The 71,499-nt window shown below is 45.5% G+C and overlaps 3 protein-coding genes across 6 annotated transcripts; 2 read left to right on the forward strand and 1 right to left on the reverse strand.

Moving 5' to 3' along the window:
* Positions 1-991: 991 nt before the first annotated feature.
* dnajb5.L (DnaJ heat shock protein family (Hsp40) member B5 L homeolog) lies at positions 992-15,411 on the forward strand. Of its 3 annotated transcripts, XM_041570443.1 has the most exons (5): positions 992-1,147; positions 8,390-8,599; positions 9,843-10,091; positions 11,757-12,358; positions 14,417-15,411. In XM_041570443.1, exons 2-5 carry the CDS (start codon positions 8,461-8,463, stop codon positions 14,648-14,650), a joined length of 1,224 nt encoding a protein of 407 aa, XP_041426377.1. In that variant the 5' UTR covers positions 992-1,147; positions 8,390-8,460; the 3' UTR covers positions 14,651-15,411. The 3 variants fall into 3 exon arrangements, with proteins under 3 accessions (XP_041426377.1, XP_018122879.1, XP_018122885.1); XM_018267390.2 differs by lacking the exon at positions 8,390-8,599; XM_018267396.2 differs by lacking the exons at positions 992-1,147; positions 8,390-8,599 and adding an exon at positions 1,192-1,730.
* Positions 15,412-26,693: 11,282 nt separating this feature from the next.
* hwa.L (huluwa (provisional) L homeolog) lies at positions 26,694-32,269 on the forward strand. Of its 2 annotated transcripts, none has more exons than XM_018267430.2 (3): positions 26,694-27,740; positions 30,216-30,404; positions 30,573-32,269. In XM_018267430.2, the coding sequence occupies exons 1-3, from the start codon at positions 27,087-27,089 to the stop codon at positions 30,681-30,683; spliced, it is 954 nt and encodes a 317-aa protein (XP_018122919.1). In that variant the 5' UTR covers positions 26,694-27,086; the 3' UTR covers positions 30,684-32,269. The 2 variants fall into 2 exon arrangements, with proteins under 2 accessions (XP_018122919.1, XP_018122910.1); XM_018267421.2 differs by having other exon boundaries at positions 26,696-27,740; positions 30,216-30,414.
* Positions 32,270-39,024: 6,755 nt separating this feature from the next.
* vcp.L (valosin containing protein L homeolog) lies at positions 39,025-52,881 on the reverse strand. Its single transcript, XM_041570473.1, has 17 exons — positions 52,525-52,881; positions 49,240-49,351; positions 48,961-49,133; positions 47,880-48,022; positions 46,172-46,302; positions 45,188-45,319; positions 44,759-44,861; positions 44,029-44,162; positions 43,789-43,924; positions 43,533-43,645; positions 43,285-43,449; positions 43,087-43,209; positions 42,690-42,902; positions 42,266-42,574; positions 40,732-40,887; positions 40,417-40,571; positions 39,025-39,662 (listed from the first exon to the last, which is right to left on the reverse strand). Exons 1-17 carry the CDS (start codon positions 52,539-52,541, stop codon positions 39,560-39,562), a joined length of 2,418 nt encoding a protein of 805 aa, XP_041426407.1. The 5' UTR covers positions 52,542-52,881; the 3' UTR covers positions 39,025-39,559.
* Between the last annotated feature and the right edge of the window lie 18,618 nt (positions 52,882-71,499).

A 71,499-nucleotide genomic window follows, 5' to 3' on the forward strand; every position in this document is an offset into this window, starting at 1 on the left:
GACCAGCCGACACGGAGAACCATGAAAGTGACAGTTAAGATGGTGGGTGAAAGGGAGGGGAGCGATATAAGGAGACACATAGGGAGCCCATAAGCGATGGTGTGAGGCGGGACACTGAGGGGCAGGAGCTGAGAGAGAAGCAGCCGAGAGATAGTGAGACAGGAGGAGCCGCTGGTGCTGAGGAAGAGCTGAGGCAGCAATTAGAAAGAAGGGGGGCAGAGTGGAGGAACAGAGCGGCAAGTGCTCACTCTCTGTAGCTTAGAAACGGCGCGTTCTGACGTCAGAACACGCCGTTTATAGGGATATAATTTACAGTCTGATCCCATAGGGAAATGACCAGACTGTAGAATATATAGTGAATAAAGTAGCCCCTCTTGTAAAATATAAGGACATTATAAGTTACTGAGGAGTTTCATGACCATATAAAAGTACGAGGCCAAAGGTCATGGAACTCCGAGGTAACTTCTAATATCCTTATATTTTTCAACTGGGGGTACTTTATTTATTATAATACACAAGTTTCAGTGAGTCATGTGACAGAAATGACATCAGAACTCACCGTTTATAACTGATGACATCAGAACTCACCGTTTATAAGGATATAATTTACAGGATATTCATGGCTTTTGTGTATTATATAGATTTATCGCCAGCCCTGCGGCCGCTAAACACTAAAGCCTTCCACCTGTCACGTGTCATTAGACGCCGGGGGGCAGCACAGGAAGCAGGCGGGCCTCATGCCCAAGTCAGAACCAGTATCCGGTGACATCACCTTCCCTCTTCCAGAACGTTCCGGCGGGATGCCTAACATTCCACACATATCCTGGCCAATCAGCAGCATGAAAGCAGGAGCCAATCAGGGCACGGAGCTCTCACGCGCTAATAGATGCTGAGACCCACGCGCTTTGTGAATTAAACTGACGGAATCCCGCCCACGCTCTTGGTACGGGCGAGTGAGTAGCGAGGATGAAATGATTGGTGGTGGGGGCGCCATAACCGGCCAATCGTAGAGAAGGAAAGGAGCATCTCTGTGACTGACGGCACGTGGGCGTGTCTAAAGTGACGTCACGGGGATTTGCTAGTTGCCGGCTCTCACTCACTCGAGCGCTTCAGTTTGGTGCTGAGGAAGGAGCCGGGCGGCAGACGGGTAAGAGAGTAGCGATATGCGCATGCGTGTATTTATGTAAAAGTCACCCTGTTCATTTGCATATCAATACCCAGCATTCCCGTCAGTGACAAACTCACCTTGTTACTTGTTCTCTGTGTCAGTGGGATCCTCGGGGGCTGTCACTGAGCTGTGCCCCCTCTCTGGTAGTGTCTGGTACATATCCTTCCAGCCCTCAGACCCCATTTGTACCCTCCATCCTGGACTCTCTGTATGTGCGTGTGGGGCCCCTCAGACTTAGGGCCACATTTACTGGTTATTCTGCTGTTTCAAGTCATTGTACTGAGGTCCCTGCTCTGAGCTCTAAATCACTAACTCTCTTATTGTGTTTGGTTTGAGCTTCCTGCATGGGGTCACAGGTCATGACACACCCTGGGGCAATTATTGGCAGAACCCAGGGTAGAATTTAGGGTACATGGGACTCTCCCCAGCTGCAGCAAAGGGGGATCCATCTGTTCAAGCTGATTGTGGCCAGTAGTCTGGGACACTTGGGCAACGCAGCCTGTGCCTTCAGGTTGGACTTCAGGTTGGACTTGGAAGGAGGATTCAATATCATCACTCACAGGTGTTGTGTCCTGGGACAGGGGGGTTTGTATCCAGTGAGAGGGGGGTATGAGCTGCTGGAGGGACAGTGTGAGAGAAGTTACTGGGGGTAAATCTGCGACTGGAGGGCAGTTATATCTGTTACTGGATCTCTGGGGTGTATTTGGGGTGACTGTTACTGTATCTCTGGGGTGTATTTGGGGTGACTGTTACTGTATCTCTGGCGTGTATTTGGGGTGACTGTTACTGTATCTCTGGGGTGTATTTGGGGTGACTGTTACTGTATTTCTGGGGTGTATTTGGGGTGACTGTTGTATCTCTGGGGTGTATTTGGGGTGTCTGTTATTGTATCTCTGGGGTGTATTTGGGGTGACTGTTACTGTATCTCTGGGGTGTATTAGGGGTTCACTGTTCTCTGGGGTGTATTTGGGACCTTGGTGATAGAATTAGGGGCAGTTATGACTGAAGGCAGGATGGATGATCTTGTGGTGGGGCATTTAGGGATCAGTATATTTGTGGGTATGGTGGTGATTAGAGGCATCGGAGATATTGTTGCCCCAGTGAGCCAGGCTTTATGTTGCCCCTACTCCCCCACCTATGGCACAGACATGGGTAATGTGTAATTATTGCTCCTCTTCAGATCTTGTTCAACTACAATTCCCAACACTGTTAGACAAGGAAGTTACAAACCCCGGCATCTGAATGAATGTATATGTTTGATTGAATGTTCCAAGGCTTAGGGTGACCTGATTAGGGTGACAAACACCCCACTTTTATGATTGGGCATCGTGGTCCCAGAGCCGGGCACAGCTGCTGCCTCCATTGTCCTCACCAGAGTTCAACACTCGTAACGTGACGGTGATTTCTCATACCGGATTCATTGATAGAGGAATCGGGGATGTACCAAGTGCAGGAAGCAGGGGAGAGGTGGCACAATCCATTCACTGGCTGGTATTCTCCTGACTGCCAAGGGGATATTTAATGGGAAGAAAAGCTCTGCGGCAACTGATTTCCCCGGAATGACAAGTGGGAGTCGACCCAGCAAGGCAAGTGCTGAGAACTCCGACTCTGTGGAATTCCTTCCCTTAATGATGGCTGAGAGCAGTGAAACAGACAATGGAAGGGACAGGGAATGATTTCTGTTCTTCATACTAATTAACCCCTTAGCTCCAGGACCCTCTGTGCAGTAGAAGTAGCAGTAGCCAATCAGCAATGTATTAACCATAGATCGGGCGAGTGAATGTTCATGCTAATGAGATTGTGGCAGAAGAGAGAAGCAGATCTCCAGCTGGCCTTGCATTGTTCTAACTGGCGGTTCTGCCCGTGTCTGACAGATGGGTCATGTGTTATACACCGGGGCCAAGCTCTCCTGGCACTCACACGCTGCCGGATTTGGATCACCCATGGGATTACGCACCAGCAAAGATGTCCAGCAACCTGCGACCCTACAAGCAGCAAATGTGGCTTTTAGATCTGTAACTACAGTTTGTCCAATCACAGCGAAACCCATTGGTTGCTTTGGGACAGTGCAGTTTAGTGAATGTAATAATAGGTTAAAACGATGGAAAACTGAATGTTCCACCTCTATGGATTTCTAGTAGGAAAACTGAAAAACCAACCAAAAAAAGACCAACTGCACCGCTGCTTAGTGGAAATAAAGAGAAAAGGCACAGGATACACCACACATAACCGATAAAACACCATTGTATTGGACAGAGCTTATATGTTATGTTGAAAGCAGTTAAAGTAAAATTATACCCCTCAAACAATGTAGGTCTCTATAAAAAGATATTGCATAAAACAGCTCATATGTAAAATCCTGCTTCATGTAAATAAACCATTTTCATTATAATATACATTTTTAGTAGTATGTGCCATTGGGTAATCATAAATAGAAAATTGCCATTTTAAAAAATACGGGCCGCCCCCTGGGATTGTATGATTCACTGCGCACACATACAAACCAAACAAACTATACTTCTTGGTCACAATGCAAGTTATACACTAAATGGCAATGTGTTGGGAGTTTCCTTAAATGAAAAGGATCTAGGGGTCTTTGTAGATAACACGTTGTCTAATTCTGGGCGGTGTCATTCTGTGGCTACTAAAGCAAATAAAGTTCTTGCATAAAAAAGGGCATTAACTCAAGGGATGAAAACATAATTATGCCTCTTTATAGGTCCCTGGTAAGGCCTCATCTGGAGTATGCAGTTCAGTTTTGGACTCCAGTCCTTAAGAGGGATATAAATGAGCTGGAGAGAGTGCAGAGACGTGCAACTAAATTGGTTAGAGGGAGGGAAGAGTTAAATTATGAGGGTAGACTGTCAAGGTTGGGGTTGTTTTCTCTGGAAAAAAGGCGCTTGCGAGGGGACATGATTAGACTTTACAAGTACATTAGAGGACATTATAGACAAATGGCAGGGGACCTTTTTACCCATAAAGTGGATCACCGTACCAGAGGCCTCCCCTTCAGACTAGAAGAAAAGAACTTTCATTTGAAGCAACGTAGAGGGTTCTTCACAGTCAGGACAGTGAGGTTGTGGAATGCACTGCCGGGTGATGTTGTGATGCTGATTCAGTTAATGCCTTTAAGAATGGCTTGGATGATTTTTTGGACAGACATAATATTAAAGGCTATTGTGATACTAAACTCTATAGTTAATATAGGTATGGGTATATAGAATTTTAATTAAAAGTAGGGAGGGGTGTGTGTATGGATGCTGGGTTTTCATTTGGAGGGGTTGAACTTGATGGACTTTGTCTTTTTTCAACCCAATTTAACTATGTAACTATGTAACTATGTAACTATGTAACTATGTAACTATGTAACATGAGTCAATTAACAGACAAAGTTCTGTCTTTTGCTTCCACACTTCTTCCTGTTACAGTTAGAGCTGCAGTATTTCTGGTCAGGTGATCTCTTCCTGTTACAGTTAGAGCTGCAGTATTTCTGGTCAGGTGATCTCTTCCTGTTACAGTTAGAGCTGCAGTATTTCTGGTCAGGTGATCTCTTCCTGTTACAGTTAGAGCTGCAGTATTTCTGGTCAGGTGATCTCTTCCTGTTACAGTTAGAGCTGCAGTATTTCTGGTCAGGTGATCTCTTCCTATTACAGTTAGAGCTGCAGTATTTCTGGTCAGGTGATCTCTTCCTGTTACACTTAGAGCTGCAGTATTTATGGTCAGGTGATCTTTTCCTGTTACAGTTAGAGCTGCAGTATTTCTGGTCGGGTGACCTCTTCCTGTTACAGTTAGAGCTGCAGTATTTCTGGTCAGGTGATCTCTTCCTGTTACAGTTAGAGTTGCAGTATTTCTGGTCAGGTGATCTCTTCCTGTTACACTTAGAGCTGCAGTATTTCTGGTCAGGTGATCTTTTCCTGTTACAGTTAGAGCTGCAGTATTTCTGGTCGGGTGACCTCTTCCTGTTACAGTTAGAGCTGCAGTATTTCTGGTCAGGTGATCTCTTCCTGTTACAGTTAGAGCTGCAGTATTTCTGGTTAGGTGATCTCTGAGGCAGCACACAGACCATCAAGCAATGGTGGCTCAAGGCAAGAGATGTAAAATGGAATACTTACTTAAATATATATTCCAGTTTGATAAGATTCTTTAATATGCCACTTAATATGATATAAACTATCTGTTGTTAAAGTATTCATTTTGGGGGCATAGTTTTCCTTTAAGTAGACAACATACAAGGCATTTGATCATTGCTAAATACAATCCAAAATTAAATATTGTTGTTAGAAACAGAATTGCTTCTGCCATGTCCTCCTTCATAGAAGCTTTTAACTCTGATTATTTAAAGTTATTAGGAGTCGGAGTCAGTACATTTTTGCAGACTCCAGATACCCAAAATTGCTTCCAACTCCACAGCTCTGCTGCTTTCAGTAGTTTAACTGGAGTTTGCATATAAGATAATTAGGGATGCGCCAAGTACACTTTTTGGGATTTGGCCCAATCCCCGACTCCTTTGTGAAAGATTGGGCTGAATCCTAATCCTTGCATATGCAAATTAGGGGCGGGAGATGAAAAAGTGGGGAAAAAAATGTTTTTACTTCCTTGTTTTGTGACGAAAAGTCATGTGATTCTATCCCGCCCCTAATTTTACATGTTCAAATTAGGATTCGGCCATGCAGAAGGTATGGGAGGAATCCGAATCCTGCTGAAAAAGACCGAATCCTGGATTCAGTGCATCCCTAAAGCTTATTGCTGACTGGGTGCCAGGGTTTTGCAGATTTATTAATGTATTCATTATCATCAAGATAATTAAGTGCCGTGATTTCTGTGACCTGTCAGATTTCATTGAAATAGAATTGGACCTAAAGGCTGACATTCTGTAGGGTCACAAGCCTGGCACAGGAGAAATAGGTGGGAGAACATTTATGCTTCACCTTCTCCCTCCTCTACGGAATTTCTCAAAGTCGCCTGTTTCTCGCCGCAGGTTGATTCATGGGCCTAATTATATCTGTTCTTGGATAGATGAGTCCTGGTCTCCTTTGGGAGCCTCCAATCAGCCGCAAGCACAAAGTGCCAATGTGATGAGCTGGGGGGGGGGGTAACAAAAGACGTTTCCTCTTTCCGCCCCCCTGTATTCCCTGCCGTGATATAAATAGAGATCTCTCCGGAGCGGCAGCCACACAATGTACTCGCTGCTTATGGCCCCATCATAGGGCAGGAGGGCTCCCAGCTGGCTGACACACGCCACATGCACGCCTGGAATCTCTGAACTCATTGGATTGGACTGTCAGTGAGGAATCAGGGAGTAGTCTTGGCCAGCTTGTTAAAGGGGAAATACACCTATTCTGCCTATAGACAAAGATGAACTCTAATTCCTGTGTCAGTACCACTGTGTGTGTTACCAGACTGAGACTGTGATATCTATACTTGTTGCCACTAGGTGGCGCTTTTCTAGTGACGCCAAGCCATATGGTTGCACCCAATTTTATGTTACACTCAATACAGAGAAGGGGGGTGGTATTTATCAACAAAGAGTTCGGCTCCTCCGTAAACTGCTACCAGCTGGCGCCTGCCTTTGAGTTGGCCTTGATGAGAAGGGATTTGGGGGGGCGAGGAGGAAGGTAATGGAATGACAGGGGGAGGATTCTCTGGTGACTCTGAGTGGATCAGTTCTATTCTGCCTCCCACACACTTGGCTCTGGTACAGAACGTTCCCAGTACAATGACACGCGGGGACTGCGAGACAAAAAGACTTGTCGTTGGCATCACATGCCCCCCCATATGACTTTCCTTTATATTGAGCCCCCCATGCTATCTTTCTGCACATGTATACATTTACCCTAATGTATCAGCAGCTATTAAGTGTTTCACCCTTTAAGTACCAGCGTTCATGGAATCTAGGGGAGATGAATCGGAAGTACCAGCCTTACCGAACCCCATGGGGGTGCCAATGCAAAGCCCAGTGGCAGTTGTGTTCTCTGCAGAGATGATGAAAGTGCAAAAGCCTATGATGTCATGAGTCACTCAGCCAATCAGAGCAATGGCACAGCCTTTGGCAATGAAGAACTGGGGCCCCATACGACCGGGGCCCCAACTGCACAGTCTCTGGCCTCCCCATGTTAGTGTGGGTTTGAGTGCACACGGGCCTCTCTCTGTGCAGGGTTTGCTGAGTGGGCAGGAATAGGGGCAGCCGTGCGTGACACCGACCCATTAACACCTTGTGACATGGCAGCTCACACTTACTCTGACACCCTGACCTATAGCCAACAATTTGCACCATGTCTCTTTTTCTTTTAACCTCTACACAAAACCCCAGTGCTGAGCAGAATCCGATCCCCCGTCTGGCGTCCCCCCAGAACAATAAAACTCGTCTGCTGAGCTTGCCCTTTCCATCTAGAATCCCCCGGACTGTGCACAGTGGGCCTGCCCTCCTGACTGCCCTTTGTGCTCTACAGATTGTGCCATGGAAAGGGCTGGGGGAGCTGAGCATGTCAATAAGCATCAACACCGTGTAAGCTCTTCAGAGCAAATGCCACAGGTGTTGAGTAGAGTTAATATTTTGAGTTGGCCACAAGGCTGGCACTTGCCCCCTGCATTCCCCGTACACTCAGGGCAGGATGGTGAGACGAAGCATGTGCACTCGGATCTATATTTAGTTCTCCCAAGGGTATTTTGGTCACTTCCCTGTGGGACAGGAATCCGGATACTTTCCAGCTGGAGGTACAACCCCAGCATTTCCCAGGGTCCTGTGGCTGTCAGGGGATGCTGGGAGTTGCAGCCTCATAAATAAGTACAGATTAAGAATGTCAAGTGCAAAGAAGCCTCTTCAACTGTCAGTTTCTTTCCATTCGTCCTGTGTCACCGCTCATCCATTTTCCATTCATTGCTTTCCCCACGTCCAGAAGTTGCATACAGAGTCCCACTCTCATCATAAGAAGAATATGAACATGTCTCTGAGCTGAGCCCTTTAAATATTACGGTATCACGTTAATTTTCTCCCGCCAATCACCGGGACGCTTCTAGTTAAAGGGGAAGTGGTCATAAGTCTATATCTTAAAGGAGTGTGACCTCCATCCAATTATCACATGAATATTCTGCCATGTCTTGTGACCTGTTGTCTTCTCGTTTTGGTCAGTTCCGCCATTTTCATGTCCCACCCCATCTCCAGCAACATTCCAGAAACTTGTGCGACTCCTTCTCAGCCTGAGCCGCTGTCTTTCCCATTAGATGTCCACTTAAAAGGAAACCTGCGACTCAGTTCTCTGGGGGGACCGGCGGAGCCCGCAGGCCTCAACGTCATGTTTAAGTGTGAAAAACGGCAAAAAGTCGGCAACGAGTTCTTTGTCAAGTCTATTGGCGACGGCGCCGCTGAGAAGCGCAGGACCACGTTTTTCAGAGTTGGTATCAGCTTAGGGATAGTCTCTGCACATTTTGGGGGTAGGTATATTGGGAGGGGGGGATTCAGTTGTGCATGTGCTGTTTGTCGTGTGCTAGTTGTGTTAGTAAAGTGCAAGTGGACAGCACCAATATAGTGTAAGGTGCACGTCTAACAAGCACTCGTAGCTCATTGGGTGTATGTGCTTGGAATTAAGGTGGTCATAGATGCACTGACAATATCCTACCAAATTAATTTTCGGATGATATTCAGTGCATGTATGGTGGGAGACGAGCCGACCAATATCGACAGAAGACTTGGTTGGCTCATCATTTTGATCTGGCGACTTTGAAGAGACCCAAACATGGGCCGTTGTTAGTGCTGAATGGTCAGATACAGGTAGAATTATATTGTTTCTATATGTATATCTGATGACTCCGCTCTACACGTGTCTATTGAAACGAACAATCTTTCTTGGAAACATCTTTTCCAGGAAAGATCGTAATTGTTACGTCTATGGCCACCTTAAGGGGGGTCGATTTGCTCCCATTTTGGTGCATAGCTTATTAAAGGGAATTTCTGATTTGATGATTATACCCCCCGCCCTCTGAGAGGGTCTTTCAGCCAACTAGAATGTTGATTTCCCTATTCTCATGTGAGATTTGCGATCAGAAGAAAGTGATTGGGCGTTATTGCGTTCAGCAACCCAAGGAGTCCCCTCTTTGCTCCATTTACTGCTTGTGTTCCAACCAGCCACAAGCCAAACTCACACACAAGCCACAAGTGGCTCTCACATCCATCTCCATAAGAACTAGGGCCTCTTATTGATCATAAAACCTCATGCCATGAGCCACTCTCAGACTAGAACACTCTCATTAGATGGACTCGCGTAGGTTGTGATGAAAGTCATTATTAAGTGAGAGCTGTTGACTCAATGATTCTGTATTCTCCCTGGAGAGCACTTACCTTCCCAGTCATTAATGGGGGTATCTGAGCAAGGTGCTGACTCAGCAGATAAAGCGAATTTGGCCTCCACTCACTCCCTAATCACATGCTTAGTGCCTCTTCTGTTAACCTATGGTTGGCCGTGCATGCCCAGGCAACTACTACTCCTTTACAGACACAGAAACTAAGTTCTTCCTGTAGTGCTGCCGTTATTATTGGTGGGCCCCGGGCTTCCATGGCCTTTAACCTTAGTTGTCAAGTTAGGGATATTAATGTCTCGTCCTATTGTGTAAGTGTCCGTTGGCAGCAGTCACGGCTGAACTGGGGAACTGACGGACAAAATGTTTTTCTTACCCCCAGGGACAAGGATTCTCGACCAGAAACCCCACACGTTGGACATGGGGAAGGATTACTACAAGATTTTGGGGCTCACCTCTGGTGCCAACGAGGATGAGATCAAGAAGGCGTATCGCAAGATGGCGCTGAAATACCATCCAGACAAGAACAAAGATGCCAACGCGGAGGACAAGTTTAAGGAGATCGCCGAGGCCTATGATGTTCTGAGCGACCCCAAGAAAAGGGCTGTGTACGACCAGTATGGGGAGGAAGGTGAGAACGTAGCTCCATGTGTGTCCTGATGTACCTACTGCTCCATATTCCTGTATAAACCCATGGGAAGGGCGGCCATATTGTCTCCCTTAGACAGGAATGTTCTGGCCACACAATAAACTGTACCCTTACAGTGTGCCCAGAACATTCCCTCTCTGTGTATTTGAAGTGGCCCATTAATGGGACCATTATGTCTCGTCCTCTGCAGGGAGGGAGCAGGCCAGCACTTAGTTATTAATAACTGGGCAGCCGCTGCTAAACTGGATCACTAAGGACTTATTTGTACCGAACGGCCGCACTGTTTATACTGGGGGAGCAGCTCAGCCAAGTCTGTGCCCCCCTCCCAAACCAGTCAGTGCAGATTATAGAGAATAACCCTTGGCTCACTCACAGGATACACTGGCCTGAACATTCTAGGAAATGGATCAGAATTGAACCCTGATGTCAGGATCAGGTACCAGGCAGCGTTACAGGCATTAAAGACAATTATTAGATCATCTCTATTTTGGTCCATTATATCCACATATAACTCGACTGACAGGGTAAAGTGAAAACATTTTGTCATTGCCTTTTCAATTTGAAATGTGCAGTAAATTAATTTCTGTTCCATGTTCAGTTCCTTGTCCAGTGTAAAGGGCAGAATCAGTGAGGCCACTGGGACAAATACAGCTGCCATAAAGCAGGGCACGACTGCTGCTTACAATGGGGATCAGATAGGATCTGTGCAGCCACTGGGACAGAATGTTCTGTTATACAGATAGCTAGAATCTCAGCTGCCATAAAGCAGGACAGGACTGCTGCTTACAATGGGGATCAGATAGGATCTGTGCAGCCACTGGGACAGAATGTTCTGTTATACAGATAGCTAGAATCTCAGCTGCCATAAAGCAGGACAGGACTGCTGCTTACAATGGGGATCAGATAGGATCTGTGCAGCCACTGGGACAGAATGTTCTGTTATACAGATAGCTAGAATCTCAGCTGCCATAAAGCAGGACAGGACTGCTGCTTACAATGGGGATCAGATAGGATCTGTGCAGCCACTGGGACAGAATGTTCTGTTATACAGATAGCTAGAATCTCAGCTGCCATAAAGCAGGACAGGACTGTTGCTTACAATGGGGATCAGATAGGATCTGTGCAGCCACTGGGACAGAATGTTCTGTTATACAGATAGCTAGAATCTCAGCTGCCATAAAGCAGGACAGGACTGCTGCTTACAATGGGGATCAGATAGGATCTGTGCAGCCACTGGGACAGAATGTTCTGTTATACAGATAGCTAGAATCTCAGCTGCCATAAAGCAGGACAGGACTGCTGCTTACAATGGGGATCAGATAGGATCTGTGCAGCCACTGGGACAGAATGTTCTGTTATACAGATAGCTAGAATCTCAGCTGCCATAAAGCAGGACAGGACTGCTGCTTACAATGGGGATCAGATAGGATCTGTGCAGCCACTGGGACAGAATGTTCTGTTATACAGATAGCTAGAATCTCAGCTGCCATAAAGCAGGACAGGACTGCTGCTTGGGGATCAGAAAGGATCTGTGATGCAATGATCGTTAGAATCTCAGCTATAAAGCCCACTTTTTTGCTTAAGATTCTAATTATGCCAAATAACATCACATCTGTAATTCTCCATCTTGTTTTCCCTTTTGCACAGGACTAAAGACAGGAGGTGGATCTTCTGGTAATACCGGCAGCTCTTTCCACTACACTTTCCATGGCGACCCTCACGCCACATTCGCATCTTTCTTTGGCGGAGCCAATCCCTTCGATATCTTTTTTGGCTCCGGCCGTTCCCGGATGTCGAACGGGTTTGACCACGAAGACATGGACATCGATGAAGATGAGGACGACGTGTTTGGGGGATTCAGCCGGTTTGGTTTCGGTGGTGTCAATGGGTTTCACAAGCGGCACCAGGATCAGCTGCATTCTCGGCGTAAAGTGCAGGACCCCCCTGTGGTGCACGAGCTAAAAGTGTCCTTGGAGGAGATCTATCACGGCTGCAACAAACGCATGAAGATTACGAGGCGGCGGTTAAACCCTGACGGCCGCACGGTGAGAACTGAGGACAAGATCCTTAATGTGGTTATTAAGAAGGGCTGGAAGGAGGGGACCAAGATCACCTTCCCAAAGGAGGGAGACGCCACTTCAGAGAACATCCCAGCAGACATTGTGTTCCTACTCAAGGACAAGCCTCACGGGCTCTTCAAGCGGGACGGCTCCAACATCGTGTACTCGGCCAAGATCACATTGAAAGAGGTGAGTGAGCGCCCATGTTGCTTAGTGCCTTCACATGAGGTCAGTTTAACCATTTCCCAGCAGCCTTAGTATAGTCCTGGTGCCAGGCCAAACTAGCAGCTGCGTGGCACATCTGTGTTGGATCTATTAGCAGTAGTCCAAGGGCAATGGCAAATGGGGAGGTGGGACTACAACTCCCAGCACCCCGCTGATGACAGTTAGGAGTTATTCTATAAAAGGATACGGTACTTCCCCTCTGGCCATGGAGAGCGGATATGGTTCATTATCTGGGGGTGTCGGGTTATCTCTGGGGAACGTTATAGAGACTTGACAGTATCCGTCACACGTTATTGGTGGTTTGGATCAAGTTCTGACCTCACGATAAAGCAAAACAGTCCGGGTCACTGCACCCAAAGTCTGCTATTGGCAGAGCCATTTAAGGGCCACAGAGGAGAATTCACAATCTGTCTGGAAACATTCGGGCCCCTCTCTCCTCTCCTTTCCTCTCCCCATCTGCTCCGCAGAGAATTCCTATCTGAGCTAATAAAAGCAAAATGTATTTTTATCAGGAGCTTCTGGGGATTCTGTGCTTGTGGCCCACCTCTCCCACGTGCGGCTAAAGTCGTACAGAACACTGTGCCCTTCCTGCATTTAAAGCTACGGTTCTGCCTTTTCTGCAAGCAGAAGTCACTGACGGGGGTGGAGACCATTCAGTTATGTGGAACTACGTATCCCAGCAGCCTGAGCTGATATTCAGTGAAGCCCCAATATGATTATATAGAAGTTTAGAGACAGACATTGACGGTGTCTGATTTATGCTTTGGGTTTATGGGAGGTGCCGGGTGCAGAGTGTTTGTTGGACAGTGAAGGCTTCTGGGTTGATAGAGTTAATTGCTTGTTGTCCTGGATGTGATCATTACTGAGGATATTGTGGGATATTGACTTGCTCAGCTGCTGCGTCTCCTAATGGATCCTTATGGGCTTTCACTATCGCTGGCACAGCAAGAAATTCCAGTAATAAGATCCGGGAGGTTCTTGTGTGGGTGTCCACGAGTGCTGCTGTATTACAGGCACATTAAGCACGGGAGTTAGGGGATTTGCTGGGAGTTGCAAGACCAGTATATACCAAAAGGATCGTACACAATCGACTGGTCTGTAAATCCTCCCGTGTTATTAATGCAGGGGGCTGAGCAGAGGGCATGGTCGGGGTTGCCCTGTGGGAAACTGGCAGCTATGATAGGCCAGCAATAGGTTGCTAAGAATGCTGGGATATGTAGTTGCATCTCTGCCAGTAACCCAAGAATATTGCCTTCCTTTAACCCCCTCCAACCCTTAATATCTTAAAGAGATTGAGCAAAGGTGGAGTGAGCTGTGCCGTTAAAGGTGAGCGGTGCCCGCTCTGTGCCAGGGAGTGGGTGATGGGCACCAGGCTTCCTTGCCATATTTAGCTCTTTGGTTCCTTTCCAGGAATAGACTGGCTGCAACTGTCAGTTCCCCTGGGTGTCAGGCTCTAATGACAAGGTGTCCTTCCTCCGTCTCTACTGGCCCTGAGCCACTTTAACCTTCTCACACCCCCCTCATGGCTGGGTTTATTGGAGAGGGGCCCCTGGTAGTGAAGGGAAGCTGGGTCCATATTAAAGGGGCAACACATCATATCAATGTACAACAATATCCTGCTGTATATAGGGCTGCTGAGCACAATATGGCACCTAGTGTATAAACTGTGTACTTTTTCACTTACACTTTTTCTTATTTGGGCCCCTGGAAATGATGCAGGTTTTTCCTGGATAACAGAAATAGGTGAGAATAAAGGACACACTGGATTCCTTGGTGGAACAGCAGCTGTTCCCATGGGGGTTAAACAAACCCATAAATCAGGCTCCTGTCTGATAACTGGGTCAGGGAAACGCAGGCTCCTTTATGAAGGGGATTGGTAGGGTGTATATACTATATACCATGGATGGGGGGGGGAATTAAAGAGACAGCGCTGTGGATATGTGGGCTCATTATATATACAATAATAATAAATCCAGTGCTGTATCCAATAACATGATCTGTGTCCCTTCTCTCCTTGTCCAGGCTCTGTGCGGCTGCACCATAAACATTCCCACCATCGACGGGCGCGTCATCCCCCTGCCTTGTAGTGATGTCATCAAGCCTGGTGCTGTGAAACGACTGCGGGGCGAGGGGCTGCCCTTCCCCAAAGTGCCCAATCAGAGGGGGGACCTTATCGTAGAGTTTCAAGTGCGCTTCCCCGACAGAATACCTCAGCCCACCCGGGAACTCCTCAAACAGCACCTGCCCGGTTCCTAGTGGCTATGGGGGTCCCTGTGGGCAAAGCAATACGTTACTGACCGGTGCCAAGTCCTCATGCTGAAACTCTCTCCACTCACGGAGCCAAAACCTCTGGTTTGTTTGTACTGCTGTCTGCCTTCTCCGACCTTCACTCTATGCAGAAGTCCTCTCCACCCGGGACAATGGAACAAGAACGTTGTCCTCAAACGTGACCCTGTAACTGTGGAACTGGAATGATATTTCTGAAAGTACCGGAACGTTACCCTTGAGATGTTGTAAGTGGAACTGGAACGATAACCTTGAGATGTTGGAACTGGAACGTTACCCTTGAGATGTTAGAACTGGAACGTTACCCTTGAGATGTTGGAACTGGAACGTTACCCTTGAGATGTTGGAACCCGAACTTTACCCTTGAGATGTTGGAGCTGGAACGTTACCCTTGAGATTTTGCAACTGGAACGCTATCCTTGAGATGTTGGAACTGGAACGTTACCCTTGAAACACCGGTTCCGGGACTTTATTCCTGGTGTGTCCCATGCGTTACCTCTGTCGGAGCCAAACAGGTCACTTCTCAACATCACAACTGCCTATAACTCAAGGATTTGGACAGGTCCCTCTGACAAAAACAGACAATTTTAATGATTTTTAATTGTGACACAGACTTAATGTAAATGTTAGAATTTTTCTTTTTTAAAAGCAGTTTGTAAATATAATTTAAATTTGGCCGGAAATTTTACCATTTCTACTGACTGAGCCGAAATAAAAGAGAAAGGATCCTAGATTTTCCATTGACTTGTTCACCTGTGGGAAGAGCTTGGGTGTGTATGTGTTCAATGGGAATAAATGTGCCTCTCTAGTGCCTGTGTGTGTTGCTCTGGCCAGCAGAGGGCGCTTGTGTGTAAGGAACGTGTTTGATACTCAAGGTTTTTGGGTTGTACAAAATGTAAATCGAATATAATAGCACTTTTATGAGAACTGGATTCCCTGTTGCCTGGGAATATTTCACTTACTCCCAAAATGATAAATTTCCTTCTTGTTTCCACTGAGCCTTCCACTGTTTAGTCAGTCACATCCCTCACAGTGTGACCTTCCCAGTGCAGTCTCACATTATTCTTAGTAATTCTGACTCACCAACTCGTGGACAACTACCATTCAACTTCCATTTTGCCCACACAGACCTGGTCCTACAATGGGGTTCCCATGCTCCTTGGATTTAACTGGAGCTCCAGCCTCTCCAAAGTTACAAGTGAGTCTGATTTCAGGCTGGTCTTATGTCATTCTAGATCTTGACACACCTAGAACCAAGAACCAGGCTCTGGGCATCTGGATTGATGGCATTTCAGAAGATGTTTTGTGTCGTTCTGCTAAATTATAGTCAGGGGAACGTCAGTCTGTGTAATGTCACAGGAAAAGTAGGTGCATCTCATCCAGCACCCTCCAGCCTGTAAAGGAGCATCTCAAGGGCTGCTCCTCCTTTGCCCCCTGGGTAAAACTATCAGGGTAATTAGAAGTCTGTGGTTGATAATATATATATCAATAACACTCCCAGTAGCTTTGGCTGTTGGACTGTGTACCCCGAGAACAAGTGGAAGGCATCAGGTTGGGCTCCCCCTGCCTTCGTGCCCCTCATCTTATCTATTGTTGGCATCTTGTTCAATTGTCACCATCCTGCCAGCTATCGTCTTGTCCTGCTTTATCCAATCCACTGATCTTCCTATAAAACCCATGGTTCTGGGGGCGTGGCCTCTATTTGCCCTCCCCCAACTGAACCAAATAGGGGGGCAATGTCTGATTGAAACTCTTGATCGTTGGCACTTTGGCCCCACCCCTTATTGAACAATAAGTTTTTTCAAAAGCCGGTGCAATTGCTGCAATTCCATTGGTGCATGTGTGGACTCATCATTACATGACTTGGAGCTTCATTTCCCCAGCCATAGAGATCTTTCCCAAATGCTACCCTGGGTGTGGCCAAACTCATTGGGGCTCATTTATACACACTGGGCAGTAACTCATGGCAACCAATCTTCTTTTTATTTGCATTAAAAGGTTTCATTTGTTTCAGGTTCCATTGTTTTATTGTCTGTGATCTTGGTTTCACCTTCAGAAATCATTCAATGGCAGATCTTCTTGTCTTGGACTAACAATTATCTGGAATCTGAAATCAAATTTGTTCCTCGCTATTGAGCCACCATTGGGCTGCCAAGACCCTCATAACAAGGTTACAGATATATAGAAACATTGGGATGTCACCCTGCTATAGTTCCAGGGGTACCCAGGGCACAAATAAGCACTCACCCCAAATCTCCCCCTAACTGACCTTCAGACTGGGCCCCCTTAGCTCATAACAAGGTTACAGATATATAGAAACATTGGGGTGTCACCCTGCTATAGTTCCAGGGGTACCCAGGGTACAAATAAACACTCACCCCAAATCTCCCCCTAACTGACCTTCAGACTGGGCCCCCTTAGCTCATAACAAGGTTACAGATATATAGAAACATTGGGGTGTCACCCTGCTATAGTTCCAGGGGTACCCAGGGTACAAATAAACACTCACCCCAAATCTCCCCCTAACTGACCTTCAGACTGGGTCCCCTTAGCTCATAACAAGGTTACAGATATATAGAAACATTGGGGTAACAGTCACCCTGCTATAGTTCCAGGGGTACCCAGGGCACAAATAAACACTCACCCCAAATCTCCCCCTAACTGGCCTTCAGACTGGGCCCCCTTAGCTCATAACAAGGTTATAGATATATAGAAACATTGGGGTGTCACCCTGCTATAGTTCCAGGGGTACCCAGGGTACAAATAAACACTCACCCCAAATCTCCCCCTAACTGGCCTTCAGACTGGGCCCCCTTAGCTCATAACAAGGTTATAGATATATAGAAACATTGGGGTGTCACCCTGCTATAGTTCCAGGGGTACCCAGGGTACAAATAAGCACTCACCCCAAATCTCCCCCTAACTGACCTTCAGACTGGGCCCCCTTAGCTCATAACAAGGTTACAGATATATAGAAACATTGGGGTGTCACCCTGCTATAGTTCCAGGGGTACCCAGGACACAAATAAACACTCACCCCAAATCTCCCCCTAACTGGCCTTCTGACTGGGCCCCCTTAGCTCATAACAAGGTTACAGATATATAGAAACATTGGGGTGTCACCCTGCTATAGTTCCAGGGCACAAATAAACACTCACCCCAAATCTCCCCCTAACTGGCCTTCAGACTGGGCCCCCTTAGCTCATAACAAGGTTACAGATATATAGAAACATTGGGGTGTCACCCTGCTATAGTTCCAGGGGTACCCAGGGCACAAATAAGCACTCACCCCAAATCTCCCCCTAACTGACCTTCAGACTGGGCCCCCTTAGCTCATAACAAGGTTACAGATATATAGAAACATTGGGGTGTCACCCTGCTATAGTTCCAGGGGTACCCAGGGTACAAATAAGCACTCACCCCAAATCTCCCCCTAACTGACCTTCAGACTGGGCCCCCTTAGCTCATAACAAGGTTACAGATATATAGAAACATTGGGGTAACAGTCACCCTGCTATAGTTCCAGGGGTACCCAGGGTACAAATAAGCACTCACCCCAAATCTCCCCCTAACTGACCTTCAGACTGGGCCCCCTTAGCTCATAACAAGGTTACAGATATATAGAAACATTGGGGTGTCACCCTGCTATAGTTCCAGGGGTACCCAGGGCACAAATAAGCACTCACCCCAAATCTCCCTATAACTGGCCTTCAGACTGGGCCCCCTTAGCTCATAACAAGGTTACAGATATATAGAAACATTGGGGTGTCACCCTGCTATAGTTCCAGGGGTACCCAGGACACAAATAAACACTCACCCCAAATCTCCCCCTAACTGACCTTCAGACTGGGCCCCCTTAGCTCATAACAAGGTTACAGATATATAGAAACATTGGGGTAACAGTCACCCTGCTATAGTTCCAGGGGTACCCAGGGTACAAATAAACACTCACCCCAAATCTCCCCCTAACTGACCTTCAGACTGGGCCCCTTGTTCCCATTTCACTTGACATTTTGGCAGTGGTACCAGGGCAGTGTATTGTTTATGTATTATGGGGGGGGGGGTTATCCTTTGAGTGACAGATTTTCCCAATAAACTGAGACACAAATAATTGGCTCATGAGTCGCTCTTACCATTTGGGAAGTGACATCAGAATGATGATGTCAGAGCTAAAGTAGATAATGAGCTAACGATGTGCCAAGTCATTAAGGTGGATTTTGTACCAGTTGTTTTTCCTCTGTCCCCACGTTGCTGCGGAGCCCCCCTCCCCCTCACCTAAGTTCTATTCCAAACACGACCCCCGTTCTGGGTATTTGGGAGAAACAAAATAATTTATGGGGAACAAGCAGGGACTTTGGGTATTAAGTTTCTCCCCCAATGTTAGAGACTAGTGAGGATGTGGCTCAGAATTGCCCCAGTGGGTGTGAGTGGGGCAGTTTGCACCTTATTAAGAGCTATGGGGGGGGGGCACCTTATGATGAATGTGTCTGCCCGTTATTGCTGGGGTGGCAGGGCTATTGAAAGCAAGTGGGTATTTCGGGAGGGGCAGGATGACTCTCTGTGACTGTTCTGGTCACACTGCTGACACTCTGCCCCGGGGGCCAAAGATAGAGGGGGGGGGGGTGAGTCACAGGCAGGAATAGCCGCTCTGCTCTCATCTGTTCCAGGGGTCGGACACATGATACCGGGGGGGGGATGACTTTTCCCTCAGTGCAGACGTTTATCCCAGAATTCCAGTGGAATTTTTCAGCTGAACACGGGCCCCACAGACTCCTGGCACAGTTGGGAAGTTCTTGTGCCACAGGGAGTAGCCAAATTGCAGGTGGGACACGGGAGCTGACTGACGCCCCACCGTTGCAACGACGCAACATTTAGTAGACATGGGCCAATGTCTCTGAACCCACAGCCTCACCCACATGAATCAACACAAAGTGCAAGTCAGAGGCAGATCAGGGCAAATAACCCTCCTTCCCACCATCTCTTCCTCCTCAATCATTGGACCCATTCAGGTCATCACCAGAGCTCCACCCCTTCTCTGCAATTCCCGCCTACCTTCCATCTTTATTTGTATTTGATCTACATATACCAACCTTCTGCTGAACAGTACCAGTAGCTGCCCCACTGATGTCTCCATCTGGTTCTGTTGGTGCCATATTTCCCTTTTGTCTCCATTCATTCCAACTGTCACTTTCTTGCCCAATTTTCTCCATCTTGCCCACTTGTCACAGCCTGCCCACCCGCCAGTATTTTGACCATGTGTCACCATCTTCACTATCTGTTACCCTCTTACTCTACTGTCTCTATTCATTTCAATTGTTACCATATTGCCCTCACCATTTGTTCACCATCTTCCCTTTCTGTCTCCATTCAGCCCAACTGTCATTATCTTGCCCATCTTTCTCCATTATCAACTGTCATTATCTTTGCCCACCTGTCACAACCTGCAAACCCTGCACCATCTAAACCACTTACCCTACTGTCTCCATCTTGCCCTACTGTCGCCATCTTGCCCTACTGTCTCCATCTTGTCCTATTGTCTCCATCTTGCCCTACTGTCTCCATCTTGCCCTACTGTCTCCATCTTGCCCTACTGTCGCCATCTTGCCCTACTGTCTCCATCTTGCCCTACTGTCTCCATCTTGTCCTACTGACTCCATCATGCCCTACTGTCTCCAGGCCCGGATTTGTGGAGAGGCCACCAAGGCCCGGGCCTAGGGCAGCAAGATTTTAGGCGGCGGCATGCTTCCCAACTACGCCCACATTGGTTTAGAAACACTGGGGAGTTGCAGGAGATATGATCGTTTTTCTTGTTCTGGTCCTGATGGTGAAAATTTGATTGAATAAAAGAGCGTTCGGGGTGACGAACGACAGCGGGCATAGGGGCGCCTGCTATGTAAATCCGGCCCTGACTTTCTCTATCTTGCCCTACTGTCGCCATCTTATCCTACTGTCTCCATCTTGCCCTACTGTCGCCATCTTGTCCTACTGTCTCCATCTTGCCCTACTGTCGCCCTCTTGCCATACTTTCTCCATCTTGCCCTACTTTCTCCATCTTGTCCTACTGTCTTCATCTTGCCCTACTGTCGCTACTTTGCCCTACTGTCACCATCTTGCCTTACTTTCTCCATCTTGCCCTACTGTCTCCATCTTGCCCTACTTTCTCCATCTTGTCCTACGGTCTCCATCTTGCCCTACTGTCTCCATCTTGTCCTACTTTCTCAATCTTGTCCTACTGTCTCCATCTTGCCCTACTTTCTCCATCTTGTCCTACCGTCTCCATCTTGTCCTACTGTCTTCATCTTGTCCTACTGTCTCCATCTTGCCCTACTGTCTCCATCTTGCCCTACTGTCTCCATCTTGCCCTACTGTCTCCATCTTGTCCTACTGTCTCCATCTTGTACTACTGACTCCATCATGCCCTACTGACTCCATCTTGCCCTACTGTTCTGTTGAGTGCAGTTGGTGCCATGTTTCCTTGTTGTGCCCACCTTGTCCAACTGCAAGTGATATTGACATGTATTGGTCAGTTGTCCATGTACAGCAGCCACATGAGAAGATCTAGATGAAGCCAAAGGGAAGATGTTTCCTCACTCAGTTGTGGAAGAGATTTCACGTTCCCAGACAATAAGGCTGAGATTCTAGTGGCATCACAGAATGGTATGTTCCCATTGTCTGCACATGGGCCCCACTCATGGTATTGGGCAAACAAGGAGAGTGCAAGGTGAGCCCCCACTAACTGCTGATGCCCCACAGCACAGCCATGTACACACTATACTTTCCCTTTCTTCATCACTGCCCATGTCCCCCAACTGCCATGAATATCTCAGTGTTTTGCTCAAGCTAAAACTCACCAGCTGGTGGGACTGTGGGCTGGTTCCATTTACTGGGGGTTTCTGCTCAACATTTTCAGCTGCTTTGCCTGTGGGATCAGCAAGTAGCCCGTGTGGCTCGGAGCTTTGGGTTATACCAACAAGTGGTAGAGATTATACCCCAGGGAGATACCTGCCCCCAAACAATGATATGGTCCATGGGGGGTGGCAGAACAGCAGGAGTGGGGGGCTCCGTGTGGACTTGTCTCTACAATAAAATACAAAATACACTAATTTCTACAAATTCACCCATTTCTGCCCCTGCTGCCGCCTTAATTAAGTTTCTCACTGCGGCACCCACAGGCACCTGACGCATTTCAGCTTGGGGCTGTATATACAGTGTATTTATATATTAAATCAACAGGCTCTCTGGGCCGGGATGTGCCGCTGGGCAACTCATATTCCAGGAGGGCTGGAAATAATGGACATAATTAACTGAATGGCTCATGCCAAAGGGCAGCTCTCTAATTCAGGAACCTGACAGTCGCTGCTTCTAGGAAGTGGAACAGAAATGGAACCTAATAAACTAGGGCCTTATTGCTCCCCCGGGAAGATCACTTACCCACCAAAATACCCCGAGTAGAGAAAACAAACATATCAGGCAGCCGTGACACCGACCCTTCCTTATATTCTCACTGCTCCCCTAAATCCAGCTGTGCTCTCCTATTGCTGTGTCTGTAGCTCCCCCTGCTGGTGAAGTGGAGGTACTGGAGTCTAGAGACAAGTGCAGATCAGTCTTTGACTGGGAAACTTTATGTGTTTGTTACAGAGACAGATCAGCTGGTGCAGAGAAGTATCTTTTACTCACATAATTCCTCCCCATCCTCTACGTGATCCAGTGGAAGGCAAAAAAAAAAAGAAGCTTGTAAGGTGATTGAAATGACATTGCATAAAAATGAATGATGTTGTGAGTGAAAAGTGTTAAAATGTTAAAATGATGTAATTACAGGGGTTGTCCACTAGACTGGAGTGTCAAAGAAATGTTTAGGAGGCTTCAGGCAGGATAGTAATGGTAAGGCACATGTTAGGCATATGTGTAAGGTATGGGAAACACATGGGACAGGCATGCTGTAGTAAGGTTCAGGGATAAGAGTATAAAAGGGAGTAGAAATAGTTAGGGTTGAAGTAAGTTTGGACAGAACAAGTAGTAAGGTACATGCTAAGTGGGGCACTAGGTGCCTTAGTCAGTTAGGCAAGTTAGCACGGGTAGCTGACACCCCACCAAGGAGATAGTGGCCTAGTGGCCGTGGCTCGGCCACAGAGAGGGCAATAAGGGATAGTCAGGACAGTGTGGACAACCCAGGCGTTTGGTGAAAATCCTACCCGGAAAAGTCAGGAGCACTGCTGTGGTGGCTCGCTGGCCGAAGGAGGGAGGTGGCACAACGTAAAGTCCTACCGGGCCAGAGGTGGAGGGCGCTTAGAACGTACGGCGGACTACCTGTCCGGTAGGTGGTGCATCAAAGGCCAAAGCTGGGTTCGCAAGTACTGATATCTGTGGGGTTACAACATCTGCTGTACATCTTGGAACAGACCTGTATACGTGTTGGTGAGATATGGTGTTTCTGAAGAAATGAAGTTCTGTCAATAAAATTCCTTCAAGTTTTATAAACCTTTGGTGTAGTTGCCCTTTAATCAACTGGAGGGCCCCCTACAAGCTTTCTTGAGCCAAAATGGCAATGGGCCCAGTTACTGGATCAGTATTGTACGGAGTCTTAATATCAGTCACCCTCTCTTGCTAAATAGGCATCCGACCCTTCCTTGAAGCTTGCAAGTTTATTGTAAGGTGCATAGAGATCTGACCCCATGAGCACCTCCATATAAACAACCCCAGCCTGGCCATAACTGAGATCCCCCATACAGTGTCTCTTATATCCTAATGCCAAAAGCTCAACTGTAAGTGACCAAATAACCAGTGCCCTATAGACTAGTGAGCAATGATACAAGTAAAGGCCCAGATCTACTAAACAATAATCACCACTTGTTATTATGTCTGACACAACGACTCCCAATGGTCAGTGGTGCAACAGTCAGTGCATATTATTAGTCCATTGCAATAAAACACATTTTTTTTAAATTTCGGTAGCCAGAATGAATCATTTCACCCATGATGCATTGCAGCTGCCTGGGTTGTCTCCTGCTTGGCTGGGTACCCACTTATTACATTCTTAATATGACAATAAATAAATGTAATGTCTGAAATACAGGAAAAGTAAATAAGCACTCACCCCAAATCTCCCCCTAACTGACCTTCAGACTGGGCCCCTTAGCTCATAACAAGGTTACAGATATATAGAAACATTGGGGTGTCACCCTGCTATAGTTCCAGGGGTACCCAGGGTACAAATAAGCACTCACCCCAAATCTCCCCCTAACTGACCTTCAGACTGGGCCCCCTTAGCTCATAACAAGGTTACAGATATATAGAAACATTGGGGTGTCACCCTGCTATAGTTCCAGGGGTACCCAGGGTACAAATAAGCACTCACCCCAAATCTCCCCTAACTGACCTTCAGACTGGGCCCCCTTAGCTCATAACAAGGTTACAGATATATAGAAACATTGGGGTGTCACCCTGCTATAGTTCCAGGAGTACCCAGCGTACAAATAAGCACTCACCCCAAATCTCCCCCTAACTGACCTTCAGACTGGGCCCCCTTAGCTCATAACAAGGTTACAGATATATAGAAACATTGGGGTGTCACCCTGCTATAGTTCCAGGGGTACCCAGGGTACAAATAAACACTCACCCGAAATCTCCCCCTAACTGACCTTCAGACTGGGCCCCCTTAGCTCATAACAAGGTTACAGATATATAGAAACATTGGGGTGTCACCCTGCTATAGTTCCAGGGGTACCCAGGGTACAAATAAGCACTCACCCCAAATCTCCCACTAACTGACCTTCAGACTGGGCCCCCTTAGCTCATAACAAGGTTACAGATATATAGAAACATTGGGGTAACAGTCACCCTGCTATAGTTCCAGGGGTACCCAGGGTACAAATAAGCACTCACCCCAAATCTCCCCCTAACTGACCTTCAGACTGGGCCCCCTTAGCTCATAACAAGGTTACAGATATATAGAAACATTGGGGTGTCACCCTGCTATAGTTCCAGGGGTACCCAGGGTACAAATAAACACTCACCCGAAATCTCCCCCTAACTGACCTTCAGACTGGGCCCCCTTAGCTCATAACAAGGTTACAGATATATAGAAACATTGGGGTGTCACCCTGCTATAGTTCCAGGGGTACCCAGGGTACAAATAAGCACTCACCCCAAATCTCCCACTAACTGACCTTCAGACTGGGCCCCCTTAGCTCATAACAAGGTTACAGATATATAGAAACATTGGGGTAACAGTCACCCTGCTATAGTTCCAGGGGTACCCAGGGTACAAATAAGCACTCACCCCAAATCTCCCCCTAACTGACCTTCAGACTGGGCCCCCTTAGTTCATAACAAGGTTACAGATATATAGAAACATTGGGGTGTCACCCTGCTATAGTTCCAGGGATACCCAGGGTACAAATAAACACTCACCCCAAATCTCCCCCTAATTGGCCTTCAGACTGGGCCCCCTTAGCTCATAACAAGGTTACAGATATATAGAAACATTGGGGTGTCACCCTGCTATAGTTCCAGGGGTACCCAGGGTACAAATAAACACTCAGCCGAAATCTCCCCCTAACTGACCTTCAGACTGGGCCCCCTTAGCTCATAACAAGGTTACAGATATATAGAAACATTGGGGTGTCACCCTGCTATAGTTCCAGGGGTACCCAGGGTACAAATAAGCACTCACCCCAAATCTCCCCCTAACTGACCTTCAGACTGGGCCCCCTTAGCTCATAACAAGGTTACAGATATATAGAAACATTGGGGTGTCACCCTGCTATAGTTCCAGGGGTACCCAGGGTACAAATAAACACTCACCCCAAATCTCCCCCTAACTGATCTTCAGACTGGGCCAACTTAGCTCATAACAAGGTTACAGATATATAGAAACATTGGGGTGTCACCCTGCTATAGTTCCAGGGGTACCCAGGGTACAAATAAATACTCACCCCAAATCTCCCCCAAACTGACCTTCAGACTGGGCCCCCTTAGCTCATAACAAGGTTACAGATATATATAGAAACATTGGGGTGTCACCCTGCTATAGTTCCAGGGGTACCCAGGGCACAAATAAACACTCACCCCAAATCTCCCTCTAACTGACCTTCAGACTGGGCCCCCTTAGCTCATAACAAGGTTACAGATATATAGAAACATTGGGGTGTCACCCTGCTATAGTTCCAGGGGAACCCAGGGTACAAATAAGCACTCACCCCACTAACTAATATTATTTATACTCAGTTTTGGGGAATACACCCCTACTGACTGCAGACAGGCCCTCACAGTCCCTCCTTATGAACATAGTTAATCTCTGCATTCCTCTAGGAATTACAGGGATCACATGACTATTACTTTCCAATATAAAATAATGGCATCTTCCCCAGAGACACAATAATGTGGCATTAAGTTGCCCTTTAGTATTGTGGGTTATAGAATAATGAGATGCAGGCTGCATGGCTGCATGGAAATCAGTGTGGGACGCAGCAGCAGTGCATTTGTGCCTATTACTAATCAGCTGAGCAGACTGGGCGTTGCATGTGCAGCTGCGGTTTAAGGGGTGGTTCACTTTTAAGTTAACTTTTAGTGTTTTATACAATGGCTAATTCTTAATTTTTTATTTTTTACAGTTTTTGAATTATTTTCCTTCTTCTTCTGACTTTTTCCAGCTTTCAAATGGGGGTCACTGACCCCATCTAAAAACAAATGCTCTGTAAGGCCAGACATTTATTATTCCTCATCTTTCTATTCAGGCCTCCCCTTATCATATTCCAGTCAATGCATGGTTGCTAGGGGAACTTGGACCCTAGCAACCAGATAGCTGAAATTAAAAACTGGAGAGCTGCTGAATAAAAAGCTAAATAACTCAAAAACCACAAATAATGAAAAATTGCAAATTGTCTCAGAATATCCCTCTCTACATCCTACTAACAGTTAATTTAAAGGTGAACAACCCCTTTTAAAGGGATGTGAATGTTGCCACCAGCACAGAGGGTTCCTTTTCAGTCCCTTTAAATCCCAGCACTTATACAATACACACGCTGCAGGGCTGATAACTGGGCTGGTTAGTGCTGCTGCTGCAGACTGCACTGATTTCTGTGGTGCCAGGAGCTGATATTAATGTGACAGATACAACATGGGGTACTTGTGAGGCCTCTCTTTGTCCGGCAGCTGCAAACAGACCATTTGGGGCCGGAGTTTAAAGCACAGTCTGTTGCTGAACTGTAACTCCCAGAATGGTGGAGCTGGAGGGCCACAAGCTAGTGACCCAAGGACTAGGGCTGAGTATCTCTCCAGGCTACTTACCCCAGACACTCAGCTGCTGGAGGTTCCCTCACTCACTCCCCCAAGTGTTCCCACTCTCCCTAAACACAGCCGCCTCCCCTCCCCCGTCTCCTGATTGCCAAATAGCCGTGCACATGCAATGGTGACCTTGAGTCCTGCTTATTTGCCCTCAGATGGGGGGACGCAGGCAGCCAGTGCAGCCCCCTCAGTGGAGGAGAATTGGGTGGTGCAGCCCTCCCTCACCCTGCTGGTCCTCCTGCTGGTGCCGTGTGTTCTGCTCCTCTTCTTCCTCAATTGTTTCCTCCTCTTCCACCGGCTCCCGGCTTTCTCCCTGAGGAAAAGGGCAAGTAGGAGAAAGGTCGGCCAGTACCCTTGTGTCAGGGTGGGTCACAGTGGGCAAGCCAGGCTGGAGCCTCCCTACATGCTCTCCCCCGGGGTGGTGCTGCGGGAGGGCCGCCTGGGCTCTGACACCATCAGTCAAGGCTTTGAGGCCACATTGGCCCTGGAGGAGGGGGTTTGTGGGCGACAAAATACACCCCAATCCAGAGGAAGTTGCTGTCAGGGGGGGAGCATCCCCAGTGACCAGATCTGTTGCTCCCCACGTCCACGTTGTGCCACCCCCCTGCCCTGCTGTGCCCCAAGGAGAGCCTGGAATGCCCCGGCCTATGTCAAGAAGAGACTGAGGCCCAAGGTCTGGAAAGTGAGGGAAGATGAACTGGGGTCTTCGTGTGAGCTGGACACCCGCCATAACCACGTCCCCCCCAATACACCTGCCGCTGATAATGCCCTTGGGGTAAGTACAACACAGCGACAAGTTATAAACTTCCCAAGGCTGCGCCAGATGTATCGCGTGTGTCTAGGATAGGACGCATTGTTTTGTATGGGACAAGCCAAACAGACTAATTGTATTGTTTCATAGCTCTAAACAGAGACGGGGGTAAGTACCTACCCTATTGCCTATTTACACTCATTCCTTTTCTTTAGCCCATTTACAGCCAATTCTTTCTTCCCCCTCTTTATGATTCTGTCATTGAGTGATTATTGCCCTGTGCTGGGGCATTTGTGAGTCTGTGAATCAGGCAGTGGTGCTTAAACTACTAGGGCCGAGTTGAGGTTCCTGTGGGCCCAAGGCATAGATCTCATTTAGGCGCCCAATAAATCTGTGTCAGTAAGTTGTACCCCCCAGACTAGAATGTAATAAGCAATAAAGAAATGGTCAGTGTTTCCCAAGTGAGAAGTGGGGGGTCAGGGGCAGCAGACAGAACTAATACCCCCACAACAGGGATACGATTCTTGACTTTATTACAAATAATAATACGATGAGTTTGTGCCACATGGTTTAGATTTTAATTTCTTTTTATGAGAAGGTGAGCAGGGACCTTGACTCTGGGATGGCAGTGGATGTGATTTACTTAGACTTTGCTAAAGCATTTGATACAGTGCCACACAGAAGGTTACTGGTTAAATGAAGGAATGTTGGCCTGGAACATAGTATTTGTACCTGGATAGAGAACTGGCTAAAAGATAGACTACAAAGAGTGGTGGTAAATGGAACATTTTCTAATTGGACCAGTGTTGTTAGTGGAGTACCGCAGGGCTCTGTACTAGGTCCCTTGCTTTTCAACTTGTTTATTAATGACCTGGAGGTGGCCATTGAAAGTACTGTTTCTATTTTTGCAGATGAGACTAAATTGTGCAGAACTATAGGTTCCATGCAGGATGCTGACACTTTGCACAGTGATTTGTCTAAACTGGAAAACTGGGCAGCAAACTGGAAAATGAGGTTCAATGTTGATAAATGCAGGTTATGCACTTTGGCAAAAATAATATAAATGCAAGTTATACACTAAATGGCAGTGTGTTGGGAGTTTCCTTAAATGAGAAGGATCTTGGGGTCTTTGTAGATAACAAGTTGTCTAATTCTGGGCAGTGTCATTCTGTGGCTACTAAAGCAAATAAAGTTCTTGTATAAAAAAGGGCATTAACTCAAGGGATGAAACATAATTGTGTCTCTTTATAGGTCCCTGGTGAGGCCTCATCTGGAGTATGGGGGCAGTTTTGGACTCCAGTCCTTAAGAGGGATATAAATGAGCTGGAGAGAGTGCAGAGACTAAGTGCAACTAAACTGGTTAGAGGGAGGGAAGAGTTAAATTATGAGGGGAGACTGACAAGGTTGGGATTGTTTTCTCTGGAAAAAAGGCGCTTGTGAGGGGACATGATTAGACTTTACAAGTACATTAGAGGACATTATAGACAAATAGCAGGGGACCTTTTTACCCATAAAGAGAATCACGTACCAGAGGCCTCCCCTTCAGACTAGAGGAAAAGAAGTTTCATTTAAAGGAACAGAGTAGGGGGTTCATCACAGTGAGGACAGTGAGGTTGGGGAATGCACTGCCGGGTGATGATTCAGTTAATGACTATAAGAGGGACTTGGATGATTTCTTGGACAGACATAATACAAAGGCTATTGTGATACTAAACTCTATAGTTAGTATAGATATGGGTATATAGAATTTAATTAAAAGTAGGGAGGGTGTGTGTATGGGGCTGGGTTTTCATTTGGAGGGGTTGAGCTTGATGGTGTCTTTTTTCAACCCAATTTAACTATGTAACGGCCCCACAGCCATGGGACGTGTAATATTCTGTCTTTTATTAAGTATAAATTGTGTTCTGGAGCTTGTCCCATGGCTTAAAAAGAGGAGTCTGACTGTTTATGGGGATATTTCAGCCAAAACTTACTGTGCACTACATGTATCTCCCCTCCCTCTTCTCTCCCCTTCTATATTTCTCCTCTCCCCCATTTGTCTCTCTACTCCCTAACCCCCTTTCCCTTCTCTCCTTCTGTCTCTCATCCCCTCTCCTTTTCTTTTCTCTCCCAACTCTTTGGCCTTACTCTCCTCCCTCTTCTCTCCCCCATTTGTCTCTCTACTCTGTGCCCTCTCATCCCCACTCATTCCTCTCGCCTTTTCCATTCTCCTCTCTCTGTGTCTGTTTGGGGGCCTGGACAAGTATTGGCAAAATGACCAACTACAACTCCCAGCATCTCTCTAGTCACACCCCGGGTGCATACATAGTTTGCCCAGTGCAGTTGCCCATATTATGAAATAGGCAGTTAGCTGCAGTCTAGTGTAGATAGAATATCTCCATTTCATTGGTTAATATTTACGGTTATATTTTGTCTATGTGACTTCACACTCTGTCTTTCTGGGCCCCTGGTCCATTTTTTACTGCTCCATTTTATTTGATTCTTCCATGTTGCTGTCAGGTGACCCCAAAAGTAAAGTTCTGCCATACGAGCAGCACCCAGAGGAAGTCCCACGTTGGGATGGTTCCCTTCACTCTAGGTGGATCTGAGCTTTTGGAGGATCCCAGTGTGATTCCCAGGGAAGACACAGCCGAGCATCTGGACGCCAGTAGCAGCCTCCCTGGACCGGGCTTAGACAGCGACTTTGGGGTCAGTGCAGGTTGGTGACTGAATCTTTCTCCATTCTCTTGGGTCTGTTCATTGGTGCTTCTCACTGGCGCCTCTAGTCTACAGAAGTTCCTGGTAGCCAATAGGCAGTTGTAGTTGCCAGTGAGGCACAAGTGCTTTAGTGCTGAGTTTTCTGCTTCTCTCCTACAGGAATCTCCCTTCACATCTTGTCCTCCGACAGTGACTCTGGTTCCCAGTCCTGGACCTCTGGAATGGAATGGGATTATTATGACCCATGTTACATGCGGCGGAACCGACTGAGGAGAGACGCGCGACACAACCGTCACTTGCCCATGATGTGCAGCAAACAGTACTGGATCTGACCCCCAATGGTTTCTATTACCCCCAATGGTTTCTATTACCCCCAATGGTTTCTATTACCCCCAATGGTTTCTATTACCCCCAATGGTTTCTATTACCCCCAATGGTTTCTATTACCCCCAATGGTTTCTATTACCCCCAATGGTTTCTATTATCCCTACTGCTTAAGCACTTACTCCACTCTAACCCAAGCACTGCCGACATATTAAGTCTCACCCAAAATTAGAGAAGGTCCCTACTCCTATCCTCCGCCATGTTGGCCAATGTGCACGTGCGCCCGTATGCCAGGCACCCCCCTCACTCTATTATTGCACATGGGACCTGAACTTACATTCAATGGCGCCATTACCCCTACATTACCCCTTCCCCATGTGTATAAACACCCTAACTCTATATATTCTGTACAGCCATTAGTAGCATGTACTCACCTGCTAGAACCCAATCTTCCCACTCCCCCCAATGTGCACTAACCCCCAAATTCCATGTATCCTTTATAATGGGCACCAGCACTGTACTCCCCACACACTGCACTTCAGCAGATACCCTACACCTTCCTGTCCAGTGCCCCCCATATATACCCCACTGTATAACACACACAATTGTCTGCAGCACTGTAACTCCCAATGACGCCCAACTTTGCTACTAATATAAATGAACTTTCCTTTACTACTCCCTATTTCCCAATGGCTGCCACTCCCCACAGATATTCCACAATCCCTTCCTACAGTCATACACCCATTTATAAGGCAGTATTCCCACCCTCCCCTTTTCCCCACTAAAAAGAAATCAATTATTGGGGTAATTTAAAAAAAAATATTTTTTAAAATTATTTTGGGTCAAAAAATATTTATTTATCAGTTTTTATGGATAATGTAAGTAAAAAGGCATCTGATGGGTAATTTAAGTGAACCCCAGATAAGATGGGGGGCTAATTCTGGAATTAAGCTCTGATATTGTTCTTTATATAATATTGACTAATAACTGTATGTCTGGTTTGTCCTTTTAAATGGGACCCATATATCTGCCAGGCTGTTTGGATCAGCCCTTTATCTCCAATCTCTCAGCCACCACTGGGGGGCACTATTTCACTGACGGCTGTTTAGAGGCCTCTGATGAGGGGCACAATATGGCAGCAGGTACATGTATATATTTATGTATTTTAGGAGATCTGGCAGGTGCTATATATTGAGTAGCATGTTTCCCAGATCCATTATCTTTTATATGTGTTCTGTATTTGTGATTGGAAAGATTCTGTATGTGAGCAAATGATTTGGGATTATAGTTTCTGTGATACAGTCCAGAGACTTGCTGGCGCTAAAAACCAGTTTTTCCAGTTTAATCTCTCGGTTTGGCTGTATGTGCGATTCTAGTTGGAACTGGACCCAAAAATGTAAAAGAAAATGCCATTTTTGTCTCAATAGTTTGAATGGAAAGAGGCACCTGCCTGCTGAAATGACTGTATTTTAATCCAATGGTTATAATATTTATATATTTTATTTATTAAAGATTCACTCTATTTTACAGATTATTTTTGTTGTTCATTTCTGAGGTTTTAGCAAAACTGTTTTTAAGGGGCATTCATATGAGGCGGTTGCCATGAGTCCTTCACTGTATGACTGGATTTGTGGTAAGACAAGTAGAGTTGCAGGAATCATAGGACAAGATAAGGAAACCAATGGACAAGATGGAGACCGTAGACCAAGGAGAGCAAAAAATGGGCAAGATGGTAACAGTAGACCAAAGAGGAGAGAAATAGGCAAGATGGTGACAGTAGACCAAAGAGGAGAGAAATAGGCAAGATGGTGACAGTAGACCAAAGAGGAGAGAAATAGGCAAGATGGTAACAGTAGACCAAAGAGGAGAGAAATAGGCAAGATGGTAACAGTAGACCAAGGAGGAGAGAAATAGGCAAGATGGTGACAGTAGACCAAAGAGGAGAGAAATAGGCAAGATGGTGACAGTAGACCAAAGAGGAGAGAAATAGGCAAGATGGTAACAGTAGACCAAGGAGGAGAGAAATAGGCAAGATGGTGACAGTAGACCAAAGAGGAGAGAAATAGGCAAGATGGTGACAGTAGACCAAAGAGGAGAGAAATAGGCAAGATGGTGACAGTAGACCAAGGAGGAGAGAAATAGGCAAGATGGTGACAGTAGACCAAGAAAGGGCAAGCGGCAAGATGAAAATAGTAGGCCAAGAAAGGAAAACAGATATAACGGTACAATAAGACAGGGAAACAGTTGGGCAAGATGGTGGAAGTAAGCCAAGGAAGGCAGAAAGATGGGGAAGATGGTGACAGTAGGCCAAGAAGAGGAAACAAGAGATGGGCAAAATGGTGACAGCAGGCCAAGAAAGAGAAAAAAATTGGGTACGTTTGTAACGGTAGAACAAGAAATTTTAACAGATGGGCAAGGTGGTGATGGTATGCCAAGAAGGGGGAACAGATGGGAGGATGGTGACTGTAGACCAAGAAAGGGAAACAAATCAGCAAGATAAAAATAGTAAATGAAAGTAAAACAGATGGGCAAGATATAACGGTACAATAAGAAAGGGAAACAACAGCTGGGCAAGATGGTGGAAGTAAGCCAAGGAGGGCAAGGTGATGGTGACAGTAGGCCACAAAAAGGAAAAACAACAAATGGGAAAGAATTTGACTGTAGGCCCAGAAAGGAAAACAGATGGACAAAATGGTGACAACAGATTGAGAAATGGGCAAGATGGTGAGAGTAAAGCAAGAAAGACAGATAAATGGGCAATACAGTGAATGTAGGAAAAGGTTGGGAGATGGGCAAGATGTCCACCAAAGGGAGACAGATGGGCAGGATGGTGACAGTAGGGCAAGAATGGGAGACAAATGGGCATGTTGGTGAAAGCAGGGCAGGAAAGTAAGAGGAAGAAGGGCAACATGGCAACCACAGGACAAGATAGTCATGGGACATGAAAGGGAGGATTTCTATCAGTCTGATAATCTGATGTATAATTGAGGGCACCAATTATATTAATTGCACAGATAACCATGGGGGGGGCACATTTGCTATAACCTGATAACTTCACAAACACTATAACCTATCTGCTTAGCAACCAGCCCAATGGTCACATTAAAGGTACAGGTCGCATTAGCTCCATTATTTAACTTTGGGCCCCAGATGTTGCTGACATTCCTGGCATTCTTCAATATATAATTCCGGGTTGGCATAAAATGGGAATTGTAGTCCTACAACATCTGGAGATGTGAGGTTAAGACTTTAGCTGATGACAATTGACTGGTCTCGCACATAACTACAGGAGAGTCCCAACCACCCCATGTCCAGTATGAGGGACCACATTAGCAGAATATGAGTAAGGTCTAAAGACTAAAGTGATGTCTCTGTGATGCACCAAAAACAGGATCTTGTAACATTGTATTCACACTATGGCCAAAAGTATTGGGACACTTGCCTGTTCAGCATCTCATTCCCACTACAAGGGGGTTAATATGAAGTTGCCCCTCCCTTTGCTGCTATAACTGCCCCTGTGCTCCTGATGTTGGGGATAAGGCTCACAGTTGGGGTTCCATTTCAGTCAAATGGGGTTCAGTTGGGTTGCTCTTCCCTTGTTGCTATAACTGCCCACTAGTCTTCTGGGAAGGTTCCCACTAGATATTGGGATATTGTTGCTGGAAGTTGTTGCTGGGAGTTGCTTCCATTCGGCCACAAGAGCATTAGTGAGGTTGGGCACTGTTGTTGGGGATCAGGCTCACCGTTGGGGTTCCAGTTCATTCTACTGGGGTTCAGTTGGGTTGCTCTTTCTGTTGTAGCTATAACTGCCCCTACTATTCTGAGAAGGTTCCCACTAAATATTGGAACATTGTTACTGGGAGTTGCTTCCATTCAGCCACAAGCGCATTAGTGAGGTCGGACACTGATGTTGGGAATCAAGATCACAGTTGGGGTTCCAGTTTATTCGATTGGGGTTCAGTTGGGTTGCTCTTCCCATTGCTGCTATAAATGCCCCTACTCTTCTGAGAAGATTCCCACTAGATGTTGGAACATTGTTGCTGGGAGTTGCTTCCATTTAGCTACAAGCGCATTAATGAGGTTGGGCACTGATGTTGGGGATCAGGCTCACAGTTGGGGTTCCAATTCATCCCACAGGGTTTCATTTGGGTTGAGGTATGGACCTGGCTCTGTGCATGGGGACATTATTGTACTGAAACTGGAAAGTCCAACCCCCCCCCCCACAAACTATTCCACAAACTAGTGATAATGTCATTGTATTCTGGAAACAGGGGCCGGAACCAGTGCAAGTGGCGCCAGCTCATTATTCCTCTATAACCAAATGTTACCACTGGCATTATACATTCAGGCATGTGGTGTTCTCCTGGCATCTGCCCAATGAATCTTTCCATCAGTCCCATTGACTCGTAGCATTGCACATGGTAATGTTGGGGGGTATGCGCAACTGCCACTAACGCCCAACCTACTTGTGATGTCCTTGTGTTGATGTTGCTTCCCGAGAGATTGTATGAGTGGCTGGTCCTGAAATCAACATCTGACCCATTTCTTACCTCCTTCCCAAGACAGTGGAGGTTGGAAGCCTAAACTAGTCCTACATGAGCAACATGAGCTGCTGAGCCAATGTGACAGTTTGACCAACCACTATCCGGCCAGAGATGGGTGAGAGAAAACATAGTAAGTTGGGTTGAAAAAGAGACCCATCCATCAAGTTCAACCTTTTATGTGTATTTACACTAGGGATGTACCAAATTCAGAATTTGGTTTCGGGATTCCGCCTTTTTGAACAGGATTTGGCCAAATCCAAGTGCCTGGCCTAACTGAATCTGAAAAATCATGTGACTTTTTGCTACACAAACAAGAAATTTTAAAAAAAAATTAACGGTGTGCTGTGTACAAGATTCTTTGGTTGGATTTGGTTCAGTATTCAGCCCAATTTTTCACAAAGGATTCCGCCCAATCCTAAAATAGTGGATCTGCTGCATCCCTAAAATATATAGTAACTTACTGCCAGTTGATCCAGAGGAAGGAAAAAACCCCATTTGAAGTCTCTCCAATTTGCTTCAGAGGGGGAAAAATTCCTTCCTGACTCCAAAATGGCAATGGGACCAGTCCCTGGATCAACTTGTACTATGAGCTCTCTCCCATATCCCTGTATTCCCTCACTTGCTAAACACCATCCAACCCCTTCTTATACCTATCTAATGTATCAGCCTGTACCCCTGATTCACTTCCCAGCTCTCCCTGTAACACCCCTTTCCCTCCTCTAATCTCATTGGCTCCCTCCTGTCTGCTGGGAGGAGCTACTGGTGAATAAAGCATCCGACCCTTCCTTGTACCTATCTAATGTATCAGCCTGTACCCCTGATTCACTTCCCAGCTCTCCCTGTAACACCCCTTTCCCTTCTCTAATCTCATTGGCTCCCTCCTCTCTGCTGGGAGGAGCTACTGGTGAATAAAGCATCCGACCCTTCCTTGTACCTATCTAATGTATCAGCCTGTACCACTGATTCACTTCCCAGCTCTCCCTGTAACACCCCTTTCCCTTCTCTAATCTCATTGGCTCCCTCCTCTCTGCTGGGAGGAGCTACTGGTGAATAAAGCATCCGACCCTTCCTTGTACCTATCTAATGTATCAGCCTGTACCACTGATTCACTTCCCAGCTCTCCCTGTAACACCCCTTTCCCTCCTCTAATCTCATTGGCTCCCTCCTGTCGGCTGGGAGGAGCTACTGGTGAATAAAGCATCTGACCCTTCCTTGTACCTATCTAATGTATCAGCCTGTACCCCTGATTCACTTCCCATCTCTCCCTGTAACACCCCTTTCCCTCCTCTAATCTCATTGGCTCCCTCCTGTCTGCTGGGAGGAGCTACTGGTGAATAAAGCACCCGACCCTTCCTTGTACCTATCTAATGTATCAGCCTGTACCCCTGATTCACTTCCCAGCTCTCCCTGTAACACCCCTTTCCCTCCTCTAATCTCATTGGCTCCCTCCTGTCTGCTGGGAGGAGCTACTGGTGAATAAAGCATCCGACCCTTCCTTGTACCTATCTAATGTATCAGCCTGTACCCCTGATTCACTTCCCAGCTCTCCCTGTAACACCCCTTTCCCTCCTCTAATCTCATTGGCTCCCTCCTGTCTGCTGGGAGGAGCTACTGGTGAATAAAGCATCCGACCCTTCCTTGTACCTATCTAATGTATCAGCCTGTACCCCTGATTCACTTCCCAGCTCTCCCTGTAACACCCCTTTCCCTTCTCTAATCTCATTGGCTCCCTCCTCTCTGCTGGGAGGAGCTACTGGTGAATAAAGCATCCGACCCTTCCTTGTACCTATCTAATGTATCAGCCTGTACCACTGATTCACTTCCCAGCTCTCCCTGTAACACCCCTTTCCCTTCTCTAATCTCATTGGCTCCCTCCTCTCTGCTGGGAGGAGCTACTGGTGAATAAAGCATCCGACCCTTCCTTGTACCTATCTAATGTATCAGCCTGTACCACTGATTCACTTCCCAGCTCTCCCTGTAACACCCCTTTCCCTCCTCTAATCTCATTGGCTCCCTCCTGTCGGCTGGGAGGAGCTACTGGTGAATAAAGCATCTGACCCTTCCTTGTACCTATCTAATGTATCAGCCTGTACCCCTGATTCACTTCCCATCTCTCCCTGTAACACCCCTTTCCCTCCTCTAATCTCATTGGCTCCCTCCTGTCTGCTGGGAGGAGCTACTGGTGAATAAAGCACCCGACCCTTCCTTGTACCTATCTAATGTATCAGCCTGTACCCCTGATTCACTTCCCAGCTCTCCCTGTAACACCCCTTTCCCTCCTCTAATCTCATTGGCTCCCTCCTGTCTGCTGGGAGGAGCTACTGGTGAATAAAGCATCCGACCCTTCCTTGTACCTATCTAATGTATCAGCCTGTACCCCTGATTCACTTCCCAGCTCTCCCTGTAACACCCCTTTCCCTCCTCTAATCTCATTGGCTCCCTCCTGTCTGCTGGGAGGAGCTACTGGTGAATAAAGCATCCGACCCTTCCTTGTACCTATCTAATGTATCAGCCTGTACCACTGATTCAGGGAGACAATTCCACATCTTCACAGCTCTCACTGTAACAAACCCCTTCCCAATATTTAGCTGGAACCTCTTTTCTTCTAATCGGAATGGGTGACCTTGTGTCAGCTGGAAAGATCTACTGGTAAATAAATCATTAGAGAGATTATTATATGATCCCCTAATCATAAATATATAATGAACAACTTTAATTATCATGTTGGGAGTTGAGCACATTGGGTTGGGTTAAGTCTTCTCCAGATGCTCCTGACCTTTCTTCTGATCTGAGGCTAAAGATCAAGCTCTGACATGAGCAGGGATTGGTCAGATCAGTCTGTATAAAGCACATTCACAAGCTGCACTGATGCTGGAGCCTCTGCTCCTGGGAGGAGATTCCCCTTTATCAGAGGCCAAGTCTGTTCATGTCCAGGTTCTTCTCCATCAAGGACTCGCCCAGCCCTATCAGCTGCCCCCTTGTACCAGCCCTATACATTCTACAGCTCAGCTCTAAAGTGATGGGCCTTGTGCTGGTCACTAGTCTTGAAACAAATAACGAGTCCATAGGAACATGTAACGTTACAAACGGAGGGTCGTTACTAGGGGTTGCACCTATTCACAGTCTGCTCAACTCAGCATTTTTTTATAGAAGGATTTGAATATATCTAAATTCCATCACATACATTTTCATGTAAAATAGGGTTTGTAGTTCCATTTCATAAACTAACCTCTGCCCCTATACTGACCCGGGCATGCCAACAAGATCACTGCAGAGAATGGATTCCCAGCTCTGCATGAAGCGAGTGCTCAGTGGCCCAGTCCTTGAGCCAGTGCAATATTATTAAAGAATACACAAAATCTTGTCAATTATATCCTTATAAACGGTGACTAGTGATGTCATTTCACATGACTCACTGAAACTTGTGTATTATAATAAATAAAGTACCACTGGTTGGAAAATAGGAGGATATTAGAAGTTACAGAGGAGTTCCATGAGTTCCAACTCCTTGGTGACTTATATAATATCCTTATAATTTACAAGAGGGGGTACTTTGACTATATAAATATATTATATACATACGCAGGGATCCTATACACTGGCTGTTACCTGCTAGTGGCAGAACTATTTGCAGACGTCTCACTGCTCCTCCACAAACACACGGAGCAAATAGACATTAGAGATCAGTCAGTTTATTCTCCGTATTTCAATCCAACATGAAAAATGAAAAAAAAACCCTCAACTGAATGTTTTATTTCTTTATTATGCTTTTCTCATACCCACAGGAGGGGGGAGCGACCCATTCACAACTGGAGAAACCTGCAGCCCCCCGTATTAACCCTTTCACTGCAATAGTGCCCAGCTAAACGCTCGCAGGCACACTGGCAGCCAAATGGTTAATCTCAGCATTGATTTCCCAATAGATTTACTTTGGATGAACAGTTGAAGGCCAAACAGCTGAACTGGAGGAGTGAAAACAAGAGAAATATCTGCAGGATCCTCACAGGGGGTTAAAGGAGCCCCAAGTCACTCGGTGGAGGAAGAACTTTCATTCCCCCCGGGAGGCTTCTCTGCAAGCTCAGCGGCCGCTTCAGAAACAGGGAGGGAACGAAGAGAAAAGTTTAAGAATCCTGAGAGACTTGGCTCCCCTCTTCTCACACCCGTGTAACAAAATGATAGAACAGGAGTGGGGCTGCATCTAGTTGGGGAATGAAAAGCAAAGTGTCCAATAACGTAGGAATCGATTGGCTGTACAACGAGGGAGGGTTGGACCACCCTTTAACCATAGAGATCGTCTTCTTCTTCAGTAAAATGGCTCCCGTCGCTGCCTCCCCCGGCTCCTTGGCTTGGACCGGCTCCAGCTTGACCCCCAGCGGGAAATCTGATAATAGAAGAACAAACACAGGATTAATGGAGTGAGGTTCTGTATGAGACAATACCTGAGAGCACTGAGGTGATTAAAGGGAAAGTGTCATGGGAAAAAAGGTTTCATTCAAAACACATCAGTTAATAGTGCTGCTCCAGCAGAATTCTGCACTGAAATCCATTTCTCAAAAGGGCAATCTGACATGGGGCTAGACATATTGTCAGTTTCCCAGCTGCCCCTGGTCATGTGACTTGTGCTCTGATAAACTTCAATCACTCTTTACTGCTGTACTGCAAGTTGGAGTGATATCACCCCCTCCCCCCCCAGCAGCCAAACAAAAGAACAATGGGAAGGTAACCAGATAGCAGCTCCCTAACACAAGATAACAGCTGCCTGGTAGATCTAAGAACAGCACCTAATAGTAAAATCCAGGTCCCACTGAGACACTTTGTTACATTGAGAAGGAAAAATAACAGTCTGCCAGAAAGCACTTCCATTCTAAAGTGCTGGCTCTTTCTGAAAGCACATGACCAGGCAAAATTTTATATTGTGGAGTGAATTATCTGCAGTGTAATTTAGAAATAAAAACGACATCATAAAAATCATGACAGAATCCCTTTAAGAGGAATGATTCTGTACCTATAATCATAGGTATTGCTTGTGTGACACATATATATGGTGCCCCATACAAGGGCCAATAAACTCACAGTGGAGGGTCCAATCAGCAGCGGTTATCTTTCCCTATGAAACCCCTCACTGTCTGTGTTACCTGAAGCTGCCGAATCCTCGGCTCTGCTGAAGAGTTTGCGCGAACATCTCGTATTTTCGGATGTCGTTGTCGCTGACTGAGCGGCGGGCGAATCGCATGGCCTCTTCGAAGTGATCTCTGCGGATTTCTGGTACGGGGTCGTCTTCTTCCACTTCCTGCAATCAGAGGAGAAACAAGAAGACAAGTCTGTAGAATGTGAAACCACAGGACCCCCAGGTTACAGGGCGGATATTGAGCAATTAACCCCTCCGCCCCAGACAAATCATAGAATAACTTCTGCCATGTTGATCCTATTCACGGATAGCGAGTTCCTACCATAGCGGAGGGGTTAGTCTGCCTTTCCCGCTCTCTTCGGATCTCATTCTCAATAGATTCCCTGATGGCCAGTTTACAGGCTCGCTGGCAAATCTCAGTCAGATCGGCACCGGAGAATCCATTGGTCATCTTGGCCAGGAAGTTGACGTCTACGTCCTGCGTGTGAACAGAACAAGAACATCTCACATGGAGTATAGTCATCTCAGAAACGCTTGCTAAAGCCTCCCTGTGTCAGAGTCGGAATAGGCTTTGGTTACTGCTTTACGGATTCAGCTGTATAATATAATTACCAATACAACTGCCGACTCACTTGTGTGTCTAGGGGTATGAGAACAATCTCCAGGCTCGTAGTATTTGTATAAAAATAAGAATATTTAATGCTTTGTTCAGTGAACAAGGTACAGCATAGAAACAATTAAAGGGAAAGTAAAGTGTAAACTAGAATAAGGCTAGAAATGCTGTATTTTGTATACTAAACATAAACATGAACTTACTGCACCACAAGCCTAATCAAACAAATGATTTATGCTTTCAAAGTTGGCCACAAGGGGTCACCATCTTGTAACTTTTCTAAACATCTTTGCAAGACCAAGACTGTGCTGTGCACATGCTCAGTGTGTCTGGGCTGCTTAGGGATCGTCATAAATGATCAAAACAGCTCAAGTCTAATAATATCTGCCAGAAGCCGATACAACAAGACTGATTAATAATCAGAATATACAGACTGCACTGGGTCCTGTGTTGTCATGTAATCTAATGTGGATTTTATAGTTTTTGTATTGTTTAATACAAACTTTCTCCAACTCTGCAGAACCAGTGGCTGCAGCAAAATAATCCTCCAAATAGAATCCCAGTTTATCTGTTTAAATCTGGCTCCATGATCTTTGTCCCTGCAGCTGGAGTTGGAAACAGTAAAGGGGATGTAAAGGCAAAAATAAAATCCAATACAAATCTCTACACAGTCGCCAACTGCTCTACAAGGAAACAAACAAAGCTGCTTGAGTTCTGCATGGCTGGGAAGTAAGGCAGGGCTCCCCCTGCTGTTCATAAGTATGATTGTTTCCCTGCAGAGCAGTTAGGGACCGTCTGTCAATTCCTATCCACAGCAGTAAATGAAGGGAGAATTTCACTGCATACAGTCAGGTTTCTTATATAAACAGTACACATTTTGAAATTGAAGTATATTTATTTTTTTGTCTTTACATGCCCTTTAAAATGGGTAAAACCGGCACAGGAAACTAGCACAAGATGTTAATTGCTGTCCCTTCAATCCTACTGTCTCCCAAGACAAGACATCTGGGCTTTCTTATCCAACTTTGGTCCAGGAAAATCACTCCTCCAGAAAAGGTGAATTTGATGTTTTACAGTCCTAACAGGTGTTAACACATAAATAATAGCCTAGCCTGCAACCTCCTGGCAATGGTACCAATTTACAATACAATTGTACAACTTGTTTGTACAAGTTGTGCAATGTATTCATTGTGCTATATAGCAAACAACATTCCCTCTATTCCCTTCCTGTGTAATGACTTGCCTTGGCAACTGGAGACTTCCTCAGGTTGGCCTTCAGGATGGCCATGCGGGACTTCTCATCGGGCAGCGGGATGTAAATGAGCTGATCTAGACGGCCAGGACGCAGGATGGCAGGGTCGATGATGTCTGGTCTGTTGGTGGCTCCAATGATGAAGACATTCTTCTTTGTAGACATTCCATCCATCTCAGTAAGGATCTGGTTAATAACTCTGTCGGCAGCTCCACCACCATCTCCAATGTTCCCACCTCGGGCCTTAGCGATGGAGTCCAATTCATCAAAGAAGAGGACACAGGGAGCAGCCTGCCGAGCCTGATCGTAGAGAATAAGATATTAGTCCCCATATAAAAACAAGTAGACACCAATGAAGACTGCTAATCACAAATTGCATATACTGAAATACAGAGGTGAGGGGGGACAGACTTACCTTATCAAAGATCTCTCTAACATTGGCCTCAGACTCTCCAAACCACATAGTGAGAAGTTCCGGCCCTTTGATGGAGATGAAGTTGGCCTGGCATTCGTTGGCAATGGCCTTAGCCAGCAAAGTCTTACCACATCCAGGCGGACCGTAGAAAAGTACACCCTTCGATGGAGTCATTCCGAACTTCAGGAACTTGTCTGGATGCTCCACAGGATACTGGATAGGAAGAAATTAGAAAGAGATGAAGAGTCAGAGCAGTGCAACCGGCCATACTATTTCCAATTAAGGCTAAGTCTTCTGGATAATGGGAAGCATAAAGTATCTTAGTACTGCTGCTGTTGTGCTTGTTCCACAAATATAGTAAATTAATGTAAACAGTGAACAAGAAGCAGGAACATACCTGAACCAGCTCCTGGAGCTCCCTCTTGACGTCTTCCAAACCACCAATATCCTCCCAAGTGACCTGCGGCACCTCCACCACGGTCTCCCGTAGAGCTGAGGGGTTACTCTGACTTAGCGCCCACTAAAACCAAACCATAGAGATGTTAATGGAGGAAAGACCTCAGAGAAAGCTGGGACATAGCAGAACTGCACCCACCCTGAAGTCATCCATAGTGACAGCCAAAGAATTCATCACTTCAGCATCTATGGTTTCATCTTCCAGGTCTATGAGGTCCATCTTCTTCCTTATGGCCTGGAGAGCAGCTTCTGAGCACAGAGCAGCCAAATCGGCACCAACATGTCCGTGGGTTTCATTAGCAACCTGTGGCAGAATGGAAGGGTTACAATCACAAGAGAAACTGACCCAGAAGCTGACACTGCCAGGGACATGGGAACATCACCGACCTGTTCCAGATCCACATCATCCGAAAGCTTCATGTTCTTAGTATGAATCTGCAGGATTTCCAGACGTCCAGTGGAGTCGGGGATGCCGATATCAACCTCCCGGTCAAAACGACCTGGAAAGCAAAAGCTCGTTGAGTAGGAGCAAAAGCCAGTTGGGAGGGAGAGTAAAGTAGTAACAGGAGGATGAGTAGGTACAAATAATATTCTCCACACTCCGGTCTGTACTGGGAAGTTAGTCAGTCAGCTAATAACTCACCAAATCGCCTAAGCGCTGGATCAATGCTGTTGGGTCGGTTGGTGGCTGCCATGACAATGACATGCGCCCGTTGTTTCAGCCCGTCCATCAGTGTTAGTAGCTGAGACACAATACGGCGCTCCACCTCTCCGTGTGTCTGCAGAGAGAAGTCACAAGTCAAGTCTGTGCACAAAGAGGCACTAGCACAGGTACTGGAACTAAACGAGCAGAGAAAATGAAATAATCCTTATGGGAACCCACCTTCTCTCTTTTGGGGGCAATGGCATCCAGCTCGTCTATAAAGATGATGGCAGGGGCATTCTTCTCAGCCTCCTCAAAAGCTTTGCGCAGGTTACTCTCAGACTCACCCGCCAGCTTGCTCATGATTTCCGGTCCTGCACAGAGAAATAAATGTAACAGTCACTAAACTGTCCCTTTAATCCACATTCCTCAGCTAAAGGGGACTCCTCACTTAGAAAGGCAAGGGGCAGGCTTTGCTAGGTTATCCAAAGCAATGCTGTGCGACTGGAGGCTCAGGAGCAGCATGGGGCATATCCAATAGATTTGGCCTCCAGAATGCTCAGGATCTCTACAGACTTAACTTTATGACAATCTGGTCCTTGAATTAGAAATACTCATTTACCTGAAAGAACAGTCACTACTTCCACAGAGCAGCAAAACTAAATATTAATATCTGATTCTAATGTTCCCTTTGCTTCAGTGATGAAAATAATTCACTATAGTGATGCAATATCAACCCTTACCATCCCCATTCTGACCAGAACCTGAAGTACCTGTAAAACTCAGACCTCTCAGTGACATCACAGACAGGCAGGACTGATGTAATGATGTCACTATCTTAACAGGGGAGCTATAACAACATCACCAATGGGAAAGGGACCCAAGTGTGACTCTCAGCAACATGGTAAACATGCCCTTCAAGCACCCAGTGTTGATACACAGCTAGTGCAGATGGTACAGATTCTCTTACCATTAATCAGGAAGAAGAAAGCTCCAGTTTCATTGGCCACAGCTCTAGCAATGAGGGTTTTGCCAGTTCCTGGGGGTCCGTACAGCAGAATGCCCCTGGGAGGCTGAGAATCACATCAGAATAAATGCATCAGTACAGAACACATTGTACACAGGCTGTAGAGTCATCTTACAGAGCAGTAAATGATGGTGCATTAATACTAAATTCTAAGGACGTTTACTGGGAGGGCACTCTATCTCCTATATGCTCATGTCCCCCCAAAAAACAACATCCAACAGGGAAAAGGAGACTTCCATTATCTACTTAGATGTCCTTCCCCAATGAAAAGCAATAGGAGTGGTCTAGGACCAAACCATTTCCCCCTGAGCAGCCCCTGCCTATCAGTGTAGAAAGGTTCCATAAGAAGTGAAAGGTGTTTTTAGAACTTACCTTGACACCAATAGCCTTAAAGAGTGCCGGATGCCTGAGAGGCAGTTCCACCATTTCTTTGATCTGAGCCAGTTGTTTCCTGCAGCCTCCAATATCATCATAGCCCACTTCATTCAAGGACTCCTCCTCATCCTGCAAGAGAAAATGCAGCCCAATCAGAGACTCCACTATATTAATTTCATTTTTATCAACACACAGGAAGGTTGGGTTTCCCCATCATGCAACAGAATCATGAGGAAAAGGAAAGGTGGCTGCGTAATATTCACTAAATGTTTTGCCCTTCACTCACTTAACTGTGGGGTACAGATTCTAACACTAGGTGGCAGTAAAGTAGGGCAACAGAGTAAGGCCATTAAATGGGTGGTTCACCTTTAAATTCATTCTTAGTATGCTATAGAATGGACACTTTTAAATTGGTCTTCATTATTTATTTTTTATTATTTTTTAGTAATTTGCCTTTTTTAAAAAAAAAAAAAAAAAACCCTACCTGCTTTCAAATGGGGGCCACTGACCCCATCTAAAAACAAATGCTCTGTAAGGCTACAAATGTACTGTTGTTGCTACTTTTTATTACTTATCTTTCTATACATATTGTGGTCTCTTATTCAAAAGCAGAGTACGGTTGCTAAGGTAATCTGGACCCTAGAACCAGACTGCTGAAATTACAAACTGTAGAACTGCTGAATAAAAAGCTAAATAACTCAAAAACCAAAAATAATAAAACATCAAAACCAACTGCAAATTGTCTCAGAATATCCCTCTCTATACTAAATGTTAAGTCAAAGGTGAACCACCCGATTAAAGACTATTAAATAGAGTGGAACATACAGGCAGTTCTTCTAGTCCCTGGCACAGTGCCCCCCATCTACCATAAGAGCTATACGCATGGAATTTTTGGACTCTTTAAAACACCTGCCATTCTTATGGTCTGAGTATAATCCCCCCCCCCACACCTCAATTTCTCTCTCATTAAAGGGCACATACTTCACGCTTAATGGGCTCCCCTTCACAATGGATGACGGTATCGGGGGCCACAATGCAGTATGGGGAAGGATCCGTCTCCACCACTTTGAACTCCACGGCTCTCATGCCTCCGCGTACCTGGAAAATGTCACCTAGAGACAGACAAGAGCCATTAAAGTCAGACCTGTACCGTCACCTTCTATTGTACAGGGAGTCTGGTGCAAATATACTGATTTATAAACTTTCTTCTTGGAACAGTCCTGCAATAAAACACGAGTCTCATCAAGCAGAAGATTGGCAGGACTGTGCCAAGAGAAGCCATAGTTACTGAATAAAGGACAATGTGCAGCAGAATGACCAGGAGCTGCAGTGGAACACAATTCATACAATGTCAGTGCAAATAATTAGTCTTAAAGGGGACTGCAAGACTAAGGATAAGTTATGGGGGAGCTGAGCAGCATCTTTTTGGAGGTTTTGTAAAGAAGTAACTAACCTGTGCTGCACCCAAATGGCTTAAAGGGGAACTAAAGCCTAAAATAGAATAATGCTAGAAATGCTGTATTTTGTATACTAAACAAACTTTCTGTACCATAAGCCTAATTAAACAAATGATTTATGTTTTCAAAGTTGGCAGCATGGGGTGAATCATCTTAAACATCTTTGCAAGACCAAGACTGTGCACATGCTCAGTGTGATCTGGGCTTCACTTGGGAGGTTACACTTCATCATAAATGATCAAAACAGCACAAGTCAAATAATATCTGCCAGAAGCCAATACAGCAAAACTGATTAATTATCAGAATACACAGACTGCACTGGGTCTGCGAATACAAATCTCTACACAGTCGCCGGCTGCTTTATAGGGAAACAAACAAAGCTGCTCGGGTCCTGGGCAGTAAGGTGGGGGGCTCCCCCTGCTGTTTAAAAGTATAATTGTTTCCCTGCAGAGCAGTTAGGGACCGTCTGAAGTTTTCTATCTGCAGCTGTCAGAGCAAGTAAATGAAAAAGGAATTTCACTGCATACAGTCAGGTTTCTTATAAAAACAGCACATACAGTACAACTAACATTAATTAGAAAGAGAATCAGCACTAGGGTTTATATAGCCATATCTTGGCACGTTTGAAATGTTGCACTGTTGCTTTAAATGTTTCAGGTGTTAATCACAGTAATTATGTAACCGGCAGTATTAGTACATCAGAGTGAACACTTAAAGGAGAATTCAACCCCTTATTAAAAAAACCTCCCCTTACCCTACATAGACCCCCCCCCGGCCTAGCTGCTACCCTGGGTAAATGCCCCTTTTTACTTACCCCTTGGTGCAGATCCAGGGCATCGGAGTTCACGGCAGCCATCTTATTCTTTTTCGGTAATTTTTGGTCTTCTTCTGGCGTTTCAGCAATTTCCATGACTTTCAGCTCATACGCAGATGTTCGGGACTGGCAGATTGCTGCAACTGTGCATGCGCCGATACGGCACTTACTTCCCGAAGATTACCGAAGAGAAGAAGATGGCTGCTGGGAACTCCGCTGGACAGAATCTGCAACGAGGGGTAAGTAAAAAGTTAGGGGCATTTACCCGGGGTAGCAGCTAGGCTGGGGGGAGGAGGGAGGGGGGTCTATGTAGGGTGGGGGGGGGTAGAGTGGTTGAATTCTCCTTTAAGCCTGTCCCAATGATACTCTGTATGGGGGTACTAGTAAGAGTAAAGTAACCAGCTGAGCAGCACTGTACCTTTCCTGATTGGTCTGTAGGCTTCCAGGAAGTAAGGCTTGAGATACACCTCAAACAGATTCCCAGTGATGCCCTCCACTGTGTCGTCTATGGGCAGAACATGGACTCGTTTGCCATACTTCACATCTGGGCACGGCTGAATGCTACACAAAGTAACCGAGTAACGGATTAGTAACCTGGAAGTTGATTTATGGAGTGGACAACAGCAGAGGAGCCTGCCCCTAACCAACTACTACAGATCACCCAACACTGGCTTATTTTTCACTGTACGGGGTGTCATGCTTAGACTGCGCCAAGGCTGTACTGTTGTACCCACGAGTATCCATCCCTGCTCCACGATACCTAAACCCTGAGTAACAATTTCTACTCCATGCTACCCAAGTCCTGAGTAACTATCCCTCCTCCATGCTACCTGAGCCCTGAGTAACTATTCCTACTCCATGCTACCTAAGCCCAAAGTAACCATCCCTGCTCCATACTACCTGAGCCCCAAGTAACCATCCCTGTTCCATGCTACATGAGCCCTGAGTAACTATTCCTACTCCATGCTACCTGAGCTCAGAGTAATCATCTCTGCTCCATGCTACCTGATCCGTGAGTAACCATTACTGCTCCATGCTACCTGAGCAACAAACCCTGCTCCATGCTACCTGACCCCTGAGTAACTATCCCTGCTCCATGCTACCTGAGTAACCATCCCTGCTCCATGCTACCTGAGTAACCATCCCTGCTCCATGCTACCTTAGCCCTGAGTTACCATCCCTGTTTCATGCTACCTGAGCCCTGAGTAACATCCCTGCTCCATGCAACCTGAGCCCAGAGTAACCATCCTGCTCCATGCTACCTGAGCCCAGAGTAACCATCCTGCTCCATGCTACCTGAGCTCAGAGTAATCATCTCTGCTCCATGCTACCTGAGCGTAACTATTCCTAATCCATGCTACCTGAGCCCTGAGTAACCACCCCTGCTCCATGCTACCTGAGCCCTGAGTAACCATTCCTGCCCGATGATACCCAATACCTGAGCAACTATCCCTACTCCATGATACCTGAGCAGAGTAACAACCCCTAGCCCACAGTACCTGATAACATCTCCGAGCCGCACCCTCAGGTTGTTACGGACAACTCTGTTCATGCGGATCTTTTCATCAGAGCAGGAGTCATCTGAGAGAACGATGCAAACAGCTTCTCTCCTCTTCTTCCCCTTCAGCAGGACTGTGTCTCCTCTAAAGAGCTGCAGCTCATCCATCTTGGCCTGAAACAAGAGTCCAGTGTCATTAAACCCTGACACCACTCCCTGAGCCCCCCAATAGACATTACACAATAAGGGGGCATATTCGGGCTTCAAGCACTGTGCTTACCTGAGACAGAGACACAACACTGTTGTCCTCATTGATGGATTCATCCACAATCAGCCGATTGGGCCGGCTCTTTTGCTTCAAGATTGCAGTGGACAAATCATCGGATTTGGAACTGAATTGAGAGGAGAGGAAAGTAAAAATGGATACAGTGCAAGATACACTGATGATAAACTGATGAAACAAAAAAGATTGTGTGTTTATTGGAGAAGGGGAAAGATACAAATCCACCAGCCCCCTCATAGCCTTTAAAAGGGGTCACATTCCCCAGTGAGCCCGTCTGCAGCCTCTCCTTCTCCATCCCTATACATTATCTCATGTAACATCCATTTTATCTGCAGGAGAGCCTGGCAGCAGTTAGATTGTAAGCTCTGTAGGGCAGGGTCATTCTGTGTCCTGTTCCATGTGACCTATTAATGTCTAGTGTTTGTTCCGTGACTGTATTGTATGAATGTTCTGCACTGGGTGCAGCTAAAGATATACAGATACAAAGGGTTAAAGCCTTCCAGGTATTCATGAGTCAGTGCCAGGGGTGCAGGCGAGTGCAGCTTTTGGTTTCGTTTCTTGCTGGCGAGCACTAATCAGCACACACACACAGCTGGACTCATTCCCTATTTACTAACAGTGTACAGACTGCTGAGCAACTGCACCCGCCTGCCAGGAACACTCCAACATGGCATTTATAGGGTTATTATTTGTCACGGCCCGTGCATAGAGAGATTAGAGACAGCACGTTACACTTTATACTCCCCAGAGGAGAAAACGCAGTGAGAGATCAGTTGTAGTATCATCCCAATACAATGAACTCCTCCTTATCTGTAAAGGCCACAGCAGATGCAGCACTGACATGAGCAGTGTGAGACTCAGGCAGCAGCTGGGGGGGGGTTTTATACAGAGCTCATACCAGGAGGCACAAGAGATATAGGTAATAAAGGCACTAAGTTTGGAGCAGTAACCCATAGCAACCAATAAGATAAGATGTTTGCTTTTAAACAGGTAACCAGTACACATCAGGGAGTTGCCAGCACGGGCACCTACGCATGGGGATGACTGACAGGGGATGCCCCGCCAAGGAGACAGGTGCACAGGATTTTAGGGGATTTCCAGCCAAAAAATATTCTGCATAATAAAAGAAAATGTAACTTTCCAGTATTCATTTCATTGACATATTAAATGGTTTTCAATGAACAGATACTGAAAGCAGCGTCTGTTTATATTCTCTGCACAATTGAGCAAAACCTAGCAGCAGACTTGGAGGAGAACCGCTACATTGTTTCAAGAGTCAGAACCAGCAGTACAGTCAGGCCGATCCTGCCCTTGGGAGTACAAGGAGAGTTAGAAAATAATCAAATCAGAGCAGCCTGTGCTTGTAAGGCAAGTCCTATACACAGCCTCCAGCACTTGTGTTGTGTCACATGACTGGGCACCTACTGGGTGTGTGTCATTTAATTAGGATCAGTACTAAAATACAGAGAGGCTGGAGATTCCTTCACTCACACAACGGGATCACAATATATAGAGGGATGAGCATGAGTCGGGGGTACATTGCACTAGTTGAGGTTCCTGCGTGGGACTTTCCTGTTGGTATTTGGATCAGCGCCCGGGTTTCCACATTATGGCTTTGGGTCAGTATATGGGAATTTTGGGGATTATCTGGGAGGTGTTGCAAAGAATTTCCCTTGCCACTTGTTATATAACTTTTTGGGGGGTTCAAAGGAAAAGTATAGAATTAAAAAATAAAATGACTATGAGGGGCCCAGAGTGTAGGGGGATCAGTTCCTGATTGTGATGCAGCAGAAGAGCAGACTGCTCCCGGGGACGCTTCTCTCATGAGGAAAAATCAGCATAGACTTTCCCTAGGAGTTGGCATTTGTGCTGACAGGGGAGATCCATTCATTGGCCAAAGTGCAGTGAGCTCAGAGCACGTGGGGGCCAGAGGGTCTCACACACACTCAGTATTCGGACACAGGAAAAGAAACCCTTAATTGAAATTCTAATTGAATATATTTATATCCCAAACCAAAAGTCTGTGTCCAGCTGAGCTTCACTTGGGGGTCCCACGTCACTGGGTGGCCCATTACGGCATAAATAGGAATAAGCAGATAGAACAGCAGCACTGCATGTGTTAGAGTGGAGTTGCCATACTGAATGTAATCACTTTCCTGCATCAGTCAGTATAACCTGTGTATCTGTGAGTAACATCACTGCCTATTGCGACTCCAGCACTTTCTTTGGGAGGACAGAAGCAGTGAAATCTCATTATCAAGTTTCTAATTGTAGTGATTATGTGAGGAGGAAGCTGTAAGAATGTATAGGGCACAGACTGGGCAGTTATCAGGTGCCACTGCTTCTCTCAGTAATGTGAATGGCTGCAGAAATCTGTGCCAACATCATACAACTAATTGCACTGGCACATTGCCACTGGCCACAGCTTGTCCTGAGACTGCACTAAGCCTGGGCTAGCTGCCAGCTGCACTACAACTAAACCACAGATACTTCATTTGAAGAGAATGTCGGCCATAGCCTGGCGCTGCTTCTAGAAAGAGGAACACGTCGTTTTAGTTTGCGAAACAGATATATAAGGACCAATCAGAAGTCTCGGTTAGTAGCAAGTTGCCCCTGGATGCCTTCCCTCGTGCCCTGCACTTACTGGCCAGCTATGGCTCCCAATATACACAAAGGGACAGCTAGTTCCCTTTAGCCCGGAGGGTTCAACTAGATGCTGCGGTTGGACTACAACTCCCAGCATCCCCCAGACAGCTGGAGATCACCTACAATTCATGATACGGTAATACTGACAGTCCCACACTAAAGCCAATCAGGACAGTCCCGTGTTGTTACTGGACTACAACTCCCAGCATCCCCCAAAGCAGCCTGTGCCTATAGACATAATATTATAAACAGGTTCCACGTAACCCCCAGCAAGGCTTCCTGATCCTAAGGTTGGACTACAATTCCCAGCATGCCCTAGGCAGCCATTGTACAAGCCCAGAGGTTCTATTGGCGGCTTTCAATAAAGTCAGGCAGTTTTGAACTACAATTCCCAGCATCCCCCAAGCCAGCTAGAAATGCCACATATAGAGGCGAGGGCTGAGCGTGGCGCTGGCCGGTGCGTGACAGGGAATGCTGGGAGCTGTAGCGGAGCTGCGAGGCCTGGATGACACAGCAGGATGAGGAGGCCGCACTAGGCCGCACAGCGTCTCCCTCGGTGTCAGTAACGCAGGGGCGGAGCTTCCGGGACCCACACACCGGCACCCACACATTCCCCTCAGCCGGGCGGCAACTCACTCTGATCCGGAAGCCATTGTCAGTGTCCGGCCTGTGCCGCTCCGCTGCCGGTAACGAGGAATTGAAATTGAGAGCTCGGTCCCTGTGTCTCCTCACGCTCCGCGGTCCCTTCCCTGAACGCCGGTCTGTCCCTCTCTTTCCTCTCGCTGCTCCGCTGTCTGCCCCGCGCGCCCGTTCTCTCTCTCACTGTGTGACTGACCGAGGAAAAGGAGGAGGAGGAGCGCCGGCGGCTGGGAGGGACTAGACACACAGGAGGGTAAAGTGCAGCATCACTCTTCACGGTCTGCGCTTGCGTCTTAACACCGCAACCAATCAGCGGGGCCCAGAACTGACGGGGGATGAGAAAGGAATGATGGGAGATAGGCCACGCCTCTAGCGTCCCTTCCCGGTGACCGCTTGCTATTGGTTGGTCCAGCTGATGGCGCACTGTAATGAGGGAGGCCACAGCGTCTGTCGTAGGAACTCCTAGCAACTGCGCGTTTGGCCGATTGCGATTGGTCAGAAAATGAAAAAAGAGGCGGATCAGCAGGAAGAAACCGCATAAAAAAAAGAAACAAATGCGGAGGTTGGGAGGAAGCCGGTATCTGTCTGCAGCTCATTGGAGGACGCGCTTGTCACTCAAATCACTGAGCGGCGTGACAGGGCAATTTACTCACAACAGAAGCAATATGGCGGCCAGACACACGTACAAAGGGGTCACTACATGAAGTGTGTGTGTTTATAGTGCACAGATAAGCACTGGGTCTGTACTACACTCCATAAATACACTCCATAAGCAATTGTCTCCTCAGCTACAAGTAATGTGTCTGACACTTAATATCATGTCCAACACACACACCTGTATCTCCCAGCAGCAGCACCATTCATTCATCTATTGCTCCTCACCTGCCTGTCACCCCTCAGTCCAGCCCTGCTGCACCCCTTCTCTTGTTACCTGTCTGGGACTGACAGCAATTGCATTCTGGGATATTCCCCCTCCCCCACTGATCCCTGAGGTAACATTAACCCACACTCCGCTGTCCTTTATCCACTGATCCCTGAGGTAACATTAACCCACTCTGCGCTGTCCTTTATCCACTGATCCCTGAGGTAACATTAACCCACACTGCGCTGTCCTTTATCCACTCATCCCTGAGGTAACATTAACCTACACTGCGCTGTCCTTTATCCACTGATCCCTGAGGTAACATTAACCCACACTGCGCTGTCCTTTATCCACTCATCCCTGAGGTAACATTAACCCACACTGCGCTGTCCTTTATCCACTGATCCCTGAGGTAACATTAACCCACACTGCGCTGTCCTTTATCCACTCATCCCTGAGGTAACATTAACCCACACTGCGCTGTCCTTTATCCACTGATCCCTGAGGTAACATTAACCCACACTGCGCTGTCCTTTATCCACTCATCCCTGAGGTAACATTAACCCACACTGCGCTGTCCTTTATCCACTCATCCCTGAGGTAACATTAACCCACACTGCGCTGTCCTTTATCCACTGATCCCTGAGGTAACATTAACCCACACTGCGCTGTCCTTTATCCACTCATCCCTGAGGTAACATTAACCCACACTGCGCTGTCCTTTATCCACTGATCCCTGAGGTAACTTTAACCTACACTGCGCTATCTGATATAGGCCACTGGTACGGTTGCCACCAGGCTGGTAAAAATAATGGCTGATCCCAGTGTTATGAATAGGGAAAAGATAAAAATATACAGGAAGGCCAGTATTTTTTCCAGAAGAGGTGGTGAAAGCGGGACTGTCCTGCTGGACATGGGACAGTTGGGAGGTCTGCACTTGCCACTGGTGGGATTACAAGAGAACCTGGCACCCAGAGCCCATTTTATTTCAGTTTTCTAGAACTCACTATGATTTTCACTCTTTTTGGCAGGAGCAGGCAGTCCAGTTGTGTTCATGAACAAAAAGCCAACAGAACACTGCAGCACTCTGGCTTAGATAGAACTTCACCTTTATTGTTATTACATAATCACAGCAATGTTTCAGACATGTTTGTCCTTTATCAGGCACCAAAGGTTTGCAGCCGGGAATTAGCCGGGTCCCCCTTGACATCGCTGAACCGCTGAAGTCCCGGAGCTGCGAAAAGACCCAAAGTTGAAGTCCTGAAGCTGCAAAAAAGACCTGAAGCCACAAAGAAGCCTAATGTAAGTTCCACTGAACACCATCCACTGAACAACATGTATTTTTTTATTTTTAACAAAATTTTGTTGTGTTGGGCCCTGTGATTTCTGATGGCGGCCCTGGCCATGAGAGAGTCTGTTAAAGGAACTAAAGAGCCCCAACATGGCTGTCAGCAATCCTACTGAGTTACTCTCTCTCATATACATATATATATTGTTTTGCTATTTTGTACACATTTTACCTGCACCCAGGCATGCTGTGTTTTTGTTTGGTGAGTGCTCCTCCAGGTTCTATATATATATATATGTAGGGATGTGAAAATCTTAGACACCCTTACACATTACAGACAGGCACATCCCTAGTAATATGGACACCTCAGTGGGTCCTTATGGGGACCTTGTGCTTATGTAACCCCTGCAGTTCTCACAGTGTACACCAGATGGCACTGTGCCAGAGTATAAAAGGTTTAGGAACCATGTGTTCTGGGTCCATTTAGCCCAACCAAGCAGGCTGGAAGGGAATGGGTAGTGTCGACCCTAGGCGCCTTGGCCCTAGTAATTAGACAGCTATACTCAATTATAGATCACTCTAGGAGTGATAGAGAGGTTATTTAGTTGAGCAGCTCAAGGCTCCGCCGAGGAGAATAGAGGGATTAAGATCCCAGGGTATTACTGACCCAGAGTAAGGAACCAAGTGTTCAGATAGGGATGTCAGGAGTTCCCCTAGTCTGCCACTGGAAGATATCCTGAAAACTGGGCAATACCCATCACATGCTGTCAGCTTACTCTCTGCTGTATATTCCCTAGCCTGCGGGGATTCAGCCTATACGTGCTGTGAGTATATGCTTCCTTTATGCTGCTGTGTATGTTGTATGCTCCATTGTGGATCAATGTGCTGAATGATCTATGTGCTATTGTTCAATAAACACAGTTCTTTGGCGCCCATCATTGTGCTATTGCACCTGGTTACAGTTACACTACACCCTGCCTCCACCGCGTTGCGAGGGCTTACCCCTGAGAAAGAGAGCTCATCTGTGGTCTCAGCCCACAAAGGAAAGTAGCTAAAACTGCCCTAGCACAAGTCAGTTCACTATAGTGCTACACATATATATATATACATATATATATATATATATATATATATATATATAAATTTTCCTGGTAGACAGCACCACATGTCAGGTAAGCCTCTTGATGGCTGCCCCTGTGCACGGAATAAATTAGTATGCAATTCGGACAAAGAAAACCAGCACCAAGGGACTTGAAGTGAGCAAAAAACTGTATTAAAGCATATGTATCAGATACATATGTAAAGATACATATGCTTTAATACAGTTTTTTGCTCACTTCAAGTCCCTTGGTGCTGGTTTTCTTTGTCCGAATTATATATATATATATATATATATATATATATATATATATATATATATATATATATATATATATATATATATATATATATATATATTTATTGTTTTGTTTTTTTTTTGGTAAGAAAAAACCATAGATGCCAATGTAAGGAGCTGATCCCAAGTAGGGTAAGAGCCAGACTCTGATGGAAGGACGACACGCACCCATCCAGTGCATTACTATTGTTTTCTTGGCACAGAGTAGCAGAACCCAGAGCTTGAGTCTAGCATGGATTGGGGTATCATACCTATATATTCAGACTACTGGGGATGTTTTGGGTTTGCAGATAGGGCTTTGAGGGGGCAGGGACTCTGTAGGGGATGTAATATATATATAACGGTGCTGCTGTCTCAGAAAATCAGCATGAGCTGTGCCGGCCTCTCTGGTACCAACCAGCACAATCAGCTCTTTAGTGACTGTTTCTTGTTAGAGCAATGCTGACATGCCAAAGCCAATGTGCTTCACGTGCAGGGGATGTACTGGAACCATTATGCACAGAATCAGTTACCAGAACATGTTAAATTCACCTCTTGCCCATTCCTTGCTCCAATATCTGCCCCATTGCTCATCAGAGGGCCAACAAACTTTATGACTGGCCCCTGCTTGACAAACCAGTCATTTCAATTATCACTTGTAACCCTGGTTATAGGGCTGGTTGTAAAAGTGCGGGTGCCCAACCACCAGGGCCACAATCAGGGGGGCACAGGGGGTACTGTTGTACCGGGCCCAGGCTTAAAAAGAGGGGCTGTGCTGCACTTTTTGAAATAGCCCCCCTTGACAGCACCGAAGCCATGCCACACCTGCCGAAGTCCCAAACAGTTGAAGAGTAGAAAAAAGACCCAAAGTCACAAAAGGAGCCAAAGTTTTATTTTATTAAACCCCTGGCCACCAATGTATTATTTTAATAGTCTATAGCCCTGCCACCAATGTTTTTTTAAATAAAATTCTCTGGGGCCCCAATGTTTCTTTTTAAATTTTAAGGGGGGCCATGGCGGCAAATGTTTTTTTTTTTGTTTTTTTTTAAATTTTATGGGGGGGGCCTGGCGCCAGTGTTTTTTTTAAACTTATAGGGGGGCCCTGGTCACCAATTATTTTTTCTTAACTTGTAGGAGGGTCCTGACCACCAGTGTTTTTTCTAAAAAAAAACTTTTATGGGAGGCTCTGACGCCACAGTTTTTTTTAAACTAATAAGGGGGCCCTCACCATCAATAATTTTTTATAACTTGTGTGGGGGGGTTACTATTTTTAGCATTGATGTCTGTGTGGTCTTCTAAATGTGGTGTGGGGTGGACGGGATCTGGGGTGGGGCTGGGTCCAGGGGGCCCATAAAATTTTGTTGTACGGGGCCCCGTGATTTCTACTGGCAGCCCTGCCAACCACAATGGATGTCCTGTGCTTTTCATATTAGGAAGAGCTTGACTCTGAGCTGTGAATGCGCCCGCTTATGATCCCTCAGCTACTTATTCAGTGTCACTACAAAATGAAATGTTCAGCTGCTTTGGGAGAACAGCATTAAAAATGGAGTTCACCTTTAACCAAACTTTTATTATGTTACAGATTCATCTAATCTGAACAGTTTTCAACATGTTATTTTTTATGGGGTTTTTTGTTTGTTATTATCCTTCCCATTCTGCCGTATTCCATTCTAAAACTGCATACCTCCCAACATTTTGGAAATAAAAAAAGGGACAAAAAAGTTGCCGCTTGTAGTGTGAAGACATTTTGACCACGCCCATTTTGTGGCCACACCCCCTAATTACCATGTTCATGTTACAAAATATCGTAGGTTATAAAAGTTTGAACACATTTCTGTTTTTTTTCCAGTTATTACAGTTTTGCTAATGAAGGGGAATTGCCATTTAAGCTGTGAGTCTAACTTCTCCCAAGAGACCTTTTATCTTATCTTGTTATAATTACTTATTTGCTTATCTAGATACATTTGAATTGTTACAAATGTATTTTATCTTCTGTTGTGGCTGTTCCTGGGCTCTCTGCCAAAAGCCAATTAAGTTAGAAACTTTGTATCTTTTTCTGGCTGTTCAGCGCAGAGAAAAACGGGACAAATGAGAGACTGCAGGTTGAGCTGTCAAAAGAGGGACTGTCCCTCTCAAAACGGGACAGTTGGGAGGTATGCAACTGATTCCCATAATGCTGATTGCTGGGCGTCAGTGCAACCACCGTCCACTATTCAGGCCCACTTTTATTATATCTGACTCCTAGACTGCTGCCTGGTTACTAGGGTAATTAAGTTCTAGTAACCATTTAGCACTGAGGGCTGCAATTATTTAAACATCAAATATAAATATTAGGTCCAACTGCAAACAGTCGACATCATACTAAGTGGATGTTGTACAAACTGATGAGCTAAGGATTTCCTTTTACTCTGGAATCTCTTCTGGTACAAAGCAGCCTCTGTTCTTGTGCCCGGCTTGTACAGGAGTCAGACCAGGGTAAGTGCTGCCCCAGGGAAAGCTGCAGAGGGGAAATAAAGACATTGACCGGAGACACTCTCCAGATCAAATCAATACACATTAACACACAAGCCAGAAATCCATCAGTGATCTAAACACAGTCTACTTACTCAGACTGCTCAGGCAGAAGTTCCTATGGGCCCCTGAGCATTATTCATCTTTTATTTACAAGTGGAAAAAATATTATTTCTAAATAGAAGTCTAAAGTTATCCCCAAACTTTTGTCCTGCGCTTTCCTCATGGATGTCATCCTGTTTGGCTCTGGATAAACTACAATTTTCAGTCTGTCAGGGAAGCTAGGAGTTAAGGTGACCAAAGACGCCCAGATAATATCGTACAAAAGGAATTTTCATCCGATATTCGGTGTGTGTACGGTGGAAAAAGAGCCGACAGCTCGTCGATCGGGCTGGACGGAAAATTTTGATCAGGTGCCTTTGAAGGGACCCAAACATCGCCCATTGTTAGTGCTGAATCGTCAGATACAGGTAGAATTCTATTGTTTGTACCTGTAATCTACCTGTATATCTGACGATTCAGCTCTACACATGTGTATTGAAACGAACGATCTTTCTTGGAAAGATCTTTTCCAAGAAAGATCGTAATTGTTACGTCTATGGCCTCCTTTAGTTGCAATAGGAGGGTCTCACACAACTACTCTCTGTGCCGGATCAGCCAGCTCTTTATCCCTATACCCACAACACCGCCAAGACCAGAGTTCATAGTTTACTCTGCCCCATCCTTGAGCTCATTACTGATCTTCTAGTGCTCAGCAAACCACTCATTAAGTTCCTTTTAATGATCTGTGCCTCAAAACTCATTTATAACCTTTTACTCGCAATTACGTTTTTTCTATAGCTGCCCCCTTCTCTGGATTTGTGTCTCACTTATCTGATTCTCTCCCAATCTCTCTGCTTTTAAATGATTACTAAAATACATTTATTCAGAGAAGCTTCTCAGCATCTATTCTGGCATTCCTTCTAGTGATGTGTGGGCCAGCCTGAAACCCATTGGGCCAGCCAATAACTGCTTCCTGTAGGTGGGACGTGGGTATTTAAAAAAATAACGCAAATCATGTTGGACTGGGTGGGTGGGTTAGGGTCAAGTGCAGATCAACAAGAAGTTGACCTCAAATCACTAATTCCTTCCCTATACATTATATACTCCTTTCCTCATCTAGTCTGACATTCATTCAATATAAACATAGTTACACAGTTAAATTGGGTTGAAAAAAAGACAAAGTCCATAAAGTCCAACCCCTCCAAATGAAAACCCAGCCCCATACACACACCCCTCCCTACTGTCACATAAATGATATATACCCATATCTATACTAACTATAGAGTTTAGTATCACAATAGCCTTTGTATTATGTCTGTCCAAGAAATCATCCAAGTCCCTCTTATAGTCATTAACTGAATCATCACCCGGCAGTGCATTCTACTATATGCCCCTGCCCTCATCTAGTCTGACATTCATTCCCCATAGACTGCATACTGCAAGCCACCTGCTAAGTGCAATGCTCAATGGCACATCTATCACTTTACTGACTTCAGATCTGACCCATCGTCCCACTTTGTACGTCGTCTCCGTTCAGATTGGAAGCTCCAGTGTGCAGGACCCTTTTTAACCCCTATTACGGTCACTATTTGTATGTAATGGGAATTTGCTTGGGTGCATCCTGCAAAATCAGTTGGTACTTTGTAAATACTTGTTTGTTTTAGTGGAAGACTTATTCAATTGTATATAAACATTTTTGGGAACAAAGGCCCTCTGCTTGACTGTCTCTTCCCATAAGAGCTGTACCCTTTCTTTAATAGCACAAAATCTGTGCACCTCACCTGGTGATGCCTGTAAGCTGAACTCACATTTAGAAGAGATTCCTTCTGCTTTCCCAGCTCCAAAAACTATTGGCTTCTCCCCCAGAAAGGCTGCAGTCTTGAGTACACATCTCCACTGCCTCAGGCAAATTGAGGAGAAGCACATGCTAATTACGAAATTAAAATATTAATTTGTTATTTTAAATAACACAAAGTTAAAACTAAGCACAGACACAAACACACACTCCTACACGAACACACATGCTTCCAATGACATAACTACAAGTGGTTTTTTTTAAAATATTGAAAGCCAAATCTGCAAGGAAAAAATATATAATTGCTGATTATTCTGTACAGAATTTGGTCTGTGATGTTGTATCGAGTGCTGGTGTATTTGCATGTTGTTGTCTTGTCCATTAATTAGAAAACGAGGAACTCACCTGTGTTTATAAACTGCACCATCACAATTAAATTGATGCATCTGAAAGGGAAAAAGAGAAAAGAACAAATCATCTGATGGTTAGATGTGTAGAACTGGGAAGTAGAGTTCTATGTGGGTTTGGTTAGGCAGACCCATGCCAATCCTGGATCTGCCGAACCACAACCCAACCCACTACCCTCTATACCCCCTGCCAGACCTACTACCTGACCCGCTCCTGGGTTTACTTACCACCTGACCCAGGGATCTGTGAGACTGGAGGTGATGCCACAATGGACCAGTGATCTTAGACTGGAGGCAAATCAACCAAATAAAGGGAAATATATGCTGAATCCGATAACCAGGCAGGGCACCCACAGGCCAACCACTCTTGATTGCTGAATCAAACCTAGACTTTTCAGAGTGATTGCCATGTATCAATCCAGAGAACACATTTGCACTACTCCAGCCAACACTTACCTTTGCACATGATGATGTTGGGTTGGTTTAACTCTCATCAGTAAAATCCACATTCATCCATACAGATTCCGTACACTGCTCCCGGAGACACTCTGGAACTCAGCAGTGAATTTTCCCACTAAGGACATGGCATGTAGATGGGTTGTTCACACAAGTGATAACTAATTAGGCATTTAAGCATCACTTCAGTATTTTGACACCCATGGTCCATGAAAGTGCCTCAAACCCACAATACACAGAAGAGCAGTGTTGGACTGGCCCACTGGGATACCAGGTGGGCCCAGGTGTCAGTGGGCCTCTTGCTTCTAAACATTTGGTCTATTTCATGTCATTCAATATTTCTTTATGGGAAAAAATCTATGATAATGGAAGAAAATAATTAGTAGACTAGGAGAATGAAGGGAGGAATAATAGTTTGGAAAGGTTTCTGGTGGGCCCCTGGCATCCCAGTTTCGACACTGCTGAAGAGTAAAACCTTTTAATTTGAAGTAGCAGCAGCACAAAAGACTGAATATAGTGTTTATTTTCCAAGATCTCGTATACTGTTATGTATGTTTTTATTTCTACATCCTCTGAATAAACAGAAATCCATCCAGCTTTACCTCTTTCCTGGTTAGACTGTCACCACCAAAACTGCCACATCACTAAGTACCAACCGCCACTGCTTTATCTATAATCATGTTTAACCTTATGCTGCTTCCAGAGTCTTAGATTGTAAGCTCATGTGAGCAAAACTCACTCCCTGTCTCATAATGTGCTCCTTTATTCGTGAATTATTATAGTTAAGTTGTGGATAACCTGCTCTCTATGAATGATAATTTGAGTGCAGTTACATGCAGTTACCATTAGACTAAACATGGTGATTGGCTCATTCTGCTTTACTCTATATGCACTGTCAGCAACTCTTTGTGATCTCCCAGCATCCCCTGTAAAAAAAGGCCTTGGTGTAGGTGGGCAGCAGATGCCTATAAGATACAGTTCAGCTGTTCTGCTATAACACTTGGGTCACTTTGGGTTCTGTGTACAGAAAAGACTCCCAGGCAGGCCCGGACTGGCAATCTGTGGGTTCTGGCAAATGCCAGAGGGGCTGCCATTAGATGCCATAGAAAGTCACTATTAAGTGGGCTGGTGAGTCGCTGATTGGGCCTCTCTGTATTGGATTGCCAGGGCCTATTTTGACTCCCAGTCCAGGCCTGCTCCCAGGTATCAGGTCCTAGTTCTGCCAAGGACTTTTTCACACACTGTCATGGCGTCTCGGTATCTTTTCTCCAATACAAGACTGGCTGTAGTCTAGAGAAACACCTCTGGGATCCTGACTAAAGGATAAGGGTTGGGGTGTAAATCCTGAAAATGAGGGGAACGTAGCACTGGGCTTAAACCAAACCTGAATTCCCACAGGATGTGTTTGTTTAAGAAATAACAACAGGAAAAAATATGTACTGCCCCTTTAAATCTATTATGGTGACAAAAATTAATCTCTAAAAAAATGTGTATATTCCCTACCAATTCAAACAGCATATTTGTTTTTTCTCGTTATTTTAAAAACAATAATATAATAAAATAGAAATTAATAAATAAACAATAAAACAAAGTCCAAACCCCCCCAAAATAAATCTGAGTTTCGGTTCAATAAAATAGAAAATGAGAGAAGTGGTATGAATTGCTGGTGCTGCAGAAGTGTATTGCTGGGCCCTCACTAAGGAGGAAGTGAAAGAAAATTTGGAGAGAAGTATCAGTTCTGTGCCAATGTGCTGAACCCACAAATCTTCTCCAACTTCACACAAAAGGGACTGGAAAAGCCTCTCCCTCAGACAGCCAGTAGTAGGGCAATGGCACCAGGAGAAGGAGAGTCAACTCCCTACAAGAACCTTGGCTTTCATAGGCAGCCTCAGGCCAAAAGACACCCAGACATGTATTTTTCTGCGTTCAGACACCAAGGAGCAGAATTATTTAGAATTTATATGAATTTCTCCGAAAAAAAGCTCGAATGACAAGAAGGAAATGAATATCTTCAAATGGGTCACCGGACCTCTTCTGTTGACTTGTAAATGAACTCGGCAGGTTTTAGGGGGCGAATATTCGAATTAGAAATGTTTCCACGATTCAGGTGTGATAAATCTCACATTCTAATTTACATTCGAGTTGGTGCTTTTAAATTTGAATTTGTGAGTTTTGACACCCAAAAAAAAAAATCACCATTCGAACCTTAATAAATCTGTCCCCAACTGTGCCTCCATCATAACCATAGTCTATTGGGTTTATTTAATGTTCACATGATTTTCTAGTAGACTTAAGATATGGAGATCCAAATTACAGAAAGATCCATTATCCAGAAAGCCCCAGGTCCCGAGCATTCTAGATAACAGGTCTCATACCTGTACAGCAAACAGCTAGACCAGAGTTCATTTTCAAGGCTTTAGGTGTTGCTGCACTCATCGAGTGTCTGGGAATGCTGGGAGCTGTAGTTCTAGATGAGCTGTATAAACACTACATGGAGATGAAGAGTCTCTGGCTCATGGCAGAACTGCCAGTGCTGGGAAAGTGCACACATGTAATTGGTTGCTATGTGATTTTGGAAATGGTAACATTGGTATTAGATATTTGTTGGGTAGGTTAAATAGAAATCCTGTAGAATGTGGATCATATGTGCCAGTTAATGCAGTCCTCTGCCCATGGGCTTACATAGGCCCCTATTATAGTCCCACCCTAGGAACAAATTATCATATTAGTCCACTTTGGCCCTCCACCTGGCCAAGCTAGCAGACCTTTTCATGTAGGGTTACTACCTGCTCGGTTTTGACCCAAACAGTTCAGTTGTAAGTCCTGTTTGGGTCTGAACTTTGTGTTCAGTTTTCAGCCTTATAAAACCCAATCAATAAGTGCAGTTATTTTTTTTATATTATTATTATTATTATTACAAATATGAAAAAAAGCAAATCAATCAAAAATAAGAATGTTTTTTTTTTCTAACTTAGCATTGCGGTATTTCAGAGCTTTCTGGATAACTGATTTCTGTATAATAGATCTCATACCTGTAATTAGAGGATTGGGCTTACTAGTCAAGCAGACTATAGCTAGAGATAGGGTTGCCACCTGTGTGGTTTTGAACTGGGCATCAACACTTTAAAACATTGTGAAAACTGGATAGAAATCCAGCCAGTTGCATCTAAGTGACGCAATAGCCTTGTCTGATTTCATAACTCCACCAACATCATCTCTGATGTCATCATGCCTGTTCCTACATTATTCCCCACCCCTGGATTTAGCCATCAGCAAAGGTGGCAACCCTATTTTCATGTATGACCAGCTGAACAGGGAATACAAGAGACAACATGCTCTGTTTTGCACATGGCTGTGCCCATAACATTAGCAATTGTGATTGAACAGAACCACTCAATCTGTTTGAATTAAAATTGCCTTTATTGCAGACTTCTGGGCATTACAGCAATGTTTCAGGCCATAAATGGCCCTTTATCCATTTGATAAAAGGCCATTTAAGGCCTGAAACTTTGCTGTAATGCCCAGAAGTCTGCAATACAGGCAATTTTAATTCAAACAGATTGAGTGGAGCTGTTCAATCACAATTGCTACTATTATTGCCGGTGGAAAGTGGCCACTGGGGAACCTTGTCTGTGCTGGGAACATGTCACATAAACGTATTGAATATAAAGCAGGATGATTAAAACAAAATGCACATTCACTGGGTGAGACGTGTACTTGGCACTGGGCAGAAATCAACTGCACATAGGATAAGTAAATGAAAACAAAGGGAATGTGGGTTTCCTTGTAGTTCAGCTCCTCTAGTTCAGCATGGACATTGCCTATTCACTTGTATAAAGAAGAGCAGTGATACAGTGTGGCCAAACACTGGAAGTCTATGTGCAGCGCCTGTTTCCAATACTGCAGGGCTCCATCTGTCTCCTGTGGGGGAACAATGGAGTAAGTACTAGGCCTAGTGTCATCAAGGATTTCCTTATCCAGAGCGAGACAAGGGAAGAAATAGACAGGGTATAAGTCAGAACAGGAAGCAGGAACAGGCCAGGTCAAGGTCAAGGCTGAAATAGGTTAAGGCAAGGTTATAGGTAGGACTGGAGCAGAACCAGGAGGGAAAGACAAGGCAGGAACAGAACAAGGTAAAGTAAGAAGGAAAGGTTCAAGGTAAGGCAGGACAAGGCAAGGAAAAGAAAGGAAAGGAGGGAATCAATGCTCAGGCAAGGAGTGTTTGAAGGGCTGGACTTAAATAGTGCAACGTTAGCCCTGATTGGTTGAGTGCAAACCATTCAGGCTGCTGCTGGGCTGGGGCTGCAAAGGCCGGGTAATATATAGTGAGGAACCCTGCAGGCTGCTCACCTGGCCCAGTGGTTAAGACATCGAGCCAGAATCGCAGTAGAGCCTGACACCTCCTCTGTGCCGAACATAGGGGCCAATTGGCTTTCCCTCAAGGGAACTTCCAAATGTGGAGCAACCACGTGTAAAACCTGCAAAGCAATCACTGTCAGTCATGGATTTAAATTGAATGTAATGGACCATACATACAGTATCAGAACAAAGCTTTCTTTAACTCTAATTTAAAAAATATAGTCTATCTTTTAGAATGCAGAAGCTGTCCTAAACAATATGTTGATGATTTAATAGATCGATTTGCTGTCTAAAAGACAGAATAAGAGAACACATAAGGGCCATTGAAAAGAAGGACGATAGATCTCCTATAGGAAAGCATTTCACATCCTGTTCCCATAAGGGCAGTCAAGATTTATGGGTAAAAGTTATTGAACAAGTTAAGATTCCTCTTAGGGGTGGGGATATCTTGTACCCCCGAAACTTAAGAGAAGCCTTTTGGATCTTTACGTTAGAAACCAGGGTTCCCAGGGGTCTTAACACTAGGCATGATCTTACATGCTTATATTAATATGATTCTTGACTTTTTGTATGTCTATATGCACCCTTGGTTTTTGAGTAAAACTTTAACCCTCTTGTGATGCCATTTACATCAGATTTGGGCCTATATATTTCTGTTGTATAATTTCTGCCTGTTGGGGTATTTTGTGACTCCTCATTTACTATATAGGGGCCTAACATACTGTATATATATATATATATCTTTTGTTAGATCTTCCCCATTTATAGTCTGTTAGGATTCTTTAAACACTACTATAGGGGCCCATACGTTTTGCTACACATTTCCTACTCAAAGTTTTTCTGCATAACTGATAATAACTGATAAAAATTTTAATCATAGTAGGGAAATTGCTAACTAGAAGCCTTTTCCTTTTTATGTGTGGTTTTGTTTCCTTGTTTCTTTTAATACACTAATAAAAGGTGGTTTAAAATTTGGATACATAATATCAATGTGCTTAACAATTGTAACATTATAGGCAGTTGTTCTATGTAAAGCCCAGCAGAGGTCACTGTGAGGAAGTGCTAGTTACTTGTTTAAATGTAGTTGAACTGCAACATGGCACCCAGGCTGGTTTATGTAGGTGGGTGTGTGAATGGAATAGAATTCTATTGTGTTCCAGTCATTGGACCATGGGACAGGCTCAGTTCAAGCTGATTTGGCCCCCACTTGGGTAGCCATATTGGACAAATATCTGGTCATCTGACCAATTCAGCAAATAAGAGGCAAAGAAGCATTTTTTACCAGTTCTTACTTGGTGCAAACTTGATATTAACTACACTATCCTCGTGGATACTATACCATGTTCTGAAAGCAGAAGCCCAGATAAGAACCAGGTGATAGAGCAAAGGTTTTCTGCAGCCTCTCCAAGTAGACCAACTGCACAAGGAAATTGGGAAGCTTCTATAGCAAGGATACCTGGGAGAGAAGGTTATATTTAAATTACAGTATATACTGTATGCAGCACTTTGTACGGGAGAATATCCTCAGGGGCTCAAACAGACCTAAAAATTGTGATTTCGACATATATTGTCATATTATTCCTCTACTCCAAGCTGCCTGGATATAGACCAAAGGGACAATGTGCTGAGCTGGTTGGTGGGTGCTCCTTTATCAGGGAGACTGGGGGACTAAACTAGTAGGGAAAATAAAGGGGTGCCTCTTGTGAACATCTTTGACCCCAACCTGAGCATAAGAACATTTTACCTGCCATTAACTATACCGGTTGCATAAATATTCACTTGTTAGTACAATTATAAAGGAACTGGTTTTGTCCGTACCTCACAGAAATGCTGCCGATGTGTAAAGGACGTCCCTGAGCTGCTGCGCCAGCTACACAACCAGTGCTTTCTCTATTGACTCACTGGCCACTTTCCTGACTCACTGGCCATTCTCCTGACTCCTTGTCCATTCTCCTGACTTGCTGGCCACTCTATTGACTCACTGGCCATTCTCCTGACTCCTTGTCCATTCTCCTGACTTGCTGGCCACTCTATTGACTCACTGGCCATTCTCCTGACTCCCTGTCCACTCTCCTGCCTCGCTGGCCATGCTATTGACTCACTGGACACTCTCCTGACTCGCTGGCCACTCTATTGACTCACTGGACACTCTCCTGACTCACTGGCCATTCTCCTTACTCCCTGTCCACTCTCCTGACTCGCTGGCCACTCTATTGACTCACTGGCCATTCACCTGACTCCCTGTCCACTCTCCTGACTCGCTGGCCACTCTATTGACTCACTGGACACTCTCCTGACTCACTGGACACTCTCCTGACTCGCTGGCCACTCTATTGACTCACTGGACACTCTCCTGACTCACTGGCCATTCTCCTTACTCCCTGTCCACTCTCCTGACTCGCTGGCCACTCTATTGACTCACTGGCCATTCACCTGACTCCCTGTCCCTGTCTTCTGACTTGCTGGACACTCTCCTGACTTACATACTTATATTAATAGGATTCTTGACTTTTTGTATGTCTATATGCACCCTTGGTTTTTGAGTAAAACTTTTACCCTGTTGTGACGCTATTTACATCATATATGGGCCTATATACACAGTGCTACGCAATATGTTGGCGCTATATAAATACATGTTAATAATAATAATAATATATATTTCTTTTGTATAATTTCTGCCTATAGCCTGTTGGGGTATTTTGTGACTCTTCATTTACCATAGGGGCTTAGATATTCATATTCATATATATATATATATATATATATATATATATATATATATATATATATATATATATATATATATATATTTCCCTTACGTCCCCTTCGGCAGCACAATGAGATTTATTTTGTCTCTCCTGCTATGTAGGACAAGTGAAAAACAAAAACAGCCATAAGGGTTAACCTCAGCTCCTCCCATAAATAGGTGTCCCCCAGTCACACCCTTCAGTGTTTTTTTGTCCTACCTGGTGTAGGCAAGTGATTGTGTTCTAATGTTATTTTCTTGTCTTTCAGGAGCGTTATATGAAGAACCAGGTGCCAGATCCCTAGGGGATCTGAAGACCGCAGGGTGACTAGCCGAGGGTTTTAGTTCACCCGGAGGCGCAGGATAGCCTCTTAGGTTTCTTTTTTGTTATGTAGCCGAGGGCTACCCTGAACAAAGATGGCGACCGCGGCTATGCGGTGTGCGCGTCGCAAGTGGATGACGTCTGGACGCCTGAAGGGTAAAAAGATGGCTTGCGAATAGTTACGCGCCAATTCAGGCGCAAAAATAAACGCATTCGGTCTGCTTGGCGACTTGCGTTCTCTGCCTAGGTCGCAGCCTCCCTAGTTAGGCTGTAAGGTATGGGGGATTCAGCTGGGAACAAAACGAAGTTTGATATGTTCAAATCTGAAATTTTTTTTTTTTTTTTTTTCTCAGATGTCTGATACCCATGATCCCCCACCATCTAAAAGGCATAAGAAATCTAAGCACCAACAATGCAGGGCATGTGATGTTCCCTTACCTGATGACTATGACAGAAGGTTCTGTAAGGACTGTATGTTGTTTTTGGCACAAAAAGGGTCCACAGGAGAAGAATCGTCTGAGTGGATTAAAACCTTTATAAAATCTACCATGCAAGAGATGTTAGATCAAATTCAGCCAAACACTACTGTGTCTACAGAGTTAGATACCCAGAGTAATCCTATTTATCTGGAAGATTCAGAGCTTGATTCGTCTTCTGAGGAGGAAGAAGCTTTGGCAGTTTTTCCGATTCAGGATACTTCCAAATTGATTAAAAGAGTCAGACAGACAATGGATTGCCTTGATGGGGTTGAGGAACCTCAGTCATCTTCCTTAGCTGTGCCTAAGAAAACTTTTCCCGTCCATCCTATCATGAAGGAGTTGATGAGTAGGGAATGGAAGAATCCTGAGAAGGCTCCTTCTATAACCAAAAGGCAGAAACTTCTGTTTCCTATTTAGGAGGAGGAATTGCAGTCCTGGGAAGCACCCCCAAAGGTAGACATAGCTGTTGCAAGACTGTCAAAAAGAACTCTGTTACCAGTCGAGGATGGCTCAGGTCTAAAAGACCCTATGGAACGCAAGATGGAAGGCGTTTTGAAAAGATCTTATTCTACCGCAGCAGCCTTATGCAAGCCTGCTTTAGCAGCCTCTGGGGTCGCAAGATCGATTAAGCACTGGCTTAAACAGTTTTCAGATGACCTAAATAATAGAGTTCACAGACAGGAACTGCTGGAATCTCTGTCTAAAGTTAGTTTAGCAGTCGATTTTTTGTGTGATGCATCTACGGAAAGCATTAAGCTGGCAGCAAAATCCATGGCTTTGACTACGGCAGCCAGAAGAGCCTTGTGGCTCAGGTCTTGGCCAGCTGACGTGGCCTCTAAGAACAGCCTCTGTGCTATGAAGTTTGAGCCAGGTCGTCTGTTTGGTACAGAATTAGACAAGCTTCTGGAATCCCTATCAGGGACAAAGAACAAACGTCTTCCACAAGAAAATTTTTCTAGACGCAATAGAAACTCTTTTTTCCGCTCAAGGAGGTCTCCAAGAAGAGAGAATACTTCTCAGAAGGATGATAGGAAAGAGCCGACTAGCTCCTTTCGCCCTTACAGAGGTTTCACGTCTTCCAGGGGAGAAAGATCAAGGGGTAAGGCTATTCCCCATAAAAGAAACCCTTCCTTATGACGCCAGAAGTTGGCTTCCTGTGGGAGGAAGATTAACTTTTTTTCTTCCGGAATGGGAAGACATCATTGCAGACATCTGGATACGTCAGATAGTGGAAGAAGGTTATGTAATAGAATTTCTTCGTCTACCTCCCCAAAGATTCGTCATTACTCCTCCAGCCTCTTTTGCGAAGCAGCTGGCTCTAGAAAAGGCGATTATAGAATTTGTTTCCTCCAGGGTCCTCGAACAGGTACCTCTGTCAGAAATTCAGCGGGGCACGTATTCCAGAGTGTTCTTGGTGCCCAAACCCAACGGGTCTTTCAGAACTATTATAGACCTAAGGTTTGTGAATCAGTTTATCCGGAAAAAGTCTTTCCGCATGGAAACCATCAAGTCAGTGATAAACATTCTAGACAGAGGGGACTATATGGTTTCTTTGGACCTGAAAGATGCTTACCTCCATGTGCCGGTGCATCAAGACCACAGAAAATATCTCAGAATTGCCGTGGTTATCAGGGGAACTCTTCACCATTATCAGTTCAGAGTCTTACCGTTTGGCATAGCAACAGTGCCACGAGTGTTCACAAAGATTGTGGTCTCCATTGCGGCTGTTTTAAGAGAGGAAGGGATCTCAGTAATACCTTACCTGGACGACTGGCTAATCACATCAGTGTCGGCTTCCCTTCTGGAAAAACATCTAAACAAGACCATTCTTTTACTCCAAAAATTGGGGTGGATCATAAATTGGGAGAAGTCATGCCTAGTTCCTTCCAGATCAATTCAATTTCTGGGACTTCGGATCGACTCGGCAGTAATGAAGATCTTTTTACCTCAAGAGAAAATCTCCAGGATTTTACTTTCAATCCGTCAGTTAATGGAGAATCCCCTTTGCTCAATCAGAGAATTGATGAGGGTACTCGGCATTATGACCTCATCCATAGAGGCAGTACCCTGGGCACGGTTTCACATGAGACCTCTCCAATCAGAGATATTAATGAAATGGGATCGCAAGACTTCATCCTTAGAGACCAAAATTTATCTCAGCCCAGAGACACGACTTCATCTGAGATGGTGGCTTCAGGAAAAGAACCTGTTGCGGGGTCGAGTTCTGCAACAGACCGAATGGGCAGTATTGACCACGGATGCTTCTCAGTCGGGTTGGGGAGCCCACTTCGAACAGATAACAGCACAAGGAGTATGGGATCCTTGGGAAA

This window comes from Xenopus laevis, chromosome 1L (genome assembly GCF_017654675.1).
Source record: "Xenopus laevis strain J_2021 chromosome 1L, Xenopus_laevis_v10.1, whole genome shotgun sequence".
NCBI classification, from domain to species: Eukaryota; Metazoa; Chordata; class Amphibia; order Anura; family Pipidae; genus Xenopus; species Xenopus laevis.

Bases quoted from the DNA above. Each gene is read 5' to 3' on its own strand.
- dnajb5.L (XM_041570443.1), top strand. From the start codon at position 8,461: ATGTTTAAGTGTGAAAAACGGCAAAAAGTCGGCAACGAGTTCTTTGTC. The intron at 10,092-11,756 runs GTGAGAACGTAG...CCTTTTGCACAG, and splicing joins CGACCAGTATGGGGAGGAAG to GACTAAAGACAGGAGGTGGA. The intron at 12,359-14,416 runs GTGAGTGAGCGC...CTCCTTGTCCAG, and splicing joins CCAAGATCACATTGAAAGAG to GCTCTGTGCGGCTGCACCAT.
- hwa.L (XM_018267421.2), top strand. From the start codon at position 27,087: ATGGTGACCTTGAGTCCTGCTTATTTGCCCTCAGATGGGGGGACGCAG. The intron at 27,741-30,215 runs GTAAGTACAACA...TGTTGCTGTCAG, and splicing joins CCGCTGATAATGCCCTTGGG to GTGACCCCAAAAGTAAAGTT. The intron at 30,415-30,572 runs GTTGGTGACTGA...TCTCTCCTACAG, and splicing joins CGACTTTGGGGTCAGTGCAG to GAATCTCCCTTCACATCTTG.
- vcp.L (XM_041570473.1), bottom strand. The intron at 46,303-47,879 runs GTACAGTGCTGC...GTCTGTCTCTAG, and splicing joins CTACAGACCAATCAGGAAAG to GTGACATTTTCCAGGTACGC. The intron at 40,572-40,731 runs GTAGGAACTCGC...CTCTGATTGCAG, and splicing joins AGACTAACCCCTCCGCTATG to GAAGTGGAAGAAGACGACCC.